The sequence below is a fragment of the Equus asinus genome, chromosome 22 (genome assembly GCF_041296235.1).
Source record: "Equus asinus isolate D_3611 breed Donkey chromosome 22, EquAss-T2T_v2, whole genome shotgun sequence".
Taxonomy (NCBI): domain Eukaryota; kingdom Metazoa; phylum Chordata; class Mammalia; order Perissodactyla; family Equidae; genus Equus; species Equus asinus.
Window position 1 is genome coordinate 22,696,609 of NC_091811.1, and position 72,089 is coordinate 22,768,697.

Sequence of the window (72,089 nt, forward strand, 5' to 3'; positions counted from 1 at the left end):
ACCATGCTGTTTTGATCACTGTAGCTTTGTAGTATGTTTTGAAATCGGGGATTGTGATTCCGCCGGCTTTGTTTTTCTTGCTCAGGATTGCTTTAGCAATTCGTGGTCTTTTGTTCCCCCATATGAATTTTAGGATTGTTTGTTCAATTTCTGTGAAGAATGTTCTTGGGATTCTGATTGGGATAGCATTGAATCTGTATATTGCTTTAGGTAGTATGGACATTTTAACTATGTTTATTCTTCCAATCCATGTGCAAGGAATGTTTTTCCATCTCTTTATGTCATCGCCTATTTCTTTCAAGAAAGTCTTGTAGTTTTCATTGTATAGATCCTTCACTTCCTTGGTTAAGTTTATCCCAAGGTATTTTATTCTTTTCGTTGCGATTGTGAATGGGATAGAGTTCTTGAGTTCTTTTTCTGTTAGTTTATTGTTAGTGTATAGAAATGCTACTGATTTATGCACGTTAATTTTATACCCTGCTACTTTGCTGTAGTTGTTGATTATTTCTAATAGTTTTTCTATGGATTCTTTGGGGTTTTCTATGTATAAGATCATGTCGTCTGCAAACAACGCGAGTTTTACTTCTTCGTTACCTATTTGGATTCCTTTTATTTCTTTTTCCTGCCGAATTGCTCTGGCCAGCACCTCCAGTACTATGTTGAATAGGAGTGGTGAAAGTGGGCACCCTTGTCTTGTTCCTGTCCTCAGAGGGATGGCTTTCAGCTTTTGTCCATTGAGTATGATGTTGGCTGTGGGTCTATCATATATGGCCTTTATTATGTTGAGGTACTTTCCTTCTATACCCATTTTACTGAGGGTTTTTATCATAAATGGGTGTTGGATCTTGTCGAATGCTTTCTCTGCGTCTATTGAGATGATCATGTGGTTTTTGTTTTTCATTTTGTTGATGTAGTGTATCACGTTGATTGACTTGCGGATGTTGAACCATCCCTGTGTCCCTGGTATAAATCCCACTTGATCCTGGTGTATAATCTTTTTGATGTATTGCTGTAATCGGTTTGCCAAAATTTTGTTGAGGATTTTTGCATCTATGTTCATCAGTGATATTGGCCTGTAGTTCTCCTTCTTTGTGTTGTCCTTGTCAGGTTTGGGGATCAGAGTGATGTTGGCTTCATAGAATGTGTTAGGGAGTTCTCCATCTTTCTCAATTTTCTGGAACAGTTTGAGGAGAATAGGTATTAAGTCTTCTTTGAATGTTTGGTAGAATTCTCCAGAGAAGCCGTCTGGTCCTGGACTCTTGTTTTTGGGGAGGTTTTTGATTACCGTTTCTATTTCCTTACTTGTGATTGGTCTATTCAGATTCTCCATTTCTTCCTGATTCAGTTTGGGGAGATTGTAGGAGTCTAGGAATTTGTCCATTTCTTCCAAGTTGTTCAATTTGTTGGCATATAGTTTTTCATAGTATTCTCTTATGATCTCTTGTATTTCATTGGTATCTGTTGTGATTTCTCCTCTGTCATTCCTGATTTTATTAATTTGCGATTTCTCTCTTCTTTTCTTGGTGAGTCTGGCTAGGGGTTTGTCAATTTTGTTAATTCTTTCGAAGAACCAACTCTTTGTTTCATTGATCCTTTCTATTGTCTTTTTTGTTTCAATATCGTTTATTTCTGCTCTTATTTTTATTATTTCCCTCCTTCTACTGACTCTGGGCTTTGTTTGTTCTTCTTTTTCTAGTTCCGTTAGGTGTCGTTTGAGGTTGCTTACGTGAGCTTTTTCTTGTTTAGTGAGGTGAGCCTGTATTGCGATGAATTTCCCTCTTAGGACTGCTTTTGCTGCATCCCAAATGATTTGGTATGTCGTGTTCTCATTTTCATTTGTCTCCAGATAATATTTGATTTCTTCTTTAATTTCTTCAATGATCCATTGTTTGTTGAGAAGCGTGTTGTTTAGTCTCCACATTTTTGCACCTTTCTCTGCTTTTTTCTTGTAGTTGATTTCTAGTTTAATAGCGTTATGATCAGAAAAGATGCTTGATATTATTTCAACTCTCTTGTATTTGTTGATGTTTGCTTTGGTTCCCAGAATATGGTCAATCCTTGAGAATGTTCCATGTGCACTTGAGAAGAATGTGTAACCTGCTGTTTTTGGATGAAGTGTTCTATATATATCTATTAAGTCCACCTGGTCTAATTTTTCATTTAATTCTATTATTTCCTTGTTGATTTTCTGTCTGGATGTTCTGTCCATTGGTGTTAATGGTGTGTTGAGGTCCCCTACTATTATTGTATTGTTGTTGATGTCTTCTTTTAGTTCTATTAAGAGTTGCTTTACAAATTTTGGTGCTCCTGTGTTGGGTGCGTATATATTTATAAGTGTTATGTCTTCTTGGTGGAGAGTCCCTTTTATCATTATATACTGTCCCTCTTTATCTTTCTTTATCTGTTTTGCTTTGAAATCTACCTTGTCTGATATTAGTATAGCGACACCTGCTTTCTTTTGTTCATTATTAGCTTGGAGTATTGTTCTCCATCCCTTCACTCTGAGTCTGTGTTTGTCTTTGGGGCTGAGGTGTGTTTCCTGGAGGCAGCATATTGTTGGATCTTGTTCTTTGATCCATCCTGCCACTCTGTGTCTTTTGATTGGGGAGTTCAGTCCATTTACATTTAGAGTGATTATTGAGACGTGGGGGCCTACCACTCCCATTTTGTGTCTTGTTTTCCGGTTTTCTTCAGTTTCCTTTGTTTCTCGTCCCATGGTTTAATCTGTTCTGATGTAGAGCTGCTACTCTCTGTTGTTGTCCTTCTACTTATCTCCTCTGCTCTTGGTTTTGTAGCCCCTTTCCTTTTTTGGATTTTTCAGGAATGAGGGTTTTCCTGAGGATTTCCTGAAGAGGAGGTTTTGTGGCAATGAACTCCCTTAATTTTTGTTTATCTGGGAAAGTTTTTATTTCTCCATCGTATTTGAAGGATATTTTCGCTGGGTAGAGAATTCTCGGCTGTAGATTTTTGTCCTTCAGATTTTTGAATATATCATTCCACTCTCTTCTAGCCTGTAAAGTTTCTGCTGAGAAATCTGCTGATAGTCTGATGGGGGTTCCTTTGTAGGTTAGTTTCTTTTGCCTGGCTGTCCTTAATATTTTCTCCTTGTCGTTGACTTTTGCTAGCTTCACTACTATATGCCATGGAGTTGGTCTTCTTGCATTGATAAAGTTTGGAGATCTATTGGCTTCTGTCACCTGAAGATCCATCTCCCTCACCAGATTTGGGAAGTTCTCAGCCATTATTTCTTTGAATAGGTTTTCTGCCCCTTTCTCCTTCTCTTCTCCCTCTGGTATACCTATAATCCTTACGTTGCATCTCCTAATTGTGTCTGATAATTCTTGGAGAGTTTCTTCATATCTTTTAAGTCTTGCTTCTCTCTCCTCCTCTGCCTGCAACAATTCTATATTGCCATCTTCCAAATTGCTAATTCTTTCCTCCATATTCTCGGCCCTACTGTTCAGAGCATCTAGATTTTTCTTAATCTCCTCTATTGTGTTCTTCATTTCCAATATTTCTGTTTGGTTCTTCTTTATCGTATCAAACTCTTTTGTGACATAGCTCCTGAACTCGTTGAGTTGTCGGTCAGAATTCTCTCTTAACTCATTGAGAATCTTAATGATGGCTGTTTTGAAGTCATCGTCATTTAGGTTATATATCTCATTTTCTTTGGGATTGTTTTCTGTGTATTTGTTGCTTTCTTTCTGTTCTGGAGATTTAATGTATTTTTTCATATTGCTTGATGTTGTTGATTTGTGCCTCCGCATGGAGATAGAGTTTAGTTGCTCCTTTCACTTGTTTCAGCTGCTGCGGTGGGGGGAGCAGCTGTTTATGCTTCACCAACCAGGAACCCTGTCTGTAGTTGCTAACTGGGCCTGGGCCCCTCTTCATAGCCACAGTGGCCCTTTGGATTCCCTCCTCTGCCGTGGGGGCCGTCACAGGGGGGCTTCAGGCTGCAGGTGCCTACTGTTGCAGCCCACCTAGATGTGCTCTCTCCTTGGGGTCTGCAATGGTGTTATGGGCTTTTCCAGCGGCCAGGGGTGGGATCACTTATATTTGTCGCTCCGTTGCTGTCGGCACCCACCAAATCTCACTTGTCCTCTATGGGTCGCAGGAGAGCTATTGGCATCTTCTACAGTCTGTGGTTAGTACACCTAGCTATGCTGCTTTTGCCCTGGGGTCTTCCAGCCTTGTGGCTGGCGGCTGGGTGCCTTCTACTGGTGCTGTGCAGAGGCTTTCCCTAAGGCTGCTGTGAGCCTGTAGGGTTTCCCCCTAGGCTACTAAGCTGGGTCTCTGGAACTCTCTCCAGCCCCAGTCCTCTCTGAGATCTCCGGCAATCCCTAGCCTCACGGGGTGGGCAACAGCAGCTGGGGGTCGCCCCGCCCTCTGGGATTCTCTCCGGGCCTCTCCAGGAGCCGTGAATGCTCAGCGTGGCCCCTCTGCTAACAGCAGACAGAGAGTTTTGTCTGCTGCCTGGCGGAGCTCCGGCGCTTCCCCTCCGGGTCGCAGGACCAGCCTTTGAAAGTTCCCCCCGCCCCGGTCCTCTCCGAGATCTCCGGCAATCCCTAGTCCCACGGGGTGGGCAACGGCAGCTGGGGGTCGCCCCGCCCTCAGGGCTTCTCTCCGGGCCTCTGCCGGGAGCCCTGAATGCTGGGCGTGGCCCCTCTGCTAATGGCAGACAGAGAGTTTTGTCTGCTGCCTGGCGGAGCTCCGGCGCTTCCCCTCCGGGTCGCAGGACCGGCCTTTGAAAGTTCCCCCCGCCCCGGTCCTCTCCGAGATCTCTGGCAATCCCTAGCCCCACGGGGCGGGCAACGGCAGCTGGGGGTTGCCCCGCCCTCTGGGATTCTCTCCGGGCCTCTCCCGGAGCCGTGAATGTTCAGCGTGGCCCCTCTGCTAATGGCAGACAGAGAGTTTTGTCTGCTGCCTGGCGGAGCTCCGGCGCTTCCCCTCCGGGTCGCAGAACCGGCCTTTGAAAGTTCCCCCCGCCCCGGTCCTCTCCGAGATCTCCGGCAATCCCTAGTCCCACGGGGTGGGCAACGGCAGCTGGGGGTCGCCCCGCCCTCAGGGCTTCTCTCCGGGCCTCTGCCGGGAGCCCTGAATGCTGGGCGTGGCCCCTCTGCTAATGGCAGACAGAGAGTTTTGTCTGCTGCCTGGCGGAGCTCCGGTGCTTCCCCTCCGGGTCGCAGAACCGGCCTTTGAAAGTTCCCCCGGCCCCGGTCCTGTCCGAGATCTCCGGCAATCCCTAGTCCCACGGGGCGGGCAACGGCAGCTGGGAGATCTCCGTGCCCTCCTTGTCTCTCTCTGGGACCCTCCGGGCGCCCCGAGCACCAGGCTGGGTCTCCCCGCCAATGGCGGGGAGAGACTCTCCCCGCGGGCTCAGGTGTGCAACTCCAAAGTTTCCCTCTGCGTTTAGGAGTAATTGCAGGGGGTTTAGGTAGGGTTCTGGTCACCTGTTTCCACCGTCGCTCCTCTGTTCTGTTCTCGCTGCTGCCCTAGATGTGTGTGGATCCTCTGGGGGCGTCCGTTGGAAGAAAGCCGCTTGCGGGTACTAGGCTTCCCGTCGGGGTCGGAGAGTTTTCACCTATTTCCACATCCTCCCGGAGGAAAGTCCATCCGCCTTCCGATGTATAGTCGCGTGGGTGTCTCAGACGTCCTGAGATGCTGTCTGGATATCCTTTGTCAAGCGATAAGTGTCCAAATAATTGTAGACTCGAAGGGCGAGAGACAAAGAGGACTACTCACGGCGCCATCTTGGCTCTTCCAAAAAAGAAGTTAAATATAATATCAAAATCATAAAATGTGAGAGGTGGGGAGTAAAAGAGTAGAACTTTTAGCAAGAGATCAAACTAAAGAGAATATCAATTTAATATAGATTGCTATATATGTAGGTTATTATATATAAACCCCATGGTAATCACAAACCAGAAATCTATAATAAATACAGAAAAAATTAAGAGATAGGAACTCAAACATAATACTAAAGAAAGCCATCAAACTACAAGGGAAGACAGCAAGAGAAGAAGAAAGGAACAGAGAACTATTAAAACACCCAGAAAAAAAGTAGCAAAATGGCAATAAGTACATACTTATCAATAGCTACTTTAAATGTCAGTGGACTAAATGCTTCTATCAAAAGGTATACAGTGGCCAATTGGAGATAAAACAAAGCCCAGGGGCTGGCCCAGTGGCATAACAGTTGTGTCTGCGCACTCCACTTTGGTAGCATGGTGTTCACCATTTTGGATCCCAGGCATGGACCTATGCACTGATTATCAAGCCATGCTGTGGCAGGTACCCCACATATAAAATGGAGGAACATGCACACAGATGTTAGCTTGGGGACAATCTTCCTCAGCAAAAACAGGAGGATTGGCAGCAGATATTAGCTAATGGATAATCTTCCTCAAAAAAAAAATCCATATATATGCTACATACAAGAGACACACATCAGACTAAAAGACACTCACAAACTGTAAGTGAAGGGGTGGAAAAAGATACTCCATGCAAATGGCAATGAAAAGAAAGCTGAGGTAGCAATACTTATATCAGACAAAGTAGACTTTAAAACAAAAACTGTAACGAGATAAAGAAGGACACTAGATAATGATAAAGGGAACAATCCAACAAGAGAATATAACACTTGTAAATATCTATGCAACCAACATATGAGCACCTAAAAATATAAAGCAATTATTAGCAGACATAAAGGTAAAATAGATGGTAACACAATAATTGTAGGGGACTTTAACATTCCACTTACACCAATGGATAGATCATCCAAACAGAAGATCAATAAGGAAACATTGGCCTTAAATGACACATTAGACCAGACAGGCTTAGTAATATATACAGAACATTCCATCCAAATAGTACAGAATAGACATTCTTTTCAAATGCACATGGAACATTCTCCAGGATAGATCACATATTATGCCACAAAACAAGTTTCAATAAATTTAAGAAGATCAAAATAATACCAAGTATCTTTTCTGATCCCAACAGTCTGAAACTAGTTATCAACTACATAAAATCAGAAAAGCCACAAATATGTGAAGATTAAACAAAATGCTACTGAACAACGACTGGATCAACAACAAAATCAAAGAAGAATTCAAAAAATACCTGGAGACAAAGGAAAATGAAAATATGACATGTCAAAATTTATGGGATACAGCAAAGCAGTTCTCAGAGGGAAGTTTATAGCAATACAGGCCTACCTCAACAAAAAAGAATAATGTCAAATAAACAATCTAACAGTGCACCTAAAGGAACTGGAAAAAGAAGAACAAACAAAGCCCAAAATCAGTAAAAGGATGGAAATAATAAAAATCAGAGTAGAAATAAATGAAATAGAGATTAAAAAAAGCAATAGGAAAAATCAATGAAACTAAGAACATGTTCTTTGAAAAGATAAACAAAATTGACAGACCTTCAGCCAGACTCACTAAGAAAAACAGGGAAGCTTCAAATAAATAAAATCAGAAATGAAAGAGGAGAAATTACAATGGACACCTCAGAAATACAAAAGATTATAAAGGAATACTGTCAAAAGCTATACACCAACAAATTGGATAATCTAGAAAAAATGGATAAATTCTTAGAATCATACAACCTTCCAAAACTGAATCAAGAAGAAATAGAGAATTTCAGTAGACCAATCACCAGTAAGGAGATCAAAACAGTAATCAAAAACCTCCCAAAACATAAAAGTCCAGCACCAGATGGCTTCTCTAGTGAATTCTACCAAACATTCAAAGAAAACTTAATACCTATCCTTCTAAACTCTTCCAAAGCATTGAAGAGGATGGGAAGCTTCTTAACTCATTCTACAAAGCCAACATTATCCTGATACCAAAACAAGACAAGGACAACACGCAAAAAAATTACAGGCCAATATCATTGATGAACATTGATGCAAAAATCCTCCACAAAATACTAGCAAATTGAATACTTTAAAAAGATCATACACCATGATCAAGTGAGATTTATTCCAGGGATGCAAGGATGATTCAACATCTGCAAATCAATCAGTGTTATACACCAGTGACATTAACAAAATGAAGAATAAAAATCACATGATCATCTCAATAGATGTGGAGAAAGCATTTGACAAGATACAGCATCCATTTATGATAAAACACTGAATAAAATGGGTATAGAAGTACCTCAACATAATAAAGGCCATAAATGACAAACCCACAGCTAATATCATTCTCAATGGAGAACAACTGAAAGCTTTGCCTCTAAGAACAGGAACCAGACAAGGATGCCCACTTTCACCACTCTTATTTAACATAATATTGGAAGTCCTAGCCAGAGCAATCAGGCAAGAAAAATAAATAAAAGTGAACCAAATTAGAAGGAAGCAGTGAGACTGTTACTATTTGTAGATGACACGATTTTATATATAGAAAATACTAAAGAATCCACTAAAGAACTGTTAGAAATAATTAATGAATATGGTAAAGTTGCAGGATACAAACCAACATACAAAAATCAGTTCTGTTTCTATACAGTAACAAAAAAGTAGCAGAAACGGAAGTTAAGAATACAATCACATTTATAATTGCAACAAAATGAATAAAATGACTAGGAATAAATTTAACCAAGGAGGTGAAAGACCTGTAAACTGAAAACTATAAAACATTGTTGAAAGAAATTGAAAAAGACACAAAGAATTGGAAAGATATTCCATGCTCTTGGATTGAAAGAATTAACATAGTTAAAATGCCCCTCCTTCCTAAAGCAATCTACAGATTCAGTGCAATCCCTATCAAAGTTCTAATGACATTTTTCACAGAAATAGAACAAAGAATCTTAAAATTCATATAGAACAACCAAAGACACCAAATAGCCAATGCAATCCTGAGAGAAAATAACGAAGCTGGTGGTATCACACTCCTTGATTTCAAAATATACTATAAAGGTATAGTAATCAAAACAGCATGGTACTGGCACAAAAACAGACAGTGAGATCAATGGAACAGAATTGAGAGCCCAGAAATAAGCCCATACATCTATGGAGAGTTAATCTTCAAGAAAGGAGCCAAGAACATACAATGGAGAAAGGAAACTCTCTTCAATAAACGTTTTTTTGGGAAAACTGGACAGCCACATGCAAAAGAATGAAAGTAGACCATTGTCTTACACCATACACAAAAATTAACTCAAAGTGGATTAAAAACTTGAATGTAAGATCTGAAACCATGAAACTTCTCGAAGAAAAGATAGGCAGTATGCTCTTTGACATTGGTCTTAGCAGCATATTTTCAAGTACCATGTCTGACCAGGCAAGGGAAATGACAATAAAATAAACAAATGGGACTAGATCATACTAAAAAGCTTCTGCACAGCAAAGGAAACCATCAACAAAATGAAAAGGCAACCTAACAACTGGAGGAAGATATTTGCAAACCATATCTCTGATAGGGAGTTAATATCCAAAATATATAAAGAACTCACACAACTCAACAACAAGAAAACTAACAACCCAATTAAAACATGGGCAAAAGATCTGAACAGATATTTCTCCAAAGAAGACAAACAGATGGCCAACAGGCACATGAAAATATATTCAACATCACTAATTATCAGGGAAATGCAAGTCAAAACTACAATGAGATATAACTTCACTCCTGTCAGAATGTCTATAATTAACAAGACAGGAAATAACAAGTTTTGGAGAGGATGTGGAGAAAAGGGAACACTCATACACTGCTGGTGGCAGTGTAAACTGGTACAGCCACTATAGAAAAGAGTATGGAGATTCCTCAAAATATTAACAATGGAACTACCATATGATCCAGCTATTTCACTGCTGGGTATTTATCCAAAGAACATGAAAACACAAATGTGTAAAGATACATGCAACCCTGTATGCATCGCAGCAATATTCACAATAGCCAAGACTTGGAAGCAACCTAAGTGCCCATGAAGGGCTGAATGGATAAAGGAGATGAGGTATATATACACAATGGAATACTACTTGGCCATAAAAAAGTGAAATCTGGCCATTTGTGAAAACATGGATGGACCTTGAGGGTATTATGCTAAGCGAAATAAGTCAGAGGGAGAAAGTCAAATACTGTAGATCTCACTCATAAATAGAAGATAGAAACAACAATAAACAAACACATAGAGACAGAGATTGGATTGGTGGTTACCAGAGGGGAAGGAGGGAGGAAGGATGGTGAAAGGGGTGATTGGGCACATGTGTGTGGTGATGGATTGTAGTCTTTGGGTGGTGAGCATGATGTAGTCTACACAGAAGTCGAAATATAATGATGTACACCTGAAATTTATATAATGTTATAAAACAATGTTACCACAATAAAAAAAGAAGTAAACATTTCCAACTTCAGCTGAAATTAGGGCTTAGTGATTTAATCAAGTACATAATATTCATTGACAAAATAATGGTTCCCCACTAGAGTTTTTAAAAGTTTATTGCTTTCAGCTTCATGGTGATAATCAAGTCAGAGGGCTAGGGTCAGAGATGATTCTTTCTTATAATTGTTAACTTCATCCTTTAAAATGTTCTGCTGATTTTTCCTGTGTCTAAAATTCTCTCTTCCTTTGATCTCTCATGGCTGTTCTATTTTTTTGCCTTTGTCTATTTAAAATTATCAAATAATTTTAATTATAATTTTCAGAAAAATGTTTTGACTTTCCTGTGATAAACACTAGAGAAGATATTTTTTTGTTTTCATTCTTTTATCAGTAGCTTTTGAATAGTTTTGATCTTGTATTTACAGAACAAAAGCTGTGAGGTCTATCTTGTTCCATTAAATGGATCAGAGTAGTAAATCAAGAGTATTTTATGGTCTAAAACAACATTCTAAGGTAATTTAAAATTTTTTTAAATGTCAGAATGAAATGGTCTATTTCAGTCTTTATTCCATCCACCCAGCTTTCTCTCCTCTCTTCTATAATAGATTTTTCTATGGAATTTTTAACTGTACATGTCTTTTTAACCAGTCAGTGGCATTACTTTTTTAATAAGAGAACCACCATCATGCAGAAACACCAAAATTTCCACACCATTATCTCTCAGATATCTTCATATATGGTGAGCACTTGGAGCTATTGCTAGATTATTATGACATGATGACATATTTAATTCCATTATTCAAACTAATAATCTTTTCAAGCATATGGCAATATTATATGCTTTTAACAAATAGCATAAACACTAATATTTATGTCCAAAACAAATAAAAACAGTCCACTAAATTAAGCATAATAAGCTATCCTCCCAGTCTTCCAATGTATTTGCTACCTATTTATTTGTTTTAATAACTTATAGTAAAGCAAAAATTTCATAAAAACTATTACAGCAAGGTTAAGATTAAGAAAATTCTACCCATTAACTTACTTTTTCTTTAAAAATGGTGAAAAAATCTGTATTATTCAATTTTAACAACAAAATACCTAAATCTAGCATGAAAAACACTGTTCTGTATAAGTATGATTTGAAAACTACTAGTTCACACTATTCTAAGTTAAACTACATTGTCAAGTTTCAACTGGACGCTGTATCCAGGTGGGTATTTGCTCAGTTCCCAGCTGTGCAGGAATTTTTTTTTAAGAAAACAAATACATTGGAAAAACAAGATTGGGGGAGGGGGAAATCAAAGCAACAAAGCAAATCCTAATCGGGATTCAACATGATTAAATGGTAAATATTTCAATTCTCTTTTCCATTCATTAGCTTGGAAATATCGAGTTTAGCTGATAAATCAAAGATACCAGAAATATAACCCACCTTTTGGAAAAACCCTGGCCAAGTGAGGGAAAAGACTGAGTTTTCTTAGAATAAATGATTACTGTATTCAGTTTTCCAGAGCTGTATCCAGAAAAACAAAATTATGGTAAAAATTTAAAATAGCAAATGTCTGCTTCTTCCCCTCCTACCAAAACTAATATTAACACATAGTATGGAAGAGCAATGCTCTGTTTCATTATGCGTCACTTTCCTCCTACTCTGCCCCCACCCCACCTACCTCCTTGCTGTTCTTCAAATAAACTATGCTTTTTTCTTGCCTCAGAGTTTTCACACACACAGTCCTTCTCCTGGAAGGCTCTTCTCTTCACTCTTTGTCAGGCCTTCTTACGCATCTCTAAGGTCTCAGCTTTAATGCCATTTCTTCAGGGTGGGCCTCACTTTATACTCCCTTCTACTGTCCTCTACTTTTCCTTCATAGCCCTTACCACAATTTGTGATTAACAAATACCCACACAAATATGTATATAATCTCTTACTTTCTAGACTGTAATCAAAAGCTGTTTCTGTTATCTAACACCTCACACAGTGTCTGGCACAGATGGCCTTAACACACAACTTTTAAAAAATAGTTGAATAAATAAATATTTTATAAATTTGACTTCAATGAACAGCCAAGAAGCAACAATGAAATTCCACAGGACTTTATCATTTTGTGCCAAGCCACTCCACCTCCCTCCTCCCTACTGCCGCTTACCACCCATTTAAATCCTGATTGGTCCTTATGGTATTCCCTCAGTGCAAGGATCATTGTTCAGTTGGATGACTCATCACGACTCCATCAGGACTCTGACTTCTACAAAACTTTAATTGCCAGTCATCTTTCCTACAGCAGCCGTAAATGTCCCTCCCAGAGTATTCTTTAAAATCACAGATCACACATTCTACTGAATTGTCATCATCATGATATTTCAGTATTTTGAAATAGTAGGAGACCACTGTCATCATCCAGAAGCTCACACAAAAATGATGACTTTATCATTTTAGTCATGTGGTACTTGCACCACACCATCATCTCTAGCCATGTCTGCTTTGCAGTGTGACTGACAGACTGAGCTTCTCTTCTTGGCCATAGTAGATTTTAAATTAAAAAGGTATGAAAGCTTCTAGGATAGGAAGGGGAAAAGAAAGGAAACTGACATTTATTGAGCACATGATATGTGCCAAATACTGTACAAAGACATACTCTCATTCAATCCTCACAACAACCCTGTGAGGTAGATATTATCCCCATTTTACACATTAGGAATCCCTTTTGTGACAATGTAGATTGTCTCTTGAATTTTTCTATTGACATTAATTTCCATTTAATTATTTTTATCCTCTCTATTGTAGAGATTTTGGCAGCCATATACCAAAAAAGCCTACTTTCACTCAATAAATATTAATTTAATGAAATAAGTTTCACAGTACATCAGTACATAATTGAAAATTAGAAGCTACCATCTTTCCATCTCAGTATGTATCCTTTTTTAGCCCTTGTTAAAGACATTCTGGCTTACTAAGCATTCTTGCTTGGTTTCCACAGTTCCTATTTATTAAATACACACATAGTATATTCATCGCTGACCTGACTGACTCTTAGGCTCAGTTTCCATAGTCTTATGGAGACCAGGAAGCTAGCCGATGAACAATACATATTGAATGTTCTTTATCATGAACTGACCCCTCCAGCTTCTAGTTAAAAGTAGTACCAACAGGGTACCACTCTCTCAGAATTAGATAAAAGGGACCATCTTTCTCTTATCTATAGCCAATAGAAAACTCAGAAGTATTCCTTCATTATTCTCCTCCAGCCCTGCATGAAGAGACCAGAACTGAAGAAGTTTATGTACTTCCTCCTCTTTCTTTTTGAAGGATGAACTTGGTCCACATCTATACTCCTTAGCAAATAAAATCTTTAATTTACTTTTTCATCAACTTCTTCACTGGCTTTCTATTCCCTCATTTGATTCCAATTTCTCAGGACCTTCTAATAGTTGAGATAAAAGCATGCTTCAGGAGGAAGCTAGCTTGTGGTTGGAGGGACCTGCTTATTTGTGCCATGCTTCAACAAATACTGCAGATTTCTAAAACCTCCTTTGCAATGACATTATCCACCATTTCTACCCTGGGTCTTTAGGATTGGTACAGCAGAAATGAAACTGTATTTCTCAGTCTCAAGGTCATATGGTATGTAGAGCCTCATCTAGCATCATTTCAGGTATCTAGGGAATATGTAGGGGAAGATCCAAGATCCATGTCCCATTTCTCTCTTTATGTCCCACTAGAAAGACTATTCTCTGCTCTTGGAGGAATTGGTTCCAAGAGTTTACGATCACTCATAAATGTTTCTTGTCCTGGGATCTTCAAAGGATGCTGTAGCTGTAGGAGAGGCTCTCCACACTGATGCCTGCTACAGCTGCATACAGTTCAGGCACTACCAACTCTGGTACTTGCAACACAGCCTTGTCATCTGCAGTTCGAGCAGCAGTTTCGAGGCGTGAGTCTAGCTCTCTAAGTGAGGGACGGCTGTCCTCACTCCAGCGCCAGCAGGACTTCATAAGACTATACCTGAAAGGGAAACGAGAAACTGACTCCTTGACAAGGGAAATGTTGAGGAACATGTCTCCTTTCCCAGCAAACCTTAACAAAAACACCCTGTAGTTCTTTAATCTACTTCTCATTGTCCTGTCTCATGTTCTTCCCAGAGAATAATATTCCTTGTCCTCCTCTTAATACTAAGTCTCTTAATATCATCTTCTCAACAGGACCCTTTTTATAATAGAAATGACTGAAGATTTCTCAAACTACAATCAGTATGACAAAACAGGGGTTTTTTTCATTCTATTGCCAAAAACTCTTTCAGAAGTTGTGCTCTTATCTTTAGATATTACTAACTTGCAGCATTCCAGACCATTGCTATAACTTATCTACCAGTACAAGCTACATTACAGCCAGGAAAATAAGAAGTTATGGAATAATATGATTCATAATAATTTTGGATAATGTAATTAGATGTTTCCTTCCATTAAGCCAGGTCATTTCCCTCCTTTATTTAGCTTCTCCAGGAAATTGCCTTAATCTAGATAAAAGTATTTACTACCTTTAATCTGTCTCTTTTCTTCAATCCAGTTTACCAAGAATTTATAATGTAGTCTGTTTTCAAACACTGTTCATCATGTCTCATCTCTGTTCAAAAACCTACAGTGGTTTCCCACTGGCTTCTCTACCACATAGGCCTTGCCTAATTGAAGCCATCTCCTCCAGCCAGTGTCTTGCTATGCCCTAGATGTGGTCATGAACACCCAACCCTGTCTTTGCTCATGCTATTCCCAGTTCCTTAAATATCATCTCCATGATCATCATTTCCTACAGGTTTAAGTCTCAATTCCTCTATGAAACCTTCCCTTATAAACCTCAGCCCACACTGTGCTTCTTCCCTCAGACTTTAGTGCTGTACCGTGAGACTTTGAAAAAGATGCTACTTCAATAACACTGCTAACATTTACCAAGAACTTATTCCATCAGTCATGGCAGGGGAACTTAACCTGCATTATTTCATTTTAGCTTCACAATAACTTTGGGGTAGGATTATCATTATATCTATTTTAAGATAAGTAAATAGTGTACAGTAAAGCAGCAGGACTAGGACTAAACATGTGTGTTTTTGACTCTATGAGATGAATCTGAGCTTTTAATCGTTCTACTTGTTGCCTCATACTTTGTGTTGATTTTCATGTTTCAGATATCTCCTCATCCAAATGATAAGTTCTTCAAGATCAGGTACTTTATCAGTTGTGTTGCCCCATATCAAGGATAGTCTTTCACACATAAAAAGCCTACAAAAAATATTTGTCAGCAATTTCATTCTAGTATACCCAGCCAGTATCACTATACTCTGTGTGTGAGTGGATATATATGTGTATGTGTGTATATACATATACACATATAAATATACAGTTATGATATTTAACATTTATAATATGTTCGATACAGTAACTTTATTATTGGGAAACCCAGGTGCTAGAAATTTACCCTTTCAATGATGAAAAATTTACAAAATGGTAACAATTTTAATAGAAATCTCTATTAATATTATTATATTCTCTCCTGCCTTCTTATAAATAATTTAACCTTTTTAAATGTTCTATAACAATTCCTTTTTGTACTTTATTGGTTTTAAAATTCTGTGTGTAATTGAAGTATAACAAGTATTGAAGTATACTTGACATAATATTACATTAGTTTTAGGTATACAAAATAATGATTTATTTGTATACATTATGAAATGATCACCACAATAAGTCTAGTTACCATCTGTCACCATACCAAGTTATATTTTTCTTTTTTCTTGTCAGGATAACTTTCAAGATCTACTCTCTTAGCAACTTTCAAATATGCAATATAATATTATTGACTATAGTCATCATGCTGTACATTATATCCCCATGACTTAATTTATTTTATAACTGGAAGTTTGTACTTTTTGATCCCCTTCACTCATTTTGCCCAGCCTCCAAGCCTCCTCCCCTTTGGCAACCATAAATCTGTTGTCTGTATCTATGAGTTTTATTTTGTTTTATTTGTTCATTTTGTTTCTTAGATTCCACATAGAAGAGAAATTATGCAGTATTTCTCTTTCTCCATCTGACTTATTTCACTTAGCATGATAACCTCAAAGTCCATCCATGTTATTGCAAATGGCAAGATTTCATTCTTTCTTACAGCTAAGTACTATTCCATTGTGTATGTGTCTTCTTTATCCATTCCCTGTGTGCAATTTTTAATTTTTTCATTTTCTGCCTCTACATTGGTTCACCAACTGACATTACTGCTGACAATATTGAATAGTCCTTTTTCTGTCTTGCTAATTTTTTCCTTCCCCCTTCTTGTGGTTGGCTTCTAATGTGCTCAGAGCTGGGAAAACAGATAGTCAGTAATTTTTAAAAGTTAAATATTAAATAAGAGCCAGTGAGTAACTCTAATGCAATGGATTTTATGGCAGCTATATTAGAACTGCAACTGGCAGTATCTGACTGAGACTATTTAGGCAAATAAAACACTATTGTACTTGCATTGGATTTGGTTGGCTTCTTACTTATTGTGAAAGCTTCCAGAGGAACTGAACTTTATCAAACTTAGATTCCTAATTTAGTTCTCAGTAGCTTCCCCAACACTGTGTGTGTGTGTGTGTGTGTGTGTGTATGATGTATGTATATGATATATGAGCAGACATGTTTCACTGCATAGATTTGGTCTAAAGCTGTACATTACCACATAAAGGACAGCTGGGGATCATCTTGGCCACTTTGAAAAGGGCATGATTGATGGGGAGCAAAAAGCATTTGGAATGAGAAAAGAGTAGGCCTTTAAAAGCCACTTACATGGTGTGTGTGCAACTACTGGGTCTCTTCATGATCTTCCTTCTTTGTAGATGCTGTAGAATGTTGGTAGGAGGGACTTCAGGATATGGTGGTGCCCCTGTTTTTATGGAAGGAATGACAGTAGCAAGAGAACTTTAGGGTCCTCTAGAATATGAACTGTAACTAACACTTCTCTCCATCCATCTGAGCTAATTGCCTGCAAAACGTATAGCCATAGGAAAAATACTAGATACAATACAGCTGCTCCCTGGTGATCAAGTAAAGATATAACTTAAAGAATTTTGGAAAAAAGGTGTTTTGAGGGAAAAAAACTGATACTTTAGGAGACTGTTGAGTCTTTAGGAAAGCAACAAAATAAAGCAAACTGAGAAATAAGACTTGCCCTCCACTCCCCAAATGTGGGAAGGTGCTGTAGTTTCTCACCAAATGATTAATAAGTCTAAAGACAACATTTTTATGTTCATGTAAGATCACTCTTGGAATCATTCTTTGGATTTCAAACATCCTTTGGACTTGGTAAAGTGTTGGGGAAAAGAAAGAAGGAGAAAGAAAACAAAAGGAAGTTAAAAGGAGAGGGAGGGAGGAAATGGGATAAGGAGACAATCATGACTTTATAAGACTATTTCAGAAATCAGGCTTGGATTCCATATCAGCCCAGTTCAAACTTCAGAGATTGTACTGAAACCCCTTCTCATAGCATTTGTCATCTACCACCCAATAAACATACGTGCATATTTGCACACAGGGTACATACTACTTTGGGGATCCTCCTCACCTAGAGTTACCATCTCATAGAGCAGGATTCCAAAGGACCAGCTGTAAAAGAAACAAAGCCATTTACTTAAATTCTATCTCTGTCTTTCCTAAAGAGGGCACACTTAAATATCAGAGGCCTTCAACCTGTGTATGGTGATGGATGATAAGTAGTCTTTGGGTGATGAACATGATGTAATCTACACAGAAATCAAAATATAATGATATACACCTGAAATTTATATAATGTTATAAACCAATGTTAACTCAATAAAAAATAAATTTAATTAATAAAGTGAATAAATAAATATCAGAGGCCTTCAGTAAGAACCCCATAAAGAACGCAATAAAGGGGAATCAAGGGTGTCTGATAAAACAAGCAAAATAATATTGCCATTAGAGAGCATTTCTGTCCAATCCCCCTAGAGTCTAATCTCTGTGAGTACTGGATTTATGTCTTCTATTCTTCTATATTTCAGATTAATAGATTTTTACTATTATTTGCTAAATTGTGTGTGTGTTTATGCAAATACTCAAACTCATTCACCCAAACATAAAGAAATTCCCCTCTGCATCTTTTTTATCCTTTCCATTCCTTCCTGCTGAAATTCCAGGCTTTATTCTCAGCACAAGGCCCAGCGAGATTTATCATTTATTGATTATTTCCTCAGTAGATCTAATTGCCCAAGCCTGGGAAAAATATTAACAGAGTAAGCTTTATACATAATTGGAATATGTATTTGCTTAAGCAATATGATTTGAGAGAGGTATATTTCAGTGTTCTATAATATCATCATTAAATGAGCAGTATTTCCCAGTTAAGCTTATTATACCCAGACCTTTATTGAAAAGCAGATGTCAGTGAAGCAGCAACGGAAGTCTCTTAACTGACTCACCACATTAACTGCTGTTCTAAATTTCCTCTGCTGCTCGTGACATTCATGGCTAGTAAGATATTCTATATTACATCTATGTCCTCTGAACAACTGAATTATATGGTTACCAAAAGTCAGTTGTGATTCATTACAGTGCTGTTTATGCCAATCATATGTGTAACTGCAATTAGGTAAGCAATTAAATATTATGTAAGCTGATTAAATATAAATGCAAAGAAGTATTTGTTCCTTGAAAACTAGGTTGAATGCTTTGAAAATATTCCATAAAAATAAGGTGCTAAAAAGAAAGTGTTGTCAAATTGTGTGGGTAAGACAACTGTAGAAAACTGGGAAAAATAACACAAAATGTCCACAGTCAAATTGCTTCACGATTGTTTTCAAGTTTCTTTCTCTACTTACAATCATCCCAAACTGAAACTTAAAATAATTCATTATGGATGGTATTTATACAAGAAATACAACATATAACTTCATTTAGCAGGTCTATACTTATAAAAAAGGCCTTGGCCTTCCTCCCAAAGATTGATAAATAAATATCCACATGTATTTTAAGTTAAAATAAATTATTTGCACGATGTATATTTCTTTTTATTTTAAAAATTCCTGGTTTTAGTGAATTTTTGATTAAGTGGACCCACCTCCTTCAGATAAAAGGGACTCTACTAGATTAACTCCTCAGATATTGGTGTGAATAATCTTCATTTTTCTTTTTACTATCCTAATTAAGGCCACTAATCTAATGCAGAAGGGCTACTTCAAAAGGTACTAAAAGGGATTGCAGCCAGATGCCAGATATGAGCTCTGTCACATCACACACGTTTCCGCTTGAGAGGCTGTCTGACTTCTAAGTGGAGATTTCATTTGTAGGCATAACTGACAACAGATGTGGTCATGTCCAGGGACTAGAAGACACCTAGGTCAATAAGGGAAGAAATACAAAGGCCAGGAACAAACCATACATGTCTCCTCTGATGTCAGCTGGTCTCAGCAGAAGCCGTTCTGGGGCGAGCCACTTGAGAGGTACAGTGTGAGTAGAGGAGAGGGCCCCTTGAGTGTAGACTTCATAAGCCAGGCCCAGCCCACAGAGCTTAGCAGTAAGATCACATTGGATCAGGATATTCCTGGCTGCCACATCCCCATGGAACAGTTGCTTATCCTGGAGAAATGCCTGTCAACATAAGATCAAAGATGGATCAGCTGTCTGAGGTCACAACTTGGGTCACACACAAGGAGAAGCAGTCCTAGAAATCCTCAAAAAGACAAGGACATTTTCCACTCTCAACAAGTCTCATTAATAATGACATATTACTTCCAAGTCATGATAATGAATAGACATTTTTGCATTGTGTTTAGGACTATCAAACTGAACAAATAATCCAACTAACATTAGTACTGGGTTTGGAAAGTATAATCACCTACCCTGTGTCAAGCCCTGACCCCTGCCTGATTTCACATTCCTCTCAGGTAGGATGCAGCTAGACACTGGAAAAGAAAGTAGGTTTCAAGTTTCTAGCAGCAGGCCCCCAAACAAGGTGATACATAGTAGCAAAACTGAGTGTCATAATAATGAATTTATGTGGAGCTTTATGTCATCTCATTTTGTCCCTAAAATAACTAGATGAGGTGAGTTAGGGAAGTATCTTTTAGATAAATCTAAATGATTACACAAGGCCACACAGTTATTAAGTGGTAGTGACCAGAACTAGATATTCTAATTCACAGGAAGCACTGCAAATTCTGTTAATAATTCTCAAGCCAGGCTGCAAATCAGAATTGCCTGAGAGTTTTTTAAAACATAAGATTTTCACCCAGATTTACTTAACCAAAATCCAAGAAGAGGAACCTGGTAGTCTATATTTTTAAGAAATATCAAAATGATTCTAGCACAGCCAACAAAACATTTGAAAACCATTGCACCTGATGACATAGATTTGCTGGAGCCATTTCCCCTGACATCAAGCTATTCAAGGCATAAGGAGAAGTTGAAAAGCTATACATGACTGAAGAGCTAGAGATTAAGGTCTATGATTACTAAACAAGAATAGTATGAAAAAATAAAAGGTCAGGGTAGTAATTTCCAATCATTGATGATGAAGGAAACAGTAACTAGCAGTTTTCTGTCTCTGCAAAGGTTTCAGAACAAAGAAGTTATACTATAATGAGAAGTTAAAAGAATGTATTGACTTTGAGTTTTTTAAAAGGAAGAAAAAATAGTATGATATTGCCTTGTAACTCGTAACTTAGGTCCCTAAAGAATGCATCAATGTGATCGATGCATCCCTATGGGGCACCTCTGCAATTATGGTTCAGAATACAATGTAGGCTGAATCCTGACACCTTAACTTTATCAAGGCACATACCAACTAGGCCCTCCATACACTGTCAGTAATATTAATTTATATTATGTGCTCTCCCCCTTGTTCCATGGGATCTTCAACTATGACTACTGCTCTTTTCTCACCTCAATGCTTCTTTTTCTAAGATTCCCCTGATTCCGTTTAGATCCATGGTATATTTCACATCTCAAGGTGGCAAGATATATCAAATACTTAAAGTAGTAGCTTCATAGAGCCCATATTTTCTATAGCAAATGCTATTTTAAACACAGTCACCTAAATAATTTCATAGACATAGTCATTTAAATTTCCTGAGTCATTCTGGTAAAGGTAAATTTTTTATCAAACCCTGAGTTCTTTCTCTTACCTGTTCATTTAAATTGGTTTAAAATGAGGGAATGATCTCACTGTTACCCCTTCTTATTCTTCCTCTCCCACTTGTTCCCTGTTCTTTTTTAAAGTATATGTTTTTCCCATCACATTCAGTATCAAAGCTAGTCTCCAACCAAACATGTTCTGAACTAGTATGTCTTATTTTTCAGGTATAAAATTGTATACTTCTTTCTGGTTCTGTAGCTTTTCACCCATTCAGTTTCTCTTCCCATATCTTCTCCAAACTTGCTTCCCTATTGGCCTCTTTCACATCTATAAGTATTAGTGTACATGGGGAAGTAAGAGTATCAAGTAAATGGACATACAGCTCTTGGCCCTTGTGTTTGAACTTTAAGACTGAGAAAACTTTTAAAACTCTTCCTGTTCCTTCTAAAAACCCTAAGTTGACTACTTTCTGCCTAAAATTACCAATCTTATAGTATATTATCTAAACAATTTCATAAAGAAAGAACTGAAAATAATTTATCAGTGTTTGAGCCTCTGTCCCCTAACTTCCATCTGATTTTCTTAAAATATATACCTCTCTTGGGAATATAAATATGAGAAATATGACATCAAATACCAGGCTAAAAAGAAAAATCCCCATCATCTGTTGTCATTTTTCCCAGCCTTACCAAAGCCAAAAGGACCTGTTTCCCAATGTAATATACTTGTTTTTCTGTGAGATCATAAAGAAGGCCCTCCATGGTCATCACATCCTAAAGAGACAGAAAAAAAAGCATTATGTCAAAAAGACATAAACAGATTTGAAAAAAAAAAAAATAGTGGCAGAGGGGCCAGCCCTGTGGCCAAGTGGTTAAGTTCAGGCACTCCGCTTTGGCGGCCCAGGGTTTCGCTGGTTTGGATCCTGGGTGCAGACATGGTGCCACTCATCAAGCCATGCTTAGGCGGCGTCCCACATAGCACAACCAGAGGCACTCCCAACTAGAATATACAACTGTGTACTGGGGGTTCTTTGGGGAGAAGAAGAAGGAAAAAAAAAAAAAGAAGACTGGCAACAGATGTTAGCTCAGGTGCCAATCTTTAAAAAAAAAATAGTGGCAGATATAGTCTTAAGTGCAGATATCAAAGCTAAGGAAAAGATACAAAACATAGAGACTATAAGATGCAAGGACAGAATGATACGAGATATTCTCAGATATGCAAAGAAGTACAATGATTTATTGGACTGAAAAAACAATAGTGTAGATGAATAGCAGAGTGAGTAAAGAACAGAATAGCAGGTAAGAAAGACAAGTATATATAAGATTATTCACTGCATAAAGCAGTAATTTTCCTGGGGCAGTGCGTGTGTGTGTGAGAGAGAGAGATTAATTAAGCATATTAACTCAACACATCTTGACTAAATGCCTACTATGTGCCAGATTCCATCTTAGGAACTCAGAATACAAGACTGAGCAAAATATGGGACCAGCCCTGTGGCATAGTGGTTAAGTTTGGCATACTCCACTTCAGCGACCCAGGTTTGTGGGTTCAGATCCCAGGTGTGGACCTACACCACTCATCAGCCATGCTGTGGCAGTGACTCACATGTGAAGTGGAGGAAGATTGGCACACATGTTAGCTCAGGGTTAATCTTCCTCAAGCAAAAAAAATAAAAATAGAAAATAAATGGATGCTGCCTTCTGAAGCTTAACACGTGGCAAACACATGTGAATTAGAATCTAATATTCGTATATAAATATATGGTTATATATCTATATGCACCATGAAAGAAACGTTAAAGAGAGCATATAATGGGGGGAAAGAGGTGATTCAGTTGGAGGAGCAAGGAAAGCTTTTGGTGAGATCGGAAGGATGAGTGGACACTGACTATACAAAGAAAGAACAGAAGGGAGAAGTTTGGTGTAATGAGAAAAGCATGTGAAGATAATCTAAAATAGAGAAGCATAGTAGTTTTGAAAAATAGAAGCTAATGAGGTTAGAGCACAGAACAAGTTGCAGATAGATAACCTCTTTAAAAGATTTAAAATGCCTAAAGACTTGTACATTGTCCTATTTGTATCACCAAATGGAAGACATTAACAGGGTCCCATTTTCATACACATTTAGTAGTAAAGTAATCAGCATATTTAGGTTTGATTAATGTTGTTCATTAGCAAGTGAGGAACCAACTAGGGAGACATGTAGCACTTCAGAAAGAAGAGTATATAAAGAAGTATGGAAATTGCAAGAAAAAGGACTTGCACTTTGGCCCGGAAATTTCTGAACATCTTAATTTTTTAAAATATGAGTTTGAAGTACAAAAACTTACAAGCTGAATTTCTCCTCAAGTCAGCCCCGGCATACTAGGGTGATGTCACAGAATGGAAGACACACTTAACACTAACAACAAAATTATAATCAGTACTAACAATGGTTATGTTGTTATGTAATTATCATTATAACAGCTACCATTTTGAGTTTTTCCTGTGTACCAATCACTGCTATGTTTTTACATACATAATTTCTTGTAATTTTAATAATAATTTATTATTATTCTCATTTTACAGATTCAGAAAACTCATACTCAGAGAGGTGACTTGCCCAAAGTCACATAGCTAGTAGGAGGTGGAGACTAAAGTCCATAGTTTAAATCTGCACTGCCCAATATGGTAGCCATTAGCCACATGTGGCTATTTAAATGTATATTATTTAAAATTAAATAAAATTTAAAATTCTCTTTCTCAGTCACATCAACCACATTTCAAGAGCTCCACAGCCACATGTTATTAGTGGCTACCATATTGGACAGAGCAGATATAGAACATTTCTCTCATAAAACGTTCTGTTGGACGGTGATACTCAATCGTTCTCTTACGCTATTATGTCTCCACTTTGTCATTTGTCAGGCTAATTGACATGTGAACAGCTATTCAGTCAGGTCAAGGTTTTCCTTCCTAACACCTCTACCCTACTGCTCACCCGGCGACAAGTCCAGAGAAAGCTGAGCAGGTCCCCTTGGGCTACATCCTCCAATACCATATAGAGTGGCAGTTCTTCTGTGCAGCACCCTTCCAGCTGTACCAGGTTCTTGTGCTTCCCCAGGTACTGATAGAATTGGATTCGCCCTAAGAAATCCTGCACCTCTTGGAGGCCAGCTGGTTCTGTGGAGGACAGAAGAGCTATGAGCTGTGAGCAGTCAGAGCATCACCATTAAAATGGGAGGCATGAGGCAGAAAGCAACCTGAGATGACAAGCCTCGAGGCTCCAAAGTGGAGTGAGTGTAGATAGACAAAAAGTAAATAGAAAGAGAACAAATTAGAAGACGATCCTCAATGCCATTGATCTTTTGTCAAAGGTAATATAGAATCATAGGTCTTAGAAGTGGATAGGCTTTCCTCTACCTAAATAGACAAATGTTCTGTTCACACTAAAGTATTATCACTGTCTAAGCCTTTTGATTAATATTCTTGCTTCTCCTATCCTCGTTCTGTTTTATGTATCCATCATTACTAGTCCATATCATAAGTATCAGCAAAAAAAGAAAAAAAAAGAAATACAGTATCAAAGAAAGACATCAAATAATGAAGAAATGACCTCAAAATCCTCATCCAACTAGTATCCAATATGAAAAACTCAGTTCTAACAGCCTCGATAGGCAAGGCTGAGCTAGGGAAAGACCCCATGAAGGACATTTCTGTTTTGAGTTTTCACTTTCTATTCCCTTCTTATTCTGCACACAATTATGACCATAACTATCTGTTGATTAACATCTTAATGTCTGCAAAGCCTGTTAGCATTATTCACTTTTAGGGGCTCACAGTGGCAAAGTAAAAAGGAGAAGGGACGTCTGACACTTCTTTTACCTTTTAAAGCCTTGAGGACAACACTCTTGGGCTTAGCAGGGTCCCCAGTGTACATCTTGGTTCGATAGATGGTCGCATAACTACCATTGTAGATCTTTTCCAGAATATCAGAGAGTTGCTCCCGGGGCACTTGCAGCTTAGCTAGGGCATGTGTGGTAGTTTGTAGAAGGCTTTCCAACGATGTCTCCTTAAGTGGCACAAACACACTTTCTCCATGTCCTGCTGCTTCCCAGCTTAGGCTCCTTGATGGAGGCACGGGGGCAATGCCTAGAACAAAGAGATAATACCAGCCATCTTTTCCCTACCCTAGGGACTCCAGGAAAGCAGAGGCTGGAATAAACTGGCAAGGAAGTTTCTTTAGTAATTTTTTCTCTGGCCGATGTGGGGATACCTTCTGATGCTTCTCTATGAACCAGCATCAATATCAACCTTTTACAACTTTTATAATAATCTCAGGACTTCTAATACAACTCAAGATGGACCTCTAGGAAGTGGCAATGATATTTCCTTTCTGTTTTCCTCAGGATTACAGTTCAGTATAAGTGTAGTAGGGAGCTAATTAAGGAAGTTCTATATAAGCACTCAAACCACAGATACCTGAAGGTGGTGGTAACTGCCAGTGGGGACTATCATTTAAGTCAATCAAATGGTTTCCAAAGTTGGAGGGGAGGTATGGATAACTACTCAACTCTAAGTAAGCTATGGTTATTCTTCCTCCCTCAAATTGCCCCCAAAGTCAAATTATTCCATGTTTCCTAGAGTCTCAGTCAAAGAAGTCTTTTGGTACTTTCTTAGCTAACTTTTCTCCACTGGAAAAGAAAGATTCATTCTTCGTATTAAATCTCTATTCATTCATTAATTCATCCATTCATTCAACAAATACGACCTCCTAGATGCCAGGCACCGTTCTGGGCATATAGGAAAAATCTGGATTTTTATGAAGATTACTTTCTAGTGGGAGGAGAGAGGAACCTATAATAATATACCAGGTGATGTGTGTTATGTAGGAAAATAGGGGAATAAGAAACATCAGTGATGCTATTTTATGTTTGAAGGTCAGGAAAGGCCTTTCTGATAAGATGACATTTGAGAAGTACCTGGAAGCAATTAGAGAGCAAACCATACTGCTATTACGAAGGATATTATAGACAAAGGGAACAAGAAGTGAAAAGGTATTGAGGAAGGAGTATACTTGGCATATTTGAGGAAGAATAATAAAGTCAGTGCAGCTGGAAACAAGTGGGATAATTGGAGAGTTATGGGAGATGAGGCCAGTGAGGGCCCAGATCGTGTAAGGCCATTGAAAGAATTTTGTATTTTTTCATTCTAAGATGGGAAGCTACTGGGGCAGGTTCAAGCAGAGAACTGACAGGACTGACCAGTGCCTTAAAAGAACTATTCTGCTTCTTTGAGCAGAATAGGCCATAAAGGGATAGGGGCAGAAGCAGAGAAACCAGTTAGGAGTATACTACAATGATCTTTGAGAGGTGAGAGTGGCTTGGGTTTATTTTGAAGACAGTTAACAGGATTTGCTAAAGGATTGGATATGGAGTGTGAGAGAAAGAGAAGTCGAGGACATCTTCACAATTTTAGGCTGAATACATGGAAGTCTAGGCTTGCTATTTACTAAAAGAGGGAAGACTATTGGGGGAGGACATTTGTGAGGGAATTTCAGGAACTTCATTTTGGACATATTACATACGAGATGTGTATTATATCCAAACCGCAAAGTAGATCATTTAATATAAGAATCTGGAGTTCAAAGGGGACTATAATCAGAATAGAGAAAGTATTTGAATCCATAAGACTGAAAATGAGATCATTTAGGAAGTGACTGTAGATTTAAAAGAAAAAAAAAGTGTTTCAAGAAAGAGGAAGTCCAAAATTGCTTCAAATCCTTTTGACAGGTCAAATAAGATAAGGACTCAGCATAGCTGTCAATAGTGATCTTGGAAAGAATTGTCTTGATGGAGTGGTGAGGATAAATGCCTTATTTTAGTATGTTTAAAAGAGATTGTGAAAATTAGAAGTAGTGAGAGTGAGTTCAGACAACATCTTTGAGAAATTTTTCTGTAAGTGTGAATTATAAGAGAATTGGGATAAATTTAGGAAGGGATTAGGGATAGGTCACTATAGAGTTTCATATCACAGTCAGGATTTCTTTTCCTTCTTTTTACTCTTAGTTTCATGTATGAAATGATTCTCTTTCATTTTATGCTCAGTGATACTCCAGAACAGCATGTTATTATCTCCTACCTAATGCTTCAAAGACTATTATGAAGGATAACCCTTTTCATCATATATTTCAGGGGCACAGAGTAGGGTTAAAATGTTTTATACAGTAAAATGTCATCCTTCAAGGCTGGTAACAAAGCCTTGGGCTTTACCCACTAGGTCTTCCTTCCCAATCCATAGATAGTCATATGGCCAAAGATTTGATATTGCAATAGGACAAAGAAGACAGAAACAGGCCACATGAGGCCTCTTGCCTAACCTTCTTTCAGGTAAAAAGCATATATTGAGATTCTACTCATGACTTCCTAGAGAAGAGGTCACCTCCCTTTCAACTCCATAGGAGGGGACCCATATCTCCTTTCCCATTGCAGAGACTTTTAGATGTGGATCTTATTTTCTGGAATCTGCATCTTCTCTGAGCCTCTGCCCAGCCCCAGTTTGAGCCTTACCTCGGAGTCCAGAAGACTGTTGTTGAGCTCTTTGTTCTCTGATAAAAAGCCACAGGATGACCCCAAGAAGGATGAGGAACACGCCAACCAGGAGAGTCGGGATGATGATGATTTCATACTGATGCTCCTGGACAACTGGGTAAGAAATCAAGCAGGAAAAGAAGAGAATGAAGAAGCAGCCTAACTTGTCCACACAACTTCCTCTACCCACTAGTCCTCAGCTCATCATACATGAAGTGATCATCTCTTCCTTCTTCCCTTCTACTTCCATTCTGTAGAACCACTATTGGAAGCAACTGTTTAATCAGAAACCCCAATGTCCCTGTTTCTTAGCTCATCAAGTGTGCTCATGGTCTCGTCTATCATTTTTCCTATTGAGATGGAGGAAGCAGTACATCTGGATCTCTGGCACTTGCTCCCCTTCATAGACAATAACCTCTAGTGGCCATTGTCCTCTTCATTTCTACTAGAAATCAAATCACCTTTATCCTAGAATCTATTGAGATCTTAGCCTCCATCATCCTAAAATCAGAGGATAGACATCTGTGGTATCCATACTTACCACACAATTTGTCACTGAGACTGCATTCCAGTAGCTTTCGTGTCATGCCCTTCTCATCTCCCATTGCCAGACAGCTGTCCACTTCTATGCTTGACCCACAGAGAATGCACAGAGCATGGCTGAGAACAATTCCCAAGGATTTAGTCGCTCTGAAAAAATAAAACAGAGCACACTCAGAATTTTAAAATATTTTTACAGATCACTAGTTATTAAGTACATGCCTACCTGGAACTCTCTGAGCCATCAATGCATCTCTATCCATCTACCTGATTTTCAAGCTGGAAGAACATTTTTTTTCTTTTCTATTATACAGCAAGTATAGCCCTGATCTGATCTTATCTTTTCATGCTGTTATCTCTTGAGTTATTTTAAAGGCTCCTCTCCTACGCAAGACTCCTGCTACAATACCCAAGTTCATGTTCACAGCACCTGTCTGAGAATTTGTGGTCCATAGGTTATGTGGGAAAGATCTACCTCTCCTACAGTCCTTCAGCAGGGCTAATTTTCTTTTGCTGTGTTGTCACTTATTTTTTAAACAAAACATTTAATTTCATTTTTAAAAAAAGTTCATTCAGATAATGAATAAATAGTTGACAGATTTCAAGAGAGATGAGCTATACATTTGCTTTCTTTCTCTGAAACATCCCCCCACTTCATTCTCACAACCAATGAACAGACAGCATCTATCAATAAAAACTATTTAATTCTGCAGCTCTCAGAGCTCCTACGAGCTTCCTCTGCCCATCATATTTAGATAAACACAGGCACTCACTCTTACCAATATATAGATTGAAGGAAGTGTCAAAACCAAGCCATCTTCTTTCTCTCTTAAACAGGAAGGAAATATATTCATATGGTTCAAAAAGAAAAATACAAAATGGTATACCATAAAAATCTTTCTCCCACCCCATCCTTCTTCATTTATTCAGTTCCCAATTCTCCAAATAGACTATAGTTACTAGATTCTTGTTTACCTGGACAGATATTCTTGATTGCCACCTTTAATTCTATATAATCAGCAAATATTTGAAATTACACCTCCAAAAACCTGGCTCGCTCTTTCTGAATAGAACTGATGTTACCACTCTTCCATATACCTACAAAGTTTATTTTTCCTTTGGTTAACAAGAGTCTTCCCTCCTTCTATGATCTGCAAAGCCTACTTCTTTAATTCTGATTGATATGAAACAAAATATGCTGATTTTCCACTGTCTAGGTATCCTAAATATGTGATCTAGTTTAGTGATTTGAAAACAAGGTAAAATTTTAAAAATCAGAATTGTAGCTTATATGATACGCTATATTGTACATGTGTTACATTAGCCATATTATGCTGTCTTCTATTACATGTTGTGTTTTATTATTGATAGCCACAACCACAATGTTACTCATTGAGGCAGAGTCTCTTAGTGCCTGAAACACATGTGTAAAGAAAGCTCCCAGCTCCAGCCAAGAACCCTTTTTACTATTCCTGGAGCTCCATGAGCTTGGAGGCAGGGGAGGGGGAGAGTTAAACAATTCCCCTACAACTCGTAAGAGAAACAGATGTGCGGTTGGTTGACAGAAGCCCAGGTAAACAGAGGAATAGCCAGAAGGAGGAAAATTGCAGAGAGGAGAGGAAGATTCTTATCTGTGGGTTTGTACATAGCAAGGGATCTATGAGGTCAATGAATAATAAGATAGCAAAGTCCATCTCATCTAGTTTGCAAGCCAAAAAGGCATGGTGAACGGTAGTTGAGAAAGTTTCCACAATTCCACAGGACCACATGGAAGGAAAAGCAACAGTAGTTGGGCAAGAAACAGAGCCTTGAGAGGACAGAGCAAAGGAGAAGCTCTTAAAAACAAAGCTTTAGCTCAGGGAGGAGAATTCTAAAGCTATTTGAAAATTTCTCATTGCCATTCTTCTTATTTTCCTTTCCTCCTACTTCCTTTTCAGGGCATTATCAGACGTAATTATTTTCATTCAGGGAACAGCCAGTTAAACAAGTTTGGCCCTCTGGGAGTAGGTTCTGTGAGCATAATCTCTCTTACCATAGTATAAGTGGAAGAAAGGGTCGGCCAGCAGCCAGCTCAAACTTGTGAGCTCTGCCCAGAAACCACACTACACACCCACGAATACATACTGAAGGAAGTCATTTAAAGCCCTGTGGGCACGTGTCACCACACAGAACTGCTCATGGTGGGCCACCCTCAACTATAGGCACTTGGCCAAGCATAGCTACACCCAATGACTCAAATCCACATTTATACCCTTGCACCTGGATATCATACTTATTACAGAGCACTCACCTTTGGATACAATGTGACCTTCTATTGCATTTTCTGAACAAGGTTCTTACCATCAGTTTTATTTGTACATAGATAGTTTGAAGATGCTAGGCTTATTAACACCTAAGAGTCCAATGAATTGGATGCTGGAACAAGGAAATAAATGTATAGTGTGGTGAGGCTCACTCAATAAATGGTTTTCCAGCTGTTTGTACAATAAGCTCTTTAAAACGATTACAGTTTGGCTAGAGGCATTTGGAATATACCAAATGAGTCTAGAATTTTTAAGGTATACACACGAGGCTTACCCACATACCCATGAAAGCCCACACAGGAAAGCTTACCACACAAGCCCACCAGAGCACTCATATTAGATGTTCATACTCACTTGTGAGAAAAATATTCCTGTCTGCATCATTTTTCTCCCTGCAGTTAATATTCACACCACACGATTTTGCCTACCCACTCTGTGTCAAGTGGAGAAAAGGCGTGCCTAGATGCCAAAACCTTCTCAGATGACTCTTCCAATGAGTTAGATTGTAACCCATCTGACTATTAGAAGAATGTTCCTGACCATTTCTATACAATGTGACCAGTACTCTGTCCCTTTCAACTACATCTAGACAGTTTTCTCACTGTGTTAAAATATATATGTTGGCTACTGATTCTTTTCTTAACTGTACTGTCAAATCCTTAAGTATAAAAAACATTATCCCACATGCCTATCCTTTCATGCCATTGTTTCTCCAACTATTTTTAAAGGCTCCGCTCCTACCCAAGACTCCTGCTCCAGTGCTCAAGTTCATATTCGCAGCACCTGCCTGAGCAATTGTGTTCCATGGGTCATGTAGGGAAGATGTACCTCCCCTACAGTCCTTCAGCAGGGCTAATTTTCTTTTGCTGTGTTGTCACTTATCTTTTAAACAAAACATTTAACTTCATTTTTATACAAAGCTAATTCAGACAATGAATAAATAGCTGGCAGATTTGAAGTTCTTTCTTTAGTGCCATGTATTACTAAATTCAGGGCATTAGAATCAAGGGTCCAGTGAAGTTGTGAAATTGTTATTCTGATAACTCTATTTGACAACTGGAAAATATGTACATAACTTGCCTGTAGTTTACACATAGCTACAATGCCAAATCTCTTTAGGCGGCGCTCTAATTAAAACAATTATTGCCTTACTTGTGGTTATCATTTCTTTTTTTTTTTTCTTCTCAGTTGCTTCTGACTTTCTGTTAGCATATTAAAAAGTTTAGCTTCCCTCTTGATTTGAGAATCTAGAGGGGGAAATAGCACAATGAAGAAGGACATACAAACAGGAAGAGAATGAGAGTGAAATGGAAGTGAAGTCCACCCCAGATCATTGCAAGACTGCAGTCTGGAAACCATAGAAATTAATGATTGTAATTAGACTTGAACTAAATATTAACTCTCCAAACTCTTACACATACTCACAATACAAGCATAATGCCATGCTGCATCTCTGCATGTGTTTTATTACATGCAAAGACAGTTCTATTTGCGACAATAATGCAACTTTCACAAGTGACAATTCTGTTCAATTAGCACAATATGGTATCCCAGATACAACCAGCAATTTACCCCTGACTGTCCAAAAGAAACTCTTCTTACCAAAATACATCTACAAATAGAACTTTAAAAATTAGATGCATTCTCTCGTACTTCGCCTATCTGTTGTGAGAAATTCTTTGATTGACCTACATATAACATCTGGTCCTGCTTCCATAAGATGTGATTAAATCTGTTATGCCAGCCTCACCCTCAGTCTTACTACCTGCACATCAACACAAGTGGATCTGACAGTCACGTTCTTTTTATATATACAGGTGGCCCACCTGCCACAATGCCACACTGGGTAAAGAGAGTTATTAATAGCTGTGGGCTATGGGGCAGAGGACACAAAGACTTAAAGTGAGGAGGGCAAAATACATGGAGGTAGCCCCCCGAGACTGACTTGGTCTGCCTTCACACTAATCACTCAGCCTTCTCTTTTCCTCCCCCTTCATCTTTAGCCTTGGGCTCTCTAGCCAAAAACCTCATTTAATGGAATGAACACATTAAGTTGGAAACGAGATAGAAAAGAACTGCTCAGATCTAGAGGATTCCAGAATTACTTATCTGCAACATTCTGAAAAACAAACTGTCCTTCCTGCTTTCACATCCAATAAACACATATTGAGCAACCACAATGTGCCAGGTATTATGCCAGGCACTTTCACATGAAGGAGGAAACTGAGGTTCAGACAGATTAAGTTCTGAATTAGCCAGGGTTTAAAAAAAATACCAATTAAATGATAGAGCAAGGTTTCCTACCCCAGTCTTTTAATTACAAACCCAATATTCCTTAAATTACTTTACTATATGTATGTACTTGTCTCTCAAATGGACAAGACCAATAGTGTCAAGAAGAAATGATGTCAGAATCCAAACGAATCACGGAAACCGTAATGCTAAAACCAAATTTCACCAACTAATATACCATAATTTGGAAAAAATAGGTGAGTAAAATCTTCCTATTAGTGTGTTCTCCTAGGTTTAATGGCGCACAGACAAGGTCTGCATGTCTGTCTTCAAAATGTATTCTGAAAATAAGGGTAGAATTAGAATTTCTTTCCAGTACTCACCAGATTATGAATCTTGGATCATTTTCTTTGCTTGCTCATTTTCCTGGATTTAACCCCAATCCTATTTCTGTCTTCTGCTATTTGAGGGAAAAGGGCCTAGTTTCCAAGACTAACAATCTTTCACTGGGAGCCTAAGGGTCAGGAAGGGGCCAGAATTCCCAGGAGACAGAGCACTGGCCTAAGAATTAGGATCACCATGCTCCATCTTGCAGGGCCCAGGCTCCACCTTTCTATTGAAGCAAACTTGTGAGAGGACAAAGAGTGAATGGAAGGGCACACTCCAGAGGTGACCCTCTTTAAATCCAGAGAATCAGACTAGCATAAGATAACTTGCCTTATGCCCGGTGATAGCTCCTAGTGTGGATGAGGCGGAGAGAAGAGGAGGTTACCCAGAGAGAATCTCTTGTCCTCCCATTCTTCTCAGGAATGGAGGGATTGTGATTGTTCTGATCTCCACCCTCCCCCATCCTCCTAGAGACCCAGGGCCTGACATGCACTTTGAGACGGTTGGAAAAGAAGCTCTCCTGTGGTGCCTGGGAGTCCTGATCCTGTTTAAACAAAGATCTTTTGACAATAAGACAGCATTATCAGATTTTCTTGCTTCTTATTTTTACCTGTCTGCAGGAATTCCTGAAATACATATGACAGACAGTAGAGATAAGGAAGCCTAATTTATATCTTGGCTCCTCTTGAAAAGTCTGCTCTGTAGAGGAGCAAAGTGATGGCAAGACAGACAGGTCCCATACCATCTAACAAGGAACGCAGTGCTCACTAACACTACAAGCAGCATCAGATTTTAAAAATGATTACAAAGATGAAGACATTTTAGTTCCCTCGAGGTGTTATACAAATTCAAGACATTTTATTTTTATTATAATTATCATTCTATTTTTCAGGTTTCTGATTCCATAATCCTCCATCTACCACATTCAAACTTCAAAATCCCAGAGATAATATATCTTAAATTAGATATTTTCCAGCTGATTATTTTCTCTTCCTGGGAGTATTAATCAACAACAATTTCCCCAGCCTGGAATAAAGGCTATCAATAAGAGGGAAAAGCCAAGAACACACAATTGCCACCCACCTCTAAACACAGAATTATCTCTGATCCATCTGTGTCTCCTCTCTCCTACCTGATTAACACAACAGAAGACGCCTGCACGTGGGGCTTCTTTCAAACACCTCGTTCCTAAGGTTGTCAGTGATATTGCATTTCCAAGACTCAGTTCCCTTCTTTGTTACTCATCCTGCTTGGCTGTTCCTTCTAAAGGGGGACTTCTGGTACTTTAAAAATCTTTTGGCAGCTTCCCCCTCTCTCCCCCTGCCCTGTAAGTGAGTAGATCTGTTTTGTTTTCTGGCCACTCCTCCAGCCTATTCTAGCACACTGCCCTCTGGCAGAGAAGAGGGCCCCGCCAGGGAGGACAGAAGGAAGACAGTCTCTGCAAAAGATTTCAGGAACAAACATACACACATACACACAATTTCTCATTCTCTGATAAATGAGTCCCAGACCCAGGCAGGCAGAGAGATAAATGGACTGGAGTGTTCACAACCAGGAAATCAACTCAGCTGCCATTTACAGCAGTGCTGTGTCATACAGGGTGTGTCCCTGTAAAGATTCTATACATAGAATGTAATCCCAGGTAAACAAAAACAAATGTCTGACAAGATGAAAAAGACACCTCTGGGAACACAGAACTATCTTATTCTGCATAGCCAGGAGCAAACAGCAGATTCCCCTCCTTAGGAGTGGGTCAGTATGCTTCAGAGCTGAGTGGTCTGGGAGTTGGAGAAAGTGGAATCAGCACTGACCTGGTGCTATGATAATAGAGTCAGAGGTTTGAAGTTCTAATTCTGGATGGGTAGGTGATTCATCGAGCATCTGGAGGCATATCACTTGACCTTGGCAGTCCTTCTCTTCCTAGGTTAGGGACCAGGACTCCTGTTTCTCTCCTGAGGGCAGTAAAAAAATATAGACAGCAGCAGGAAATGAATCACACCAGAAAAGGGGCAGGCCAACCAACAAGTGCCCTCAACCAACTTTTCCACTTTGCTACTCTCAAATTCTGAAGGCTCCCTTGGACTTGTATCATCCTACCCATATCATGGCAGCCCCAGAATCTCACAAGTTTTCTTTCTTCTCCCTACCTGCCTGTAAATTCCTATGGGGTAGTGGAAAGAGAAGGAGCTTTGGAATTTGACTTCTATTTGAATCTCAGTTCTACCATTCATCATGACTGTGTATAAGTTATTCCAACTTTCTGAGTCTCTGTTTTTCCATCTGTAAAATGGAGACAATAATATCTACCTTTCAAGACTCTTGAAAGTTATATGGGATATTTTATGTAAAATGCCTATTACAGTGCCAGGCCCATTACAGACAATCAATATGTATGAATCTTCTCCTCTTGCCTCCCTTCTTCACCTGCCTCCCCGGTGGGGAGGTAGTCACATAGCTGTACCAATCAAGTAAGCACATACAACTGAAAATAACAAACCAAAACTAAAAACCTATTATCAAAATATTTATAATATTTGTGGATCTAAGTATATGTAGTCCTGTGTATGAAGAGGGAGTGGAAGTAATCATAAAGTTAATGTGGGTTTTAAAACTCTTCATACATCAACTAGGTGTGATTTGACAGCCTAAGTATTATACCTGCTAGGAGGTCTCTGAATTTTACAACCATGTTGAGGAAGGGATATTTAAACAAGATGGATCAAAGAGCATAATGCTGTGAACTAAGGTATAAAAACAGAATGCTAGATAGTGACATATTAATTAATTAAGTTCTGTCCCTAAACTTTTCAACTTCTTCTAGCTGGTTCTATTAATGCCATCTATCTGCTGGCTAAATTATCACCCAGTTCCAGAACCAACCTTGACAGAGGCAGTAAGGAGATAAATAGTCTCAGCTCCCCTCTCCCCATTCTTCCTACCATATTCCCCAATTTGAGAAGACATAACCTTGCTCCATTTTCACAAGGTTTGTCCAGCTACTCATGCTTAACATCCAAGCACTGTCAAATCTGGAGTACTATCCTGAATGCTTCACAGATGGAGAGGGCCTTATTGTCCTCTCTGCCTAAGTCAACCCTTTTTCATGAGATTAGAACCTTTGCTCTAGACTCTGGTTACTGAGGTCCTGCTACAAATGGAAACACCACTCTAGCTAAATATCCTTGCTGCCTAGTGCCTGAATAACGGCCATCACCGAATCCTCACTCTACTTCATTTCCACCCACACACCCCTGGACCTCTCGCCCCTGTGTTCTGCCCACCACACTAAACACCCAAGCTGCTGTTTCTTGCCTACATTTGACTCTATAACTGAACTGTCCACTTTTACCTAGAGTCTACCACTACAACCTGGTTAGTTTATCTCCAATCACTCACTCAGACAACTGACCCTAAAGCTAATGAGAGATAAGAGAAAAAAGTCACCAATGGATACGGGCCAAAGGGAGATCTCTCATGGTCATAGACAGAGAAGCTGTAGGGTAGTAGCAGAGTCAGAGAGTGGGGTAGTTCAGGGAATAAACAGAAGGTGAGGATGGTGAGAAAAGGTGTTTAGGTGGCTTTCCAAGATGTTGAACTACGAATGAGAGGACTAAGAAGAGGAGTTCAGGGAGGGCTGATATAGCTGATTTGTTTGGAAAAGTTAGGGCTCCAGCAAGATGAGGAAGGGAACTAGGAACATCCCAACATGCAGTAAACTTCCATTCTAAAAACAAAACAAGGCACACTTTGGGGTGGAAAGGCATGTTCTAAGCCTGAATATATTATAAAGCCTAACATACACATAAATATACACACTCACACACAATGACACTGAAAAACAGAAAGATTAATAGAACACATAAATATCCCAGAAATAAAATGCATATTTGGGAATTTAATATAAAGAAGTCAGCATGAAACAAAATAAGCAGGTTCTCAAACCTGGCTGTACATCAGAATCTCTTGGGGAGATTCTTTTAAAAATACCAATGCTGGGGCCACTCCCCACCCTGAAGGACATGATGATTATGAATGCCATAGATTATGATTTCACCTATAAGCACTGAAAAAAGGAAATGCTTCCCAGAAGACACTAAACTCTAGCTGTGATTGAGGACTACTGAGACTGATGACGCATTATACGATTACGCATAACATGCACATTATGGGTTACTCATGTCGCAAAAATAATTTAGATCCTTGCTTCATCCCTAAGCAAAAATAAATTTTAGTTAGAAAAATGACTATATATTTTAAGAAACATAAAAAATAACTATAAATTATGTTGGTAGGGTGAGGACATGCTAAGTTTAAAAGAAAAGATTCCTTCTAGTAGAAAAGAAATCACCAAGAAAAAAAGCATCCAATCAATCATGAATAAAAACATAGACATTTTATAGTAATAAATAAGAAAATTACTAAGATGTCAATAAATAAATGGTACTAGAAAGTGAAAAACAAAAGAAAACCAATTCACCAAACCAAATGTTTAACAAATATGGAAGGAGGATGAAGTAAGATTACAGATGTTCAACTTAACTAGTAATTACATAATACACATTAAAATAAAAACAAAGTGCAATTTTTTTGCCTAACCATTTAAGAAAAAAAAATGAAAGAAAGAATTTTGATGCTTTGAAGAGAGCTATTTTTAAAAAGCCCACTCTTACACATTCACAGTGAATCCAAATTTCTATATTTATGGAAAAGATTTGGCAATCTGTAAATAAAGAGCCTTAATAATATTCATAATTTTGACTTAGTAGTTTCTCTCCCAGAGTCAATTATAAGAGGATTTTTTTAACATAGAAGATGTTTCTGAAAACACAAAAAAATCTTATTGTACTGTTATTAATTTCTCTTGAAAGCAGAAATAGGTATTTGCTTCAAAATAATCCCAGGACTGGGAGAAGGAGAAATGGGTGGAGATATAAATGAAACAAGATTGCCCATGTGTTGAAAATTGTTGAATTTGGGTGATTAATAAGTGGGTAGTCATCCTACCATCGTACTTAATTTTTCTGCTTTTGTAAATATTTGAAATTTTCTACAATAACAAAATTAAAAATATGAGGCTGGCGCTGTGGCCAAGTGGTTAATGTTCCACACAGTCCACTTTGGCGGCCCATGTTCACGGGTTCAGATCCTGGGCGTGGACCTACTCTACTCATCAGCCATGCTGTGAAGACATCCCATGCACAAAACATAGAGGAGGATTGGCACAGATGTTAGCTCAGGGTGAATCTTTCTCACACACACACACACACACACAAATTAAAAATAGAAATAAACTTAAATTTTCATCAAGAAGAGTGTGATGATTAATTTTATGTGTCAACTCAGCTAGGCCAAGGTACAAAGATATTTGGTCTAACATTATTCTACACGTTTCTGTGAAAGAATTTTTCAAAAGAGATTAACATTTAAGTCAGTGGACTTTGAATAAAGCTGATTACCCTCCATAATGTGGGTGTGCCTCAGCCAATCACTTGATCTTAATAGAAAAAGACTGACCTCCCAGAAGGAAGAGGGAATTCTGCCAGCAGACTGCCTTTGGACTCAAAATACAACTCTTCCCTGGGTCTCCAGCCTGCTGGTCTCCCCTGAAGATTTTGGACTTGCCAAGTATCCACAGATTCCTTAACATAAATCTCAATAGATATAGATACATAGATATACATACACACACACATACCTTGTTGGCTCTATTTCTCTGGAGAACTCTGACGAATACAGAGGAATACTATAAATCTATTAATTTTATGTTCACGAAAATTTTTAATAAATGGAGAATTTTTTTGTTAGTAGATTAAGTGATAAAAGCAGATATATTGAGATAGATAGAATGATAGATCAATAGATATGAAGAGCACAATTGTATTGGTTAGGGGAAAACACTTGTGCAGGGAAACCCCAAAGAGAAGTACATCAGAATGTTACAGCAACGATGATAACAGTAAGAATAATTTTTTTCCTTTACTTTTTGTTTTCCAGATTGTCTGAATTAAGCCTTAATTATTTTAAAACAAGAAAATGGAAAGGAAGAAAGACTTAAGGCAGAAAAATTTGAAAGCAGAGATATTAAAAAGAAAAAAATTGGCTGTGAGTGACAGAAAAGACAGAAGGGGAAACAATCTTCTTAAAGAACTAGTGGTCAGAATTAAAAGGAGTAGAATCACTAAACCAAGATTTATGCCTTCAAAGAGGACTCTCTTGGCCTAAAGTGAAGGGGAAGTCCTGGAGTTTAACAAGCTCTTCCTCATTCCTTGCTAAAGGCCTTATCTTTCCTACCCGAGAGACAGTCAAGTGGGAACTGCCAAGAACAAACTCAATACATCATCTCCATCAGGCTGTGGAATAGTAGAAAGAAGACAGAGTCAGAGATGCGGGATGGATTTATCTCAGCCTTGTAAAGCCTTGGTTTCCTAGGCCATACAACTGAGATCATCATGATTACTTACCTCAGAGGACTCTAGTGAGAATTAATGAGAATGTAAAGGTGTTCTTCAAAGGCGATAGTTACAGCTTCCTCTTCTGGCAAGGATTCATCTGTGTAACACAATTACTTTCAGACCAAGAGTTCAACTTAGCATTCCTGAAAATTACATTCTACCTGAGGTTCTCAAACTTTGATCACAACTGCCCCACGACAATGGTCTCAGGAGTGTGGCTTTCCTTCAAAGCATTGGCATAAATGTAGATAAAATCCCTTTCCTCTTAACACACATGCAGTTCAATGAAAGTGCCAAAAGACTTGCTAAGTGTTAAGAGAGGTTAGTTGGAAAACAAATTCAGTGAGCACAAAATGCAGAATGGTGTGTGTGTGCGAACGTGGATGTGGGTGTGTGAGGTGTATGAGTGTGTATTTTCCTAAGTAGAAGTTTACAGTTCTACTCTAGTTGGCTTCTTATCTTAATATAACCACACTGCAGCCCAACAGCTGGCCCTGCCTCAGCTGTCTGCCTTTGCCTTTACTGCCCTGCTCTGAACTTGTATGCATGAGAAAGGTGCTGTTTTCAGACACTCCTTTCCTTAAGGTCTTCTATACCTTCTACGATAAAAGCCAAAAAGGCATATTCCTAGGTTTCAGCTCACTTTCAGTTTTTATTACAAGTCTTAGAAGCCTAGCCCAACCCGTTTCTGAAATCTAATATACCTGTCTCTGCTACTCATTAACTGTGCGCTCTTGAACAAATCATTTAATCTCTCCTAAACCTGTTTTCTCATCTGTTAAACTAGGCTTACAATATTATCTAACTCCAGGAGTCATTCTAAGAATTAAATTATACTTAGAACAATATCTAGCACATAGTAAATAGTAGCTGTTGCTATTTCTAATATAATTGTAGAAATAAACATATTCCTATAATAATTACTATTATTCTTCTTCAAATTATGACATCTTCAAATGACCTCTCCTTTTGGGTAAGAACTTCATCCTATGCAGCATCAATATTATAACATAATACATAATTAGAGGGGCTGGCCTGGTGGCATAGTGGTTAAGTTCAAGCCCTCCACTTCAGTGGCCCGGGGTCCACAGTTTCGGATCCTGGGCACAGATCTATGCATGGCTCATCACACCATGCTATGGCGGCATCCCACATACAAAATATAAGAAGATTGCCACAGATGTTAGCTCAGCAACAATCTTCCTCAAGCGAAAAAAAAAGAGGAAGATTGGCAACAGATCAGGGCAATCTTCCTCACATACACAAAAAACCACATAATTAGAATACTCGTATTTCCATGTATCACAGAGGAATAAGAGAATTATTTCCTGAGACCTAAGTTTAATGTACCCTACAGTAAATCTTACTTAGGCTTCTACTACCACTGCCTCACCTTTCTTCTACAAAATAGCTGCTTTTTTTCAATCTTAAATTCTCAATTCCCCTGTGCTTTTTTTATAAATTGCTAAATAATTGTTTAATTTAAAATATCATATACTTACAATAAAAGTGAATGTAGCAAATTTTAGACTTCTTTTCCTAGAGTCTTATTCTCAAAACTTAAACCAGTGTGGTTCTCCTTGAGGAGCTTTTTGAAAGTCTCACTGCCCAGGATGCATCAGTTAAGTCAGAATCAGATTCTCTGGGAATGAGAACCACGAACTGGGGTTTGTTTAAAGCTCCCAAGGTTAATTGCAATATGCAGTCAAGTTTGGGAACTCTGCCTTAAATCCTCATTACCTTCCTTTCCTAATTAATACAGGGGAAGTTCACCAGGCTCTAATTTAATAAAGTTCTAAATTGGCAGCCACGTTTTGGTATTCTCTTTCTCTCTTTCCTTGTTTCTATGTCATTTTAGGCAAATTTTATCACTTCCTTGGATTTTAATTCCTAATTTATAACATAATAGATCATAATCCTTGCGCTACCTAACCAGAGACATTCTGACAGGACAAATGAGATAAAACAAATGAAAGGACTTTAATGTTTTAGAATAAAAGTATTCCAGAAATCCAAGGTAGAATTATGTTTTGCCCTCCCTGCCCCTCCGCCCCTCCACATGCCCACTGTCATCTCTTCTGAAGCATCCCTGCTTCCCACAGTTAAAGTTTTTCCACAGTAAATGATTTGGGAATCTGTAAAGCTGTTGTTCATGCTTTGGTTTTGCAGAGAATTTCAAGCCAACCCTACTCATTGCTCTATCATTAGTTGATTATACTTTTTCTCCTCTCATATATCACTACTAATGATTTTTGGGGAGATAAATATTAATGCATCTAAAGAGAGGTGATATGAGATGTACATTGGAGAAAAATCTGAGATACAATGAACTTTATAAAGATTTTATTTTTTTTTCCTTTTTCTCCCCAAAGCCCCCCAGTACATAGTTGTATATTCTTCGTTGTGGGTCCTTCTAGTTGTGGCACGTGGGACGCTGCCTCAGCATGGTTCGATGAGCAGTGCCATGTCCGCGCCCAGGATTCGAACCAACGAAACACTGGGCCGCCTGCAGCGGAGCACGCGAACTTGACCACTCGGCCACGGGGCCAGCCCCAATGAACTTTAATAATGCTATTTCTGTACCAGCCTGGACTCCAGTATTATGAGGCCCTGGCATTAATATTCACTTTGGCTTCAGCTGCCTTCTGCCCTGAAACTCGCCATATTTTCCTCACCTAGATTATTTCTCAACAGAACATTCTAGGAGAAATAAACAGTGAAAGGAAATAATCCTCTCCTAATAAATGCAAAGGAATTATGAGATTTCAGTTACGGCCCTGGGTCAGCAACTCCTTGTGTGTGACCTTAAGCAAGCCAATTCACATCTCTCTTCAGAGGGTTGTGTGTAAAGCATCATGAAATACATAGAGTAAAAATACAAGGCATTATAGTTATTTATTGATATCCAATGGAGAGTATCCAAGAAAGCAAAACTGCGATGAAACCAAGGGATATAAATTATATTTACATAGAAGAGAATTCAGAAGTGTAAAACCAGAGGAAAAGTGGACAATAAAGTTTTTCTCTATCCTTCTAAGTAAGGAATTTAATACCTTATATCATTCCTTCAAAATGGGTATGGAACCCAGTCCTTTAGTAGAATCTCTATTTGCTGTCTGTCAACAGGGTGAGATCTACAGAAAAATCAAGAATTGTAAGTGAACCCCCTACAAAGATGCAGAGAGCAGTTTAAAGCCAAGGGATGTGAATGTTGCTAGAAACACTTGCCACCCTCCTGGCTTCTTGATTTGTCCTGGGAATGAAAACGAAGCAGGGACATGAACTTTAAAGATTTGTTTCATTTTACTTTTGAAATGAAAGAGCAACAAAGATCCCAACAAAGAAAGGACAGGTAAACAAAGATCATGAGTTTAATGTCGAAATTCCAGAGGAAAACTCAAAAGTGTTTGCTTAATATTTATGTAAATTGAACAACAAAAATATAGTAAGCACTGTTCACCATCTCTTGCTCTGGTTTCCTCCACTCTCTGTCTCCTCTCACATATTTTTGGACCTTTTTCCAGGACCCAGGTAAGAAGGTTAAATTTAGGTATTGTATCCATGCTCTCTATTATCGCTGCCTTCTTTTCCACTAAACCCAGTTTGTCTACACAAGTCAGCATGGAGCAGAGGTCAGACAAGAACCCAAGTGAAGCAATCTGCTTTGGACTTCACCCTGCTCTGCTCCTCTGACATTTATGACATATAAACTGACATTTATGCCCAGAACAGTTTCCTTGATACTGGTTTTTGCTTCCCACAACTGCCTACATTTGATTGCATACAGTTAAAGTGACAGACATTTAAACAGCAGTGACCACGTGTTAGGCACTGTTCTAAGCACTGTATATATAGTAAGTTATTCAGTTCTCACAGGTGAAGAAGCTGGAGCACAGAGAGGTTAAGTACAGTAACTTGCTCCAGATCACACCGTTCCTAGGCAGGGATTCAGAACTCCAGCCCAGGTAGTGTGGCTTTAGAATCTGTAGTCTTACATGGTACTATGCTGCCTCCCTAGTAGATTCCTGAAAACAATTTTTTTTGGAAAATTACAATTACCTTTAATATTGCTTTTGTTTTTTTAATTGAAACATAATTCACATACCATAAAATTCACATTTCCAAAGTGTACAATTTGGTAGGTTTTAGTATATTCACAAAGTTGTGCAGCCATCACCACTATCTAATGTTAGAATATTTTCACCACCCCCCAAAAAAGAAACCTGTACCAACAGCAGTCACTCTTCATTGCCTCTCCCCCCAGCCGCTGGCAATCACTAATCTATTTTCTGTCTTTACGGATTTGCCTATTCTGAACATTTCATAAAAATTGAATCATACAATATGTGGCCTTTTGTGTCTGGCCCCTTTCACTTAGCATAATGTTTTCAAGGTTCATCCGTTGTATTAGTCAGAATTCTCCAGAGGAACAGAACCAATAGGATATATAGAGATACATATAAGAGGAGATTTATTACAGGAATTGATTCAAGAGGTTATGGAGGCCAAGAAGTCCCACAATCTGCTGTCAGAAGCTGGAAAACCAAGAAAACCAATGGTATAACTCAGTCTGAGGCTGAAGGCCTGGGAACCGGGGGTGACTGGTATAATTCCCAGAGTCTGAAGGCCAGAGAAGCCAGAGCTCCGATGTCAGAGGGCAGGAAAAGATGGATGCCCCAGCCTCAGAAAAGAGAATTCACCTTTCCTTTGCCTTTTTGTTCTATTCTGGCCCTCAGTGGATTGGATGATGCCCACCCATACTGGTAAAGAAGTCAGTCTACTGATTCAAATACTAGTCTTTCCAGAAACATTCTCATAGACACACCCAGAAATAACCTTTTACCAGCTATCTGAGCATCTCTTAGCTCAGTCAAGTTGACACATAAAATTAACCACCATATCCATGTTGTAGTGTAAATCAGTACTTCATTCCTTTTTGTGGCTGAGTAATATTCCATTGTATGAATATATCTCTTTTTGTTCATCCATTTATCAGTTAATGGACATTTGTATAGTTTCCACTTTTTCACTATTGTTCTGCTACGAACATTTACATACAAGTTTTTGTGTGAATACATGTTTTCATTTCTCTTGGGTACATATCTAGGAATGGAATTGCTGGGTCCTATAGTAACTCCATTTAAATTTTGAAGAACTGCCAACTGTTTTCCAAAGTGACTGTACCATTTTATATTCTCATCAGCAATTTATAAGGGGTTCAGTTTCACCACATCCATTACTGATTCTCACCAACACTTGTTTTCTGTCTTTTTTATTATAGCCTCCCTAATTGATACAAAATAGTATCTCACTGTGGTTTTGATTTGTATTTCCCTAATGATTAATAATACTGAGCATCTTTTCATGTGCTTATTTGCCATTTGTCTATCTTCTTTGGAGAAATGTCCATTCAAACCTTTCCTCATTTTTTAATTGGGCTATTTGTCTTTTTATTGTTTAGTTGTAAGTGTCCCTTATATATTCTGGACACTAAATCTTTATTTGATATGATTGCAATATTTTCTCTCATTTTTTGTGTTATATTTTCTCTTTTGATAGTGTCCTTTGAAGCACAAAAATTTCTAACTTTGATGAAGTTCAATTTATCTACTATTTTTTCTTTTGGTTGCTTGTGCTTTCAGTGTCATAGCTAAGAAACTATTGCCTAACTCAAGATCATGAAGGTTTACACTTGTGTTTTTTTCTAAGACTTTTATAGATTTAGTTCTTATACTTAGGCCTTTGACCCATTTTGAGTTAATTTCTGCCTATGGTAAGAGGTAGGGGTTTAACTTCATCCTTTTGCATGTGGAGATCCAGCTGTGCCAGCACAATTTGTTAAAAAGACTCTTTTTCCCCTAATGAATTGTTTTGCACCCTGTAGAAAATCAAATGGTTCTAAGTATATGAGTTTATTTCTCAATTCTATTCCATTGGTCTGTATGTCTATCCTTATGCCAGTAGCACACAGTCTTAATTACTGTAGCTTTGTAGTAAGTTTTAAAACGTTAAGTGTGAGTCCTCCAACTTTGTTCTCTTTATGAAGATGGTTTTGGATATTCTAAGACCCTTGTGTTCCTATATGAATTTTAAAATCTGTTCTGAAAAAAAAAACACCTGGAATTTTAATAGAGATTACATTAAATATATAGATCAATTCGGTGACCACTGCCATCTTAACGACAGTAAGTTTTCTCACCTAAGAACACAGGACTTCTTTCCATTTATTTAGGTCTTCTTTAGTTTCTTTCAATGATATTTTGTAGTTTTCAGTGTACAAGTCTCATTGGTTCTTTCATTTATTTAATTTTTTGTTTTTAAAGCTTGGCACCCGAGCTAACAACTGTTGTCAATCTTTTTTTTTTTTTTTGCTTTTTCTCCCCAAATCCCCCCAGTACATAGTTGTATGTTTTAGTTGTGGGTCCTTCTAGTTGTGACATGTGGGATGCCGCCTCAACATGGCCTGATGAGCAGTGCCATGTCCATGCCCAGGATCCGAAGTGGTGAAACCCTGAGCCACCGAAGCAGAGCGTGCAAGCTTACCCACTCAGCCACGGGGCCGGCCCCTCATTTGTTGTTGATGATAACATTTATAGTTCCATGGCTTCTAAAGGCTAAACCAGAATGTGTATATGATTTGGCAAGACCACAAAATGTTCTGTCTCTGAGAAAATCAGTTGCAGAACAGGCTGGACAATATGTGCCTCCTGGAGGCTGATCAGACACTATCTACATCAAGAACCATGACACGATGTAAGGTCACTATTGATTCTTCTCATATCTGGATGATGCATAAGGATGCAGAGTATAGGGCAGTACATTTTGTGGTTCTCAGTGTCACAACCAAGTTTAGTTTCTTTGAAAGCCTTGAGTTGGTCTAATTTCTCAGGTTGCCATGAATTGTTGGGACTAGAGAGGGCGTCCAAAGAATCACATCTCTCCATTCCTACCAGCATAAATGCTTCCAAATATCTGACTTACTGCTTCCTGGGCACCTATGCAAAATATGCTTGATTAAGGTTTAAATAAAAGCCACAAACGTGTAGCCCCCAATATCTCTGTTAAACCCCATAACTCAGGTATAAAGTTACAGGGATTTCCATCTAGCACAGAGAGTTCTATCCTAGAATTCAATGAACTTCTCTTTGTGGGCATTTTACCTTACACACTGAGTATCTATAAATCCATAACCTGTCCCCAGTTATGGCCTTGCTGATACTATCGAATCTTTATTGCCCATCTGTTTATAGCTAATACTTTCATTTTTAAGTCAACCTGCCTCTATTTCCAAGTCAATGTTAACTCAGTGAATGAAAAATAATCAATTTTAATATCAGCCCAAGAAGAGCAGACTTAGAAAGATAAATATGGTTGTGGTGAAGGGGAGATCGTTTATAGATAATTATAAAATCACATTTGGCCTATCTACATTTCTTTTTTCCCAATCCTGTAAAACTGGAATATTCTTCAAAGTTATCTTCATTTTTATAATAGAAAGCCACTTCAGAATAATCCATGGCTGTTTTACCGACTTCTTATTGCATATGGAAACTCAGGTCTAAGTGAAAAAGTGACTTGCCTAGGGCCAGAACATATCTGATCTAATCAGATGCGGAAAGTCCTGATGATGAATCTATTATTTGACCATCCTAAGAGTGGAACGTGGGAGAGGACAAGAAAGACAGAGAGTGAAATCGAGGTCACTTGGTGTTAGAGGAGCTGCTTGGGCTTCAATAAGGGGTGCAAACACAGAGGCTCAACTGTATGTCAAGAAGCCACTCTCTTCCCACACCGTCAATGAAGTAACCACCTCATAACCCACGTCTTCTGTGCCATTATAGTCACACCTCCCTGGTAAAGAAAATAAAACAAAAACAATAAAAATAGCAACCCTGCCTACCATTTCTTATTCTCCTTGACAAGCACACTATGAAATGCAATATGTGCTCCACAAATGCCCTGGAATTCTAAATATGTACGACCACAAGAGCCCTTTGAAAGCAACGAAAAACCCTAACCTCATAATTTACTGATGAGGATACTGAGGCACAGAATTTAGGCATCTTCCAACAGCTAATTAGCATGTGAGTTAAGACCAGCATCATGCATCTTGAATCGCCATCTGACACTCTCCTCACTATGATTAACCACCATCCATAAGGCTGACTAGATATTTGATTCCTTTTTTCTTAAGTTTTGCAGGGATAAGAATGAGGAGGCAGATCCTGGTTCTTGGAATTCATAATGTGCATATACTTTCATAGTTTCCTCTGCCTGCTTGTCCATTGGGCTGTACATGTGTCTGGACTAGCCTCTGGAAATCTCCACCTCACACATGTTGAAGGTTAGAGACTTTACACTCCAGTTCTATTTTCATTGCTGGCACTGCAGGGCTTTAAGAATATCATAGTGAATACTCTGCTTCTTCCTTCTTCCTCCACCAGAACTCATTTTGACTCACACTAAGATATCAGCTCCAAGGATGGCTAAAGGGGTCAGGCATTGAGACCTAGGGGGAATGACCACAGACACTTGTGGTTCAAGGAAGGAGGAAGATGGCTAAGGGAAGCTGAAAATCTATCTTTACTACCTTGTTTTCCATCAGCTTCATAGGCAGATTCCACAAATCCAGCCAGTCTGGTCTGAAGCTGCCCTGCCTTGTTTTAAGCCATGAAGTTTGTGGTGATTTGTTAGAACAGCAATAGGAAACTAACATACTCAGGTTAAAACAGAGCTGCAGAATCCCTTAACTCCCAGCAGAAGTTTGGAGCACATGCTTGCAGGAGCTGGTTGTGAGGGGCTGGGAAAGGTGAGAAAACAATTTCTGCAGAAGACAACTGAACGAGATGTGAGGTTCAACCAACTCTGAGTGCGTGCATACTCAGAGAACTAGTAATTGTCATGGGTTGAAGTGTGCCACCCAAAATTCTTATGTCGAAGTCCTAGCTTCTCGTAACTCAGAAAGTGACCTTATTCAGAAACAGGGTCTTTACAGAGACAATCAAAATAAAACAAAGTCACCAGGGTGGGCCCTAATCTATAATGACTGGTGTTCTCAAAAATGGGGGAAATTTGAAGACAGACATATACGCAGGGAGGATACCATATAAATGTGAAGACCGCCATCTACAAGCCAAAGGAAGAGGCCTGGAACAGATCCTTCCCTCTTAGCCCTCAGAACCAATGCTGCCAGCGCCTTGATCTCAGACTTCTAGCCCGCAGAACTGTGAGATAATAAATCTCTGTTGTTTAAGCCACTCAGTTTGTGGTACTCTGTTACAGCAGCCCTGGCACACTAATACAGTGATGAAGGCCCTGAAGAAAGAGTACATGATTTTCACTGGAGCAAATGAAATGTCTCGTTGAAAGACCTGGATGGCTCCTAGCTGGCCATGAGGAGTCCTGAAGAGGGTAAACGAGGTGGACAGCACAAAGCCTGTCTCCAGGTGCATTTCAGTGTGGGTGTGCTGAACAGCACAGTAGCTTAACAACTACTGATGGCTCTCGCTAAGTTGTGGGAAGAAAGCTTGGTCTGAAACATATGAACAACTCCGATGGGGAGAGGATTCGTGACAGAAGGCGGCCACAATCACGGAAATGAAAGAGAAAGAAAGAAGACAAAATGGGGAAGAGGTTGAGGGATTAATAGTGAGAAAGGAAAGAGACATAGAAAAAGAGAAGACAGATTAAGAAGAAAACAAATTCGATCAAGGAACAGCATATTACACGTCGGTTTTTAAGCACTGTTACAGATAATATCTCATTTAAATATCACAATGGCCCTGTGAGGTAATTACATTATAATTTATGCGTTACAGATGACAAAGCTGAAGTCGAGCGCAGTGAGTCCACACGGCTGAATGGCTATGTAGTCCTGTGACAAGTAATTCCTATGCCCTGCTTGTTTCTATCTCTGCTTTCCTGCCCCCTCCCCAGGAATACACAGAGGCCCCTCTTCACTACCTTTCTTGCTGCTCTTCTCTCGCCAAGACTGCTGAGGCAGGTCTAGTCTCTTGTCATAAAAACGTGGAAGGCAAAACCCACCAGATACTTGTTCCAAAGAAATACGGATTCACTCACCTGGTGATGATTGTTTGTTCACATAAACTACAACAGCCGCTCGCAACCCTCCCACTCCCAGCCTCCTCCCTCTTTTTCTTCCCAAACGTCGGAAGTCCACCCCTAGATGCATCACTGCTATCCCCCTCCCACCCTTCGTACCCCCGAAACCCGCGTTCACTACCGTGTCCCTCCTCGGGTCACTCGGGATTCAGATAGAACTGGTCCAGCCAGGAAAAAAGAAAGAAATGACCGGTTTGGTTAGGGCAAGGTGTGCCAGCCTCAAGGAAATGCTTTTCAGTCCCTCCTTCCCACTGCGGGGCGTGGCCACCAGCAAAGGATGGAGTTTGGGCGGGCTCCCCACAAAGGGAAGTCTGCGGGCACTGAGGTTTCCGGGACTCACCACACACCAGCCAGCAGGAAACCTCTGTTGAAACCGTAAAAGCTGGACTTGTTGCTGGTCTACATACTATTTTCCTTCTCTAGCGATTGCTAGATGGTCAGGTATAAGGAGACGCCAGTCCAGGTGAAAACGGAAAGTCAGGATAAAGGGCAACAGCGCCACCTCACGTCCGACTCCATGGCAACAGCCTTCATTGGTGCTCAAAATGGTCAAGGATCTCTCATTTAGTATTAGTCCCCTCTAGGGACATTTGTAACCCCAGCCTTTGCTGCGACTACAAGATAGCATTGACCACTGCTATGACATTAGGGAACCTATAAAGAATAAGTGGAAATAAAAATCCCAGGACTAGGTAATCAAGCATTAGCATATGTTTTTTAAATACCCATTATGTGATGGGCTCTCCTCTCGGGCTATAGCCGTGAACAAGATAGTCATGTTACGGAATTTACAGTCAGAGGAAACACTAAAGAAAGTACACAGCTGTAAGAATTCCAAATTATATATTAACACCTAATACAAGTTCTATTAAAGAAATATGTCACAGACAACTTGAATGGGTAACCAGTTTGTATTCAGCATTGACAGCATACCAAGCAGAAATGGGCATCCATTAGAACAAAAAGAATTTGGGTGCATGTACCTGGAGTCTTCAGGGATTGAGGTACCTCAGTCCTCTAGAGCCTTCTCTGTTGAAATTTTGATTTCCTTCGGCATTCTGTTAAAATAGGATGAATTGAACTAAATGCCACTGAATTGTACATTTTAAAATGGTTAATGGTTAATTTCATGTTACATGAGTTTTTCCTCAATTTTTGAAAAAGGATGAAATCTCATCAATCAATTGTTCTTCCCATCCTTTATGTCATAATTGAATAATAAATGCCAAATAAACTGACCTGAACTTCATATTATATAATCTCCTACTCTGCTTCCCCCAGCACCCTAATCTCCTTGAGGGCAGAGACCATGGCTTACTCATTTTTGTAATTCCTGCAGCACCCTAGCATATTGCTAGATACCCATTCTGATATGCAGAGTTTTGTTTAAAAATCTAGTTATCAAGGAGCCATTGTAGTGACAGAACTTATCATTTCTATGACCTAGGAGTTTTTAAAAAGCAAAATATGACAAAGAGGGAGAAGCAAAAATTTATTCTTCAATTTTATTGAGCAATTCAAATGAAGGATGAATTTTTCAAATTTCTGAGATAGAGAAAACCCTAGAAATAGCAATGCTCAGACACAGAAACACCTAAGCACATCCTATGCAGAGTGCTAGTTAAACAGAAGGCATACACTCATGCCCACACATACACTCATGAATAAGGTGACTGGATATCTATTTCTCTTTTCTCTTTAAGTGTTTATTCCATTATCATTTCAAGTGTTACCTCTGTCTCAAATTTCTGAACCTCTGCCTCATTTTCAGCAATGCTTCGATCCCACGATCCCTGCCAGATAGTTATTTCTGCCTCGCTATTAATTCAATAAGCATTTACTGAATGCCCGTTATCTGCACTGCTCATGTTCAGTGCTGAATCGTAGGATGTCACACTGAAGTATACACTGGGGGTCTCTTCATTCTGCAGTTTACACTGCACGCTTCACCAGATCTTGCTCTCCTCTAAACGCCTGTGACAGCCATCTATTCACATGTTATTTAGTGTATTCCCTCTTGCATGACTCTACAGTTGGAAGGAGGAATTCCATTTTGAACTCTGGTGGGGTGGACACTCTGGGAATCTATTTCTATGAAGCATGGAGAAATTCCTGGGAAATTATTCATTATAAGGAAAAAGAGAGTCGATCATGAAGGCTTTGTCCAATAACAAGAATAGCTTGGTGTTCAGCATTGCGCCTATCTCTTAGGGTCTTTTGGCAGAGGCATCATGACTTATAATTGAGTCCTAGGGAGAGGAGACTGTAAATACAACTGGTAGAGTTATTTCACACACAAAAAAACAAAACCAAAAGAAACAAAATATATCAGACCTTGTGTAGCATTGCTTTGAAACTTTCAAAGGAATTTAACACAAAAGGCAGACAGATGTATTCCAACTTTATCTGAAAATGTAGCCCAAGCTCCCCATAGGAGGGCAGCAGGGACCATCAGTGGAAGACAGCTCCACAGGGTCCTGAGGCCTACCCAGAAGCCTTGCCTGGCACAGGGAAACAGCAACTTTGATGGAAGCTGTAAAGATTGAGTCAGCAGTAGGGTCACTGCAGCAGTACTCAGCACCTAAACGAGGCTTCTCAGGAACCGAGAGAACAGGAGACATTAGCAGAGAGACTCTAAGCCAGAGCTGGAAAATAGTGGACTCTAGGTAGGAGCTGGAGTTTGGGTTGGTGAAAATTAAGAGATATGCCACTCCCTTGAGGACTCCCAGGGCAAGCTGAGGAAAGAGTTTTTAAGATTAACCAGAGATTCTGCAACCAACTAAAGGCAGAGACAAAAGGGCATGGGCTATCACCATCAGTGTGACCTCATGTTTGCCCCAGGTGGTTGAGTCCTAGGAACGTTGATTATGGGTATTTAACTTTCCATGTGTACATTGTTTCCTTTTACACTGTGTATTGGTTTTCTGTTGCTGATGTAACAAATTGCCACAAACTTTCTGGTTTAAACAATTCAAAATTATCCTACAGTCCTCTAGGCCAGAAGTCCAACACTGATCTCCCCTGGGCTAGAATCAAGGTGTTGGCTGGGCCGTGTTCCTTTCCAGAGGCTGTTGGGGAGAATCTGTTTCCTTGCTTTTTCCAGCTTCTAGAGATCTCCCACATTTTTTGGTTCATGAACACATTTGTCCATCTTCAAAACCAGCAATGGCCAGTCTAGTCCTGCATATCGTGTGTGTGTTTCTCTGACCCCTATTCCATTGTCACATCTCTCTTTCTCCCTGACCACAGCTGGGAAAGTTGCTCTACTTTTAAGGACTCATGTGATTATTAGGTTGGGTGTACAGGATAATTTCCCATATAAAGCTCCATAACCTTGGTCACATCTGTAAAGTCCCTTCTGCCATGTCAAGTAACATAGTGACAGGTCTGAGGATTGGTGTGTGGACTCTTTGGGGGGGCCATTATTCTGCCTACCACGTATTGCTTGGAAGAGCTTTTGGAGTAAGTTTCATATCTCATACCTCTTGGTGTTACCTATTTCTTGCAAACAGTAAGAGGTCAATAAATGCTGTTGACCATAAAAGAAGTATCTCACTTGCCGACCACTTTTATTCTGGTAAAGAACATTCATACTCCCCATGGCAAAAAATGTGATTATTTGGGACTTTATACTAACAATATGCTCCACTCATTTCTTTCTTCCCCTTTTCCTACCTTCTGCAAGAGTCTCATAGAATCATTCAATGTAGTTTAGAGACACTGACCTGCGGCTAGGTTCCACAGCTTCCGTCAGCTTGGGCAGGTTGACCTTTCTGGGTCTCAGTTTCTCACTCGTAAAATGAAGAGGATGGAGTAGGTCCTTGTCAAATTTCATACCCCATGATTCCCTGATCCTTGAACACAAAAAACACGTCTGCTCCAAATTCTTGCCTACTGGAGCCATTTCCCAGAGCAGAACATCTCCAGCTCTGTCTAAACTTTCTCAGTACGAAAGACATGCTACCAGGCAGCTCATTCCATTCATAACAGCACTGACTATCAGAAAGTTTTCCTTATACTAAATAAAGAGTGTAACTTAACCTCTCTAATCCCTAATTTACTTATTTGTAAAATGGAGATGAAAAATATCTACCTTGTAGAGTTAAGTAGTTCAAATAAGAAAATATACTTGAAAGTACTTCTTAAAAATTAAAAGCACTGGGGCCAGCCCAGTGGCACAGCAGTTAAGTGCGCACGTTCACCTTTGGTGGCCCGGGGTTTGCCAGTTTGGATCCCAGGTGCAGACAAGGCACAGCTTGGCAAGCCATGCTGTGGCAGGCATCCCACATATAAAGTGGAGGAAGATGGGCACGGATGTTAGCTCAGGGCCACTCTTCCTCAGCAAAGAGACGAGGATTGGCAGTAGATGTTAGCTCAGGGCTAATCCTAAAAAAAAAAAATTAAAATTGCTACATAAATGTTAATTGTCATATTACTATTATCTGATATCATTAATAATAATTTTGATTCCTATTAACCTACACCTGTGCAATCTATGATGAGTTGTATAACTGCCTTTTAAATTTTTTACCTTATTTCAGTCCCCTTCAGGCAAAACCTTAAAAATAATCCTGAATCAAAACTCTGACATATACTTTTCTGGCTACATTATTTAGACATGGTCAACTACAAGTTGATTTAAAAAACAAAAAACAAGAAAACTCCTTTTAAAAATATTTCTACCTACCACATTGTTAACAGTAAAAAGAACAGGGTTTTAATACATGCTATTAAATAATTCTCTAAAGACTGACACTTATTAGTTGATTTTTTTAAAATATGATTTTCTAAAAAGCTGTCTGTCTCCCTAAGAGGCTATAAGCTTCATGTTAAGTGTACCACATCCAATTAACTGTGAAAATCAGAAAGTAGGGAACTGCTGCCTTAATGCTCACCACTCTTTTTGCCCCATTCTGCCCCATTGAATGGCCTCAAGTAGAGTCCTTCTACCGTCTATATCTCTCTTGATCATCCCTCTTTCCTCTTTTCCATTGTCTGGGTTCACCTCCTCTTTTATTGCCTGAATTTTTGTTAGAGTCTTCTAACTGGCCTCCATTCCTCAGTCTCACTCTCCCTCTAATCTTTCATATTGCTGCCAGAAAGGTTTCTCTAACAAGCAAGTCTCACCAGGTAATACCTCCCCTCACTTAAAATCTAAGTTATTGCAGAATGAAATCTCTTAATGATCGTATATCTCTATAAACACCTTATTTCTTTCTACTTCTCATTCTCTTCCAGTCATACTATTCATGTTCCCTACAACAATAGCAACAAAAAATAAACAAGAAGTGCTAAAGTTCTCTCACTCACAAGCATTTGCATGCTCTGTTCCCTATGTCTGTAATGTCCTTCCCCTCCTAACTTACCTAATAATTCCTCTTAGTTCTTTAGGATTCAATTCACCTCTGAAAAGTGTTCCCTGATCTTCACTCCTAATCCTCTCCCACACAGACTATCCTTCTCTGTTTTCTCAGCACCCAGAGTGGTTCTCATTCATAACAGTTTGTCTGTTTCTTGTATTAGGCTATGCTCTCCCTGAGGGCAGAGACCACACTTTATCACTGTATCTAGACCGTAGGAAAGTGCCTGGCACAGGTTTGTCAAGTGTGGGAAGAAAATCAGAAAAAGTAATGGTCTTAAACTGAAGCCTTAAAATTCTTTCAGACTCATCATCTTGTTTGAGTCCTATAACAGCTTTATGAGGCAAAAAGGACAGACATTGTGAAGCACATGAACTTTTGATTGTGCTATTGGAAAACTGAGACTCAGTGGTTGTGGCTTGTCCAGGGTCACACAGGAAGTAAGCTGCAGGGTCAAGACTTAAATCAAGATCTCCTTTTTCCAAGTTAAATGCTTATTAAATACATATTTCTACCCAAATTTATAAAAATTGCTGGTAAAAATCAACTTAAAAATACATATGTATGTAAACTCTCTCCATATGTAGTCTGTATATTCTATAAACATATATATATGTATATGTGTGTGTGTGTGTATAAGTAAAGTCTCTGAGAAGTGGTTAAGAAATGCATTGAGAGGCTGGCCTGGTGGCGCAGCGGTTAAGTTCACACGTTCTGCTTCTCCGCGGCCCAGGGTTCGCCGGTTCGGATCCTGGGTGCGGACATGGCACCACTTGGCAAAAGCCATGCTGTGGTAGGCATCCCACATGTAAAGTAGAGGAAGATGGGCACGGATGTTAGCTCAGGGCCAGTCTTCCTCAGCAAAAAAAAAGAGGAGGACTGGCAGTAGTAAGCTCAGGGCTAATCTTCCTCAAAAAAAAAAAAAAAGCATTGAGATTAGGAACTCAAATCCCATTAAGTAATAATTTATGTTATAACAATGCAGTGGTTTAAATAGAGCCTAAGAAAAACCAAAGAGTGAAATTTGCCAACTGTATTCAGCATCACCAGGGGAAAATATGCCTTTATCAGATGAGGTGAACACATTGTGTTACTATTACATCATGCAAGATCCCCAGTACCTCTCTGACTGCATCTCTCTGGCTTCTTAATGTCTTTCAAAAACTCAAAACATGTTCCCAGAGCAGTGCCCCTGTCATTTACTGCTCCTGGAATACTCCAGATTTCTGCACAGCTAACCCCTTACTTCCTTCAGTTCTCTGCTCAAATGTCATCTTAGCAGTGAAGCCTCTCCTGATCATGCCCCCCACTCCATCTTGGCGCATCTATAACCCTGACTGTTTTTTTCCCCTTAGGACTTAACAGCCCCAGACATACTGGAAAATTACTAGTTTATTATAATCCCTCTGCCTTAACTACACAAGGAAAGGATTTTGTTTTGTTCACAGATGTATCCCTGGAACCAAGAATAGTATCTGAGACATGATAGTCACTCAATTAATATTTGTGAAGTGGATGAGTGGATGAGTCAATGACCCATGGGTTATATTTCCTTCTGGTCTAAGTATGAGGTGCAGTTGTATATGTTTTTTGAAGCAAATGGTTTGATTCTTTATTTTCTATTTAGGAAGATTAGCCCTGAGCTAACATCTGCCACCAATCCTCCTCTTTTTTGCGGAGGAAGACTGGCCCTGAGCCAGTGCCCATCTTCCTCTCCTTTATATGTGGGACACCTGCCACAGCATGGCTTGCCAAGCGGTATGTAGAACTGCACCTGGGAGCCGAACTGGCAAACCCTGGGCCACTGAAGCACAATGTGCCAACTTAACCGCTGCACCACTGGGCCAGCCCCTGATTCTTATAGATGCAACGTACCTTACAACTATGTTTCCATCTTAGAACAAAATTTGCAACAAATCTCAGAACCTCAGCTTTTACTCCAACCTTATTTTCCTTTTACCACATTCCCTCATCAATTTTTCACTATTTTATCTTTTTGTGTCACATGTATCATTGTAAGTCATCTTAAATCATTCTAGAATAGGGAGAAGAAAAATATGGATAAACTCAGGGAAGTTTTAAGTTTAGATTTTTAAAATGTCATTTGTAACAAATCATATTTGTAAACCTAGCGTTACATAATCCTTGGTGAACTAACAGATAGCAAACTTTATGAATGAGCAAAGCTGAAGGACCAGATCCTGTTTTTCTCATGACTGCGCCCTACAAAGTGCAGCATGAAGAGCCAGAGAGTCTTTTTGTAGGTCCTTCCTTTTGCTTTGCACTACAATGTAGCATAAAGAGAAAAGCACAGATATAGGCAGACAGACCGTGATTGAAACCCAGACTCACCTCTTAACAGTTCATGCTTTGGAATTATGGCAAAGACTGTAGTAGGTTCTGCTCATCTAACCCATTTCTTCTCTCCATGTGCAATTAAACTACTCTCTCAGCCCTCTCAAATCTAGGTACAGTCATGTAACTAGCTCCTGCCCACGGACTATGAGCATTAGTGATATGTCACTTCTGGTTTGAAGCAGACTTGCTCTCTCCCCCATCCACTGGCTGGGTGACAACAGGAGAAGCTGAAACCACATGTTAAAGATGACAGAGCCACATCATGGAAGGAGACTTTATCCCTAAGTAGGCATTGGAAGGAAAACTACCCAGAGGAGCCACCCAACCAAACACATCTGCGAGCAAAAAAAGTGTTATATTAAGCCACTGAAATTTACGTTTGTTCATTACAGTTGCTAGAATTAATTACCCTGAGGGATGCAGGCATATTAATTTTTCAGAGCCACTGTTTTCCACATCAGTAAAAGAGAAGTGGATGACACCAGTTTACTGACCAAAAGCAGCAATAACTTGAAAGGACTTCTGATGAAAGTGAAAGAAGAAAGTGCCAAAGCAGAACTGCATTTGAACATCAAGAAGACAAAGATCATGACTGCAGAAGAACTACACAACTTCCACGTAGACAAGGAAGAGGTGGAAATTGTTAAAGATATTGTTTACCTTGGTGCAGTCATCAATTTAAATGGAGACTGAAGCCAAGAAACCAAGAGAAGACTGAGACTAAGAAGGGCAGCAATGTTAGGAAAGATCATCAAGTGTAAGGAAGCGTCATTAGAGACCATGGCCAAGATTATCCACACCCTTGTTTTCCCAATTACTATGCATTCCCAATTACTATGTATACGTGTGAAAGCTGGATGGTGGAAAAAGTCTGACAGGAGAAAATGAATTCATCTGAAACATAGTGTTGGAGGAGAGCTCTACCAATACCCTACCGCCGGAAAGATGAACAAGTGGGTCCTAGAACAAATTAAGCCAGAACTATCACTATAGGCAAAAATGATAAAACTGAGGCTGTCCTACTTTGGGCACATCATGAAAAGGCAGGATTCTTTGGAAAAAATAATGCTGGGAAAAGTAGAAGGCAGCAGGAAAAGAGGAAAATGAAATCTGAAATGGATTGGCTCAATAAAGGAAGCCATAGACATGAGTCTACAGGAGCTAAGTAGGGCTGTTGAGGACAGGACACTGTGGACATCACTCATGCACAGGGTCACCAGGAGTCAGATCCAACTTGGCAGCATGTGACAACAACAAAGAGAAGTAGTATCTCTGGTAGTAAAAGTAAAAGTTAATATATTTACAATTCTTGGTACTTAGGTTACATTAGTGAGATATATGTAAATTGGGAGGAAAATGCAAAGATTTGCTCATATTTTTATCTAGAAATATATGAAATTGTTTTCATTAAAATTCACTAAATTTTCATGTAAAAGAGAGACAGCACGTTCTGAGTCTGTATGTGAGAGAGTCATGTATCTTGTTTGGAAGATGAGGTATCCTGTGGAAAGAATGGAGTTTACACGAAATAAAGGGGTTGATAATTTGCAAGCTACATTTGTTCATGCATGTTTAACATAATGCAATCTATGATGATATCAATATGGTTTATTTTATAAAATCAAACAACTAAATAGCATAATCTTAGCAATACCTTAGAATGAGAAGGGGAGTAATAACTAAAATTGCTTGCCCCATATAGAGGCTTACAGTTTATTCTCTGTCAAAATACTTGTCATCATATTTAAAATATTATTCATTTTCTTTTTATACAAAGGCAGGTCTCCTAAGTTTGTTGTCTTTTCTCTGGTAAATGACCGGCCGGGGTATCTTCTAATAGATAGTTTTGGAAAAACTGAACACCTTCAAGGTAAAAATGATGTTTTCACAACGAATAAAAATGGAATGTTTTTGAAAAGACCTCTTGCTATGGGGTTTGAAAACGGGTTTTTGGAAATGTTATCATTCAATATCTTGGGTTTTCATGGTGAAATGATAAATTTCTCACCTATGAATTCTCTCATATTTAAATGTTCATAAAACTTAAAAGGATTTTCTAACTTCTTTAAAAATTATGTAAATAATTAGTTTCTACTTATTTTGAAAGCAATTGTTATGTAACAATTTCTAACTAGTTTACATAAACCATTTTGATACCACATAGATGGAAATTTTCTATGCAAATTTCAACAAACTACTTAAATAATTGGTAGATGAGATTGAAATATATATATCATGATAGAGGCAAAACTCTTTTCTTCCATTTGGACTTGTATTTTTTTTCACTTTTTACAGCCATTGAAATTAACTGTCAAATTAAACTGAACAGAGAAACATATTTTCAAATCACACATCACAGAATATTAAACCAATGCTTTCATAAATAATGAAACATTTTAAATCACGTTACTGATTATTAAAATATCTTAGTAAGAAGTCAGATACATTTAATAAACATTTTCTGCAAAATATTTCATCTTTCATCTTTTTTTGTGTGTGAGGAAGATTGGCCCTGAAGTAACATCTGTTAGCAATCTTTGTCTTTTTGCATGAGGAAAATTGTTGCTGACCTAACGTCTATGCCAATCTTCCTCTATTTTACATGGGATGCTGCCACAGCGTGGCTTGATGAGTGGTGCTAGGTCCGCACCCAGGATCCAAACCTGCGAACCCCGTGCCACTGAAGAGAAGCATACAAACTTAACTACTACACCACCAGGCCAGACCCTTTCTTTTTTTATGATTTATAACATATGCTAGGAGTGCACACTCATACATACATACACGGAGTTTAGTTATTACAAGTATACATGTATCAGAGGTGCATACTCACTTTTTAAAATTGATTTTTTAATTAGAATGAATGATTAAAAGTATAGAGAGACAACTGCTCTCAATGGTAACTATATTACCTGAAATTTAAATAACTTCATTTGGAACCACTGGCAAGGTTTCATGAGAAAAACTGTACAACTGAGTCTTCTCCTGGTTATTAACTTCTGGGAATTTATCCCTAAGAGTTGTGGTAGGAAGAAAAAAAAGCACAAACCCTCGGATCACTCTAAATTACAAGTACACAAGCTGGGCCATTGCGATGAATGAGACTGGGAAAAGTAGCGCAAATTACAAGAATCGGGAAACTCATCCTGGGGTTTAAATAAAACCTTCCAACTGCAGTCATATCTGTACAGGAAGGTGGTGCTGATATAATTAACTACCACTATCTCGATATCCATCAGTCACTGCTTGTTGGAGACAATGGAAATGATTAACAATTTCACGTGGCACCAGCAATAATTTAACCTTAAAGTCAATGTCTCAGAAAGAGAAGGACTAAGCAGAGGAAAAGTGGGAGAAAAAGGCCTGAAAAGTTCAAAGTCTCTCAAGGAAATGACTTCAGTAGTTCTTAACCGTTACTAGGACATTTCACTTTCAACAACTGCAGCGTTATCTCAAACCAGACTTGTTTAAAAAAGTCTAGTATCACAGTTTAAACACTTTTCCAAACAGACACTAAGTGAGCAGAGAGCAAGGTATTTGATTCTTGTTCAGCTTCTCCCTTTTCAGTTAGTTGTACTTACCGCACAATGTTGTTACCCACACACTTGGAATACTCCACGTTCTCTGTTGCCTCCAAAAATCCTTGCCCGACAATTACATGCAGGTATCGATTACAAATCTCAGCCAGTAAAGTATAATTCTCCGGTGCCATCCCTAGGTGTGACCTTGACAGAGTTGCACACAAAAAGATAATGGCACATGAGAGTTGAGGGAGGGCTGGGGATAATTCTGAAATGACTTCCCCCTGACCCTGAGTTGAAGCCACTGATCCATACAACTCCTTTCCTTTCAGACAAAAACATTGAAACCAGGGTGTTGAGTGAGCAGCTTGAAATTAAAGATTGTCAGAGCTTTGGGCTTCAACCTAGATCTTCTGATTCCCATTCTGATTTCTTTTCTGTTGCCTTCATTTCTGTGGGTTTGAGCCTCATAATGAATCTGTGTGACCTGGATCCAAAACTTTCTCAATTCGTAAATGGCAACAAAAGCTACCAGCCAGGATTGTTGTGAAGGTTTAAAACAATGCGGAGAACACTGCTACTTAGCAGACTTTTTAAAACTTATGCAAAAAGCTTTAAAGATAAAAAGGTCCTAAGTTAATGACATATTTCTTTACTTTTTTTCACAAATTTTTTGTAATTTTTCCCCATCTAGTTTCTTAAACTTTTGAAGGAGTTAAGATAGGTTCAGGTTAGGTCTGCGTGAGTCCACAAGGCAGGTTTTAGAGCCCAGAAATAGACCCATGTGAGTGCGGCCAACTGGATTTTAGCAAGGGTATAAAAGCAATGCAGGTTAAGTAAGGAGTATATTCAAGAAATGGTGCTGGGATAATTGGACATCCACAGGCAAAAAGATGAATCTCAATCTAAACCTCACATCTTATACAAAAATTATCTCAGAGGAAAACACAGAAGACAATCTTCAAGACTTAGGGAAAGTGAAGAGTTCTTAGACATGACAACAAAAGCACAATCCCTAAAGGAAAAAAAAAATCAATTGGACTTCATCAAAACTATAAAATTTTTCTCTAAAAAAGACTTTCAGAGGACAAAAAGACAAGCTACAAACTGAGAGAAAAATATTTGCAAATCACATACTGACAAAGGACTCATATCTAGATTACATCAAGAACACTCAAAAATTCACAAAGTAAAAAACAGATCAGTCCCATCAAAAAATGAACAGATATTTCACCAGAGAGGACATACACATGGCAAATAAGCACATGAAAATATATTCAGTCATTAACCATTAGGGAAATACAAATTAAAACCACAATTAAATACACCATACGCACATTATAGAAGAGCTAAAATGTGATAATAAATGGCTGACAAGCATGTGGAGTAATTGAAACTATCACACATTGCTGTTGTGAATGTAAAATGGTACAGACACTGTATTTTGAAGTTAATAAAATTCTTTAAATCTTAGAGCTAGAACTTGCTTTCAGTTGAAAAGAGGAAAAAATAAACAATCTCTTGACTTCAGAGAAATACGAAAACACTAATTTGAAAAGATGTGTGCACTCCTATGTTCATTGCAGCGTTATTCACAATAGCCAAGAATTGGAAACAACCTAAGTGCCCCTCAACAAATGAATGGATAAAGAAGATGTGGTATATATATACAATAGAATACTACTCAGCCATGAACTGAGTAGTATAAAAATGATGAACTCTTGCCATTTGCAACAACATGAATGGACCTTGAGGGTATTATGCCAAGTGAAATAAGTCAGATGGAGAAAGACAAACACCATATGATTCACTCATATGTGGAAAATAACCACATAAATACAGAGAACAGATTGGTGGTTACCAGAGGGGAAGGGGAGGTGGGGGGCAGCGAAAGGGGTAAAGGGGTGAACATGTGTATGGTGACAGACGGCAACTAGACTTTTGGTGGGGGACACAATGTAGCCTATACAGAAGTTGAAATATAATGAAATACACCTAAAATTTATATGTTATAAACCAAAGTTACCTCAAAAAAAAAATTAAAAAAGAGCTGGGATGGTAGACTTTTTCACAAAATACTTTTATATATTTGAATGTTTCTGCCTTGTGTATATTACCAATTTTTTTTTTTTTAACTCACAAGACAAGGCAAGGTTCTTGAACAATCCACTTTCTCCTGCTTGTCATTTCTTAAATAGGTCAACTATGCTCCCTCAGAGTCTTTGCATCTGCTCTCTCTACCTAGAATGTTCTTCCCTCTAAATATTCAAATACTTATTGATCTCCCAGCCCAGGACTCCATTTATATACCATCTTACCTTACAGAAGGAGAGACAACATCCTCTTATTTAAAATAAACATACATCCTGCAATTATGCCACTCTATCCCTTTATCATGTTTTATTTTTCTTTATGGCATTTATTGCCATCTGACATCAAATTCACAATTATTTACATTATTTGTTTATTCCCTATATTCACTCACTAAAATACAAGCTCATTGCGATTAGGGTCTTTTGTTCCATCCTAGCCACTAGAATAGTGCTTGGCACAAACACACGTTCAGTACGTACTTGATCGAGGAACAAATTATTTGAAAGGTGCGGTGGATCTCAGAAGTAACTACACAGCATTGACATATATTATAGTGTTTCTCAACTGGGGAGCACCATGTACTCACTGGGGGGAGAAATTTGTAGTGTGCTTGGAAAGAGCTCGCTTATTCTTTTCTGAAAGACACACATATACACATCCAACACAGCAGCTGGTATTGAAAACCTCGGGATGGAAGTCCAAGAACTGAAGTTAGAACTACTAACTTCTTCACTGATCTAAAGGATGCTGTTAACCGAAAGCCACCCATCACCTGAATGAAGATTACTCAAGAGATTCAGAGTACCAAACAAAGCACGCCCACTGCTGAACTCCGACATGAATTTGTTCATCCCCAGTTTCACATTCCAAACGGAATCCCACTTCCTGTGCTCTCAAACTCATATGCCTACATTCATTAAATAGCACAAACCTCCCTTTACCTGAAGCTCTGAGTCTGCTATTAAGTCAACTGGATCAAGTGTGGGAAAAAAAGACAAAACATATGCTAAGATAGGAAAACATACTCCAGTTATACACCTTTTCCTTTCAAAGATAAAAATTTTATTTTTGAGGAACTTTATACTGCACATTTCCAAAGAGAGTCGCATAAGAAAGCAAAAATGTTATCCTCCCCTCATCCTAGAAATAAATAAGAAGGGCACAAAATTTCTTTTTAAATCATGACACTTGCAAGTTTAGCACCAGCATCCAAAATGAACAAAAAAGGAGGAAAAAAAGCATTTACTATATATTTCAGATTTCTTTGGTTGGGGTTCTCCCCCTGTGGTATGAATATTTCTTCTTTCAATTCATATTACCAAAACAGTAAAAACCAGGAAAAAAATATAAACCTAGTGGTTGCTGAAACTGGGGAGGTCGCTCTCTTGTCTTGTGTGCAGGCATTCCCGGGATCTCAGCTTGCTGGAAAAATGTGCTGACATTTTCCTTTTGTAAAGTTGTTTGTTTCATAAAGAATAATAGTAAACATTCTAATGTCCACATCTTGGTTAGTGTTCCACTTTATTGCTTGGATGTTTCTTTGGTGTTGGTAAGGTCGTGGTCTGCTTTTTGCTGTGTTTTATTTTTTGAATGGTCATTAATTCTTTAGGTCACCTGGAAAAAATTAAAATCAAACTTATAAAGAATGGCATAATGACCAAGAGTTAAAGAATAAAAAGGCAAAAAGTTATGTTTCATGTAATTTAAAAAACAATATTTATTTCAGAAGCTCTCAACAAAATCTACACGTTATTCTTCTATAGATTTGTCAACTATAGATTAATCGAAACTTACGTTTTAATAAAGTATTTTTACAACCCAGAAAATCAGTGCATAATGGTAAAAATTTTGTAAAATTATATAAAAGAAAATTACTATCATGAAGCCTTTCAAATGAACAACCATGGTCTAACTTTGCATAGTCATTTTAGCGACTGCACAACATCTCCTCATATGAATACACCACGCACAGCACGTACCTACTTCCCCAATGGTAGACACATTGTAAATAGGAGAAATGTTTTTCCCCCATCTTTTGGGTTATTTTCTTAGGAACAATACCCAGAAATAATGTTACTTAGGAAAAGGTTATGGCTAAAATGACTGATACATAATTCTAAGTCAGTTAATACAAGTTTGAACAGGGAATTTATCTCTATGATAAACTGTCCACACCACTCGAGATAAAATAGAATATTCCCAGCCTAAAACTGTCTCCCTAATGGAAGGTTAATTTAAATCCCAACCACTGCATAGAAAAGCAGATGGCATTTAAAAAGTAGGAACTTATAATCATCTCAAAATTTCATGAAATCTTAACTTTTTTTTATGAGTTTTACAACCTCTCTTTTAAATAAAAGCTAATTCTTATTTATTTAATGAAAAGAGCAACAACCAAGAAATATTAAAAAACTAAAGCCTCAGAAGTTATTAGATGAAAAACCCAGAATGAAATCAACTAAGGCTTATAAATTCTTTTAAGACTGGCTCTATAACTGGGTCAGTCTATCCTGTTACATTTCTACCTACGTAAATAAAATTTCCAAGATCTTTAACAAGAAGATAGAAAAAAGTAGGAAACCACAACGAAGATAATGAGCTAAGCTTAGTGGAGGTTCTTCCCCGTGCCCTGTGTAAGCATCTCACATGCGTTACCTCACGAAAGCTGTGCAACAGCCCTCGAGGGTGCGTCTAGCTAGTCTCCCCACCGCAGCAGCAGCAGACATTACTGAGACCGAGGGTAAATAAACTCTCGAGACCACCCAGCAAATGAGTGGTAGAGCCTGGACTGGATACATAAATCTGCAGGCTCTCACACATTATACTGAACTGCCTCAAAATCAATAATCTTGGTTATCAAAGGGGAAAAGGAAGAAAAAAATGACTAGTTTATACTACAGATCAGTCTGCTGTTCGTAAAATGAGGCCTCTGTCAGGCACTCTAAAATTATCAAATTGGCCACTAGGTCTCAGACAAGTAAAACTTTCAAAAGTTTTCTTAAGCGATTTTAATAAAAGTTATCTGTCTAGAAAAAAGAATATGATCATCAACTCTGTCTGAAGGTTTATGCCCCCAACGCATAGCAAAAATAAGGTCAATCCCAGGGATATTTAACCACCGAAGCCACTCCTTCTCCAGAATCCCAATGGAGATAAGAGATTGGCCCAGATGACTCACAAACTAGGTTAGACTGCTCTGGGCTACTGTTGAGAACTATCACCCCAAGCCCGGGCTCCCAAGCTCTTACCTGTTGATGGTGAAGGTGCCTGGGGAGCCCGGTGTTACTCAGCACTGCTCTGCCCGGTGGCTGGAGCAGGGTTCTCAGATGGTGCTTCACCTGCCTTGGTCTAAAACACAAAACAAAACCACATACCAGAAATGAATCTATGCAGACGCCAGCGGAAAGTTCAAGACGAAAAGGTCTCAAAAGCTGGAATCTTCCTATGAAGATAAATCACTGTGCAAAATTTTAACTACTTTTAAGTACAAGTCAAAAATTAGTTCCACAGAAGAATGGCCTGCAAACAGCAACGACACATCACCACTCTCCGTAATGGAAGATCTATGATATACGTACGATTGCTTTCAACACATGCTTACAGGCAGGTTCCTCTCTAGAGATGCTGTCCTTTGTTTGGAGAGCCCTAAATGCTTTAGCTCTGAATCTCCACTAGTGTGGATAATTCTCTCAGAGAATGCTGAATTAGTTGAATTCAAATATTTGGTTTGTGTTATGTGAAGGGCATACTCTCTCTCTCTCTCTCTCTCTCTCTATATATATGGCTCTTTGGCTAAATGTTATTACATATTATACATATTATATATGTTATATATAATATAAAGCATTATATGTAAACTGTATCTGTAAATGTTATAAATTACACTTCATATAAAATGTTATATATAAATAATATATATTTATTTAAGTGCCATTATTAGACTATAAAACCACTCTTAGAATGCAATACTAGTTTGACATGATTAAGGATGATCTGGCGACATGCTCTGGCTGGCTTGATTTACCTCTTTGCCATCTTGTGAAGGAGCATTAGGAGGACGGGGGCGACGCCGATAGTTGTATGGGCGCCGGTACCCACGGCGAGCAGATGGCTGGTTTGGACCATTGGCCGCTTGTTGATTCTCTTTATCTTCAGCCTCTCCGACAGCCGGGACAGGTCGTGGGCGAGGAGGGCCCCTGGAACAGAGACCACAAGAGAAAAGAGAACAAGTGCCATGGGACCAGGGTCCTCAAGAACATAAAGTTTTATTTATTTTTAAAGATTAAAAAGTCAACTGATCCGTACTTATTGCTAGAATTATGCACAGGCTAATGCAGCAAATGGAACAAAGGTTTGGTGAAAAAATCCTATTTTTCCCCCTTCAGCTGGACACCTATTTGTAGTGGACAAACACATACTGAACACATACTATGGTCCTACCAGGCACTTGGATAGGCACTGAGGACAGGAAAATAAAAAAGAAAAGTGGCCTGGTATCTGCCCTCCATGAACAGAGTTAGTGGAGACTAAGGGGATTAAACATGAGAAGAAAACTAATACTACTTACTATGTGCCAGGGCCTGTGCAGGTATGTTTTTATGTTAAATACTTAATCTCGATGCTAATTCTGTGAGTTGGATTTATAGAGAAAACCAAGACGTTTAGAGAGAAGTATTTGGTTAAATCATATGAGATTGCTGTTTTTATAGGTCAAAAAGGTCAAATACAGCTTTCCCAAGATAATACAGCTAGGCACTGAGAGAGCTGGCATTCACATATACTACAGTCTACTGTTTTCATTAAGACTTTTCTATGAAGTCTCTTATTTCAAGTCCTTACTAATTAATCATTAGAATGATTATGTCTAACATGCCTAAAACTAGAATGAATCTTGTGAGGAAAAGGACGTAGAGTGGTACATATCCTTTCCCAAAATAATATATCTGATCTCCTTTCTATAAACCATGCTGCCAAACTTCAAGGTGGTATGAAATGTTACTCAGGAATGAAGTTCTACTTTCTTCACTTACCTCAAGGATACAGTAAAGGAAAAGGAAGGCTTACAATATAAAAAGCTTAAAAGGGATCTTAGGGAGTCTAGCCCCGAATTCATAGTCTTCACAAGGGATAAAGCACAAATAAAATAACCCTCGCCTTCACTCATATTAATATCATTGGTGGTAATAATATCTAATATTTATTGAGGGTTTACTATACCAGGCACCATACTAATTATCTTAGATGCATTAGTACATTTAACCCTATCGACAACTGTAGAATATTCCTTCGTGTCCATTTTACAGACCTGGTGACTAAGTTTTAGAGACTCCAGAAACTTGCCAAAGGAGATACAGCTACTAACTGCAGGGTGGGAATTTAAAAACAGACAATGTGCCCTGACTTAACCCCTAGGCTAGACTGCATGAACTTTCAGAATCTGCAGGATCCCAAATACTCCCTGGCACTCAATTCTTCCTCTATTTGTAGCACTACCACTGAATTACCCATCGATTAATTTATTTCATTAAATATAATAAAAATTAAGTACTAATTTATATCATGTAAAAGTTATGGAACACAAATAATGTTTTGGTACAGGGATAACTGAAAATTCTTTTTTGAAGAAGAAGAAGATTAGCCCTGAGCTAACATCTGCCGCCCGTCCTCCTCTTTTTGCTGAGGAAGACTGGCCCAGAGCTAACATGTGTGCCCATCTTCCTCTACTTTATATGTGGGATGCCTGCCACAGCATGGCTTGATAAGCAGTGCACAGGTCAGCACCCAGGATCCAAACCAGTGAACCCTGGGCCACCAAAGCAGAACTTACAAACATAACCACCTTGCCACCAGGCCGGTCCCTGAAAACTCTAATTCTTAAGTAGGTGGGCAACGTCACGCCACCATGTGAAAATGTGTACTGCAGAGTCCTCCAAAAATCACAGGCACCCAGTCAAAGTAGCTACACCTTCTAGTTATATAATAAACCCACAAAACAAACCCACCATATCCTCATAAATTCTACTGTCACTCACAAGTCCTTCAGCTGGTCATTAGTTAGTGGGTAGTGTCACATACCTACGGTACCTTGGGCGGTAAGTTGGATTTCGATGAACCGGTCCCTGAAGTTGTGCTCCCTCGGGGACTCCATCCTTCATTTCTCCTATCTCACCAGCCTATAAGAGGGCAACGAGAGCTGAAAATGAGCATCATGCTACAGGATATGAGACTCAGAGCACACAGCTCCACTCAATTTTTTTAAAAGTAAAAAAATGCTTCATTACAAAGCTGGGAACTCTCAACTATAACAGTGAACTATTTATTGATTAGATCTTTGTGAATGATAAGATGGAAAGAAAAACTCACTCTCACTAGAACAGTCTTTTGCCTTCGCCCAAGGCACTTAATTTTATTTTACAATATTAATTTAGCATTTTGAAATGTTCCATTCATCTCATGAAAGAAAACCTATATTATAAAAGGAAATGGAATGATACACTACATGTGAGCAACGAGAATCTTTTCCATCTTTTCAAACCCAGACCCACTAATTCTACAATCAGATGTCCCCTCCATACCATGATGGTTTCTACCTTCAAAAGTTCTCACACCTCACAATGACTCCTGGCATCACAATCTCAACCACGCTCTCACTCGTGATTTCTTCCTTTTATAATTTTTTCCTTTAATCTGTCTGCATTATTATTATAAAATGTTACACAATTTAATGTATAAAATGTTATTAAATTAATTAAACTAAATGTTACTTAAAAAAATAAAATATACTTCCTTGATGATAAAATTATTTTAAGCTAGGGGAATAAAATTAACTTATTGTAGAACTTCCAGGGGAACAGAGAACAACTAAAAACTAACAAATAAACCCCAGCAGCAGTCTCTGAAATTCTTTACAACACAGCGACATCTCAACCTTCTTTTGTCAAAATTAATATTCCTTTCTCCTCCATATTTCACTAAGAAAAGAGAAGCAATCAGAAAAGAATTTCTACATTTTTTCCACTATCAAATACCAACCTGCCTGCATTTGTATTAATTTTCTTCTCTCTTATGACACAGGGTAAGTGGTCCATGCTCACATCCAAAGCCAACCCCTCTCTCACCTACGAGAGCACTTTAACACTCTATCCCTCCTTCTCTCCTTCACTATTTTTTCCCTGCTCTGCACCATCATTTCCCTCTAGACATAGAAACATGCTGAAATAGTACCCATCTTTTTCAACTTTTTTAAAATTTTGAAATAATCAAATTTACAGAAAAGCTGGAAGTATAGAATGTAATGCTTAGCTCTCATTCAAGTTTTGCCAGTTGTCCCAAAAATGTCCTTGACAGCAAAAACACCCATACAATCACACACTGAATTTAGTTGTGTCTCTGTCTGGAACAGTTCTTTAATGTTTACTTGGCTTTCATGACCTTGACACTTTTACAGATTATAGGCTGGCTGTTTCGTAAAATATCCCTTAATTTGGGTTGTTTGGTGTCTCCTGATGATTAGTTTACACATCTTGGGCAGGGAAGCCACAAAAGCGACACTGCATTCTTCTCATTGCATCCTGTCAGCTGACATACGGTTTCAATTTGTACCGTTACTTACAATGTTCACTTTGAAAAGTAGTTAAGGTGGTACTTGCCAGGCTCCTTCACTATCAATTTACTTTTTCTCCTGTTGTAATTAATGAGGATTTTGTGAAGAAGTACTTTCAAAGTCTGTAAATATTCTATTCCTCATCAAATTCTCAATATATTAATTTATTTATTTATATCTGCATAGACTCAGTTTTCTATTTTATTCAATGAGTTATAATCTGTTACTATCATTACAGGCCAATGAGAACTCCTTCAAGCTGGCTCATGTCCTGTTGACACGGCTCCAACATTCTTTGAGTACTTCCTTGCTTTCTGGAACAACAAGATGTTCCAGGCTCATATTGTACTTTCTCTGGCCCAGCTCTGAAATCAGTCATTTCTCCAAAGGAGCTTCTTTTTATTGGAGAATGATATTTAGAAATGAAAAGCTGGGGGCCAAGTATGCTCAATGCTATTAAGGTGTCACTGATGTCAGGCTATTTCAGTAGACAGAACCAAGGAACACATACACACAAATATATGTGCACACACACACACTGTGAGTTACATATATATAAATGTGTGTGTATGTATGGCATATTTGATCCGTTCATCCAATAGCTTTAGGAGTAAATTGTTGGTGAGGGACAGGGTACGGGAGACCAGGAGAGAACTCACTCCATGTAAAAACAAAATCAAATCAGATAAAAACCTTGCCCTAACGCCATATCCTCCTCCAGCTACTGCCCCATTTCTTTAAGTTCCTTTACAGACATCACACTAAAGGAAAACACCACTGCCACCACCACAGAAACCTCCTCCAAGGGGAATATGATATCTCTTGGTCCTCACCCTCTCCTTTCACATTCATGCGAATCAGCACTTTGTCTCACCACACCACTAACCTCCAAGTTTCAATAATCAATTTTCAACCTAATTTCCTCTACTTATCAACAGCATTTAACACAGCATTTCCTTCATGAAATACATTCTCCCTATCTGATCCTTCTCATTGTTCTTTGCTAGACTCTCCTCACTTTCCTAATCTGTTGGTATGCCCCAGAACTCAGTCCTAGAATCAATTTTCTACCCACATTCATTTTCTAGTGAATCTCAT

At 38.7% G+C, this 72,089-nt stretch overlaps 2 protein-coding genes across 8 annotated transcripts in view; both read right to left on the reverse strand.

Moving 5' to 3' along the window:
- Positions 1–10,607: 10,607 nt before the first annotated feature.
- Positions 10,608–50,315, reverse strand: STYK1 (serine/threonine/tyrosine kinase 1). Of its 6 annotated transcripts, none has more exons than XM_070494838.1 (12): positions 50,177–50,315; positions 35,293–35,433; positions 29,339–29,387; positions 28,561–28,709; positions 27,999–28,133; positions 25,315–25,581; positions 24,431–24,612; positions 22,141–22,224; positions 19,757–19,965; positions 17,924–17,964; positions 17,149–17,245; positions 10,608–14,335 (listed from the first exon to the last, which is right to left on the reverse strand). In XM_070494838.1, the coding sequence occupies exons 4-12, from the start codon at positions 28,622–28,624 to the stop codon at positions 14,131–14,133; spliced, it is 1,284 nt and encodes a 427-aa protein (XP_070350939.1). In that variant the 5' UTR covers positions 28,625–28,709; positions 29,339–29,387; positions 35,293–35,433; positions 50,177–50,315; the 3' UTR covers positions 10,608–14,130. The 6 variants fall into 6 exon arrangements, with proteins under 6 accessions (XP_070350939.1, XP_070350938.1, XP_044631059.1 ...); XM_070494837.1 differs by lacking the exon at positions 29,339–29,387 and adding an exon at positions 39,943–40,030 and having other exon boundaries at positions 50,177–50,313; XM_044775124.2 differs by lacking the exon at positions 29,339–29,387 and having other exon boundaries at positions 50,177–50,307.
- A 14,112-nt stretch (positions 50,316–64,427) lies between these two features.
- Positions 64,428–72,089, reverse strand: part of YBX3 (Y-box binding protein 3) — a 24,229-nt gene continuing 16,567 nt past the window's right edge. For both annotated transcript variants that reach the window (XM_014845584.3, XM_014845586.3), the window contains 4 exons: positions 69,464–69,561; positions 67,413–67,584; positions 66,637–66,736; positions 64,428–65,002 (listed from right to left, as the gene is read on the reverse strand). In XM_014845584.3, coding sequence (XP_014701070.2) covers positions 66,671–66,736; positions 67,413–67,584; positions 69,464–69,561 — 336 coding nt within the window. In that variant the 3' untranslated portion in view covers positions 64,428–65,002; positions 66,637–66,670. The remainder of the gene's footprint in view (positions 65,003–66,636; positions 66,737–67,412; positions 67,585–69,463; positions 69,562–72,089) is intronic.

Coding starts and splice junctions, on each gene's coding strand:
- STYK1 (XM_070494838.1), bottom strand. CDS start 28,624: ATGGGAGATGAGAAGGGCATGACACGAAAGCTACTGGAATGCAGTCTC. Junction 24,613..25,314: donor TGTCCTCAAGGCTTTAAAAG/GTAAAAGAAGTG, acceptor TGTCCTCCACAG/AACCAGCTGGCCTCCAAGAG. Junction 14,336..17,148: donor AGTAGTTGCACACACACCAT/GTAAGTGGCTTT, acceptor TTTCCCTTTCAG/GTATAGTCTTATGAAGTCCT.